This window comes from Spermophilus citellus (genome assembly GCF_964194105.1).
Source record: "Spermophilus citellus genome assembly, chromosome: 5".
Taxonomy (NCBI): domain Eukaryota; kingdom Metazoa; phylum Chordata; class Mammalia; order Rodentia; family Sciuridae; genus Spermophilus; species Spermophilus citellus.
In genome coordinates this window covers 52,858,020-52,930,108 of record NC_138186.1, presented here as the reverse complement: position 1 = coordinate 52,930,108, position 72,089 = coordinate 52,858,020, and the positions used below count along the sequence as shown (strand labels likewise).

Sequence of the window (72,089 nt, the reverse complement as noted above, 5' to 3'; positions counted from 1 at the left end):
GAAGGCTCATGACCTAGTCACCTCCCAAAAGCCCCACCTCCTATCACTTTGGGGTTTAAGATTTCAACATATGAAGGTTCTGTCTCAAGAGGCAACCAGCAAGTTCAGTGATCATAGGAGAAAACGTTGAAAACTTGGAGATGATTGATGGTAGTTCATAATTACAGTTCACTTCAGTTAATATTTATTAAACATTTACCATGTCGGGCACTGTTTGAAGCACTCTGTATATGCTGTCTCATTTGATTTCCACAATGTTCTTATGAGGTAGACATCATTAATATCCTCATTCTGCAAATGGAGAAACAGAGGCTCAGAAAGCCTCAGTCATTGATCAAGTTTATAGAGGCAGTAAGTAGTAGAGTTTGACTTTGACCCCAGGCTGTCTTCATGCCAGGGCATCTTCTCTTAGCTTTGCTACACTACATTAAATATAGCCTATATTAAATCTGTTAGGGTACACTGCAGTAACAACCTCCAATTCTCCACATCTTATAATAATAAAGGTTTTTTTCTTGCCTGTTTGTCAGCCATGGCTCTGCATGATATGTCTTGTTCTGGGGTCCAGGCTGAAGGAGCAGACCCTATCATAGCCCTTCCCCCAAAGAGCAGTTCCCAGTACCAGGTGATAAGTCTGAGTCAATAATGTATGGCAAGCATTATTTCTTCTTGAATTCCATTGGTCAAAGCAAACCACATGGCCAAGTTTGACTGTATAATGAGGGCTGAGAAGTAGATCCCTCCTCCTCTCCTGCACTGCCAGTCACATGGCGACCAGCTGGCTAGTGAATAATTGGGAACTATTTTAGGTTAGGTTCCCCTGAAGTGGACCTTGAGTCAAGGATTTGTGGGCTAGTGATTTATTAAGGAAGTATTCCTAGGAGAATCCACAAAAGGAGTGGGGGAGCGGGACAGAGAAGGAGAAAAGCCAAGTAAGGGTATAATTTCAGGCAAAGTCCTGAGCTCAGTCGACTGGAGTGTAAATTATACCTTAGGGTTTATCGCAATTCAAAGCAAGGAAGCTGGGCTTTCATATTTCCACAGCTTCAATCGTTGGTTAAGTATTACTCCCAGGGGACACAAGAAACCAGACACTGTTGGTTTTCTGAGCCTGGGTGAAGCAGCTCCAGTCACCCTGGAGAAGTTCTCCAGAAAGAGTTGCAGGTACATGGCTCTTTTGAAACCAAATATCAAAGAAAATAGAAGAGAAACAGAACCTGAACAGAGATCTAAGAAGATCTGGGCAGAGGACTAATAATGCCTCTTTCTTATACTGTCGTATTTTGGCATCAAAGATACATTACTTTGGTTAATGGCAGGCTTTATTGCCGGGCAGAGAGGCCAGGGTTTTGCTCCTGTTTGGAACAACAGGCAATGAGGTAGGAGGTCATCACAGGTTTTTCAATAACCCAGTGTAGCATTTACTGAGTTTTTGTGTCTAAAACTGATGTCTTTCCAAAGTGAAGTCAGATATACAAACTACTGCTATACATTTCTGGCAGTAACCACCTAGAATCAGCACAGATTCCACAGGTTAAGGCCACAGACCCCATTAAGACTGTCCTACTTAAGATGCCAGCCAGAAATTCGAGGGTCCCCAGGCCAACTGCACTTCTGACTAAATGACTACAAATGCAGGGGTTCCCGTGATCATTTCAGATTTCATAATTTGCTAGGACAACTCCCAGAACTCAAGAAAATGCTAACTCACAATTGCACTTTTGTCAGAAAAGATATAAATCAGGACCAGCCAAATGAAGAGACGCATAGGGTGAGGTCTGGGAGGGTCCCCAACATGGAACTTCCTTTTCCTCTTCCTGTGGAACATGAACATGTCACCTTTCTAGCACATAGATGTGTTTACCAACTGGGAGGTTCACCAGAGCCTTGGTTTGGAGTTTTTATTGAGGTCTCACTTTATATGCATAATTTATGAAATTATTGGCCCTGAGATTGCAGTCAAGTCTCCAGCCCACTTCCCCTTCTTGAAGGAGGCTGGTCTCAGATCAAATGGCTCAATCTCCAACTCTCCAATCACATGCTTGGTCTTTCTAATGTGATCGTACCCTATCTTATATCACCTTATTAGTATAAACCCAGGTATGGTCTGAAGTCTCCACCGTGATAATGAAGACACTTATATCACTTGTGAAATATTAATGATTTAAAAGCTCCTTCCCAGCAATCCAGGACAGACAAATTCTCCTCCTCCTCGTCCTCCTCCTCCTCTCCTCCTTCTTTTTGCAAAATTTGAGACAGAGTCTCCCTAAGTTGCTGAGAGTAGCCTTGAACTTGCAGTCCTCCTGCCTGAGCCTCTTGAGTTGCTGGAATTTCAGGTGTACACCACTGTGCGCAGCCAGACAAGTTCTTTATTATACAACATGTTCATCAGATTGAAGAATATATTTAACTCTGAGCAGTTTGGGGTTTTTTTCAGTGTTGGGAATCAAACCCAGGAACTCACACATGCTAAGCAAGCATTCCACTACTGAGCCACATCCTGAGCCTGTTTTTTTTTTTTTTTTAGTTGTAGACAGACACAATACTTTTATTTTCTTTATTTGTTTTTATGTGGTGCTGAGGATCGAACCTAGTGCCTTACATATACAAGGCAAATGCTCTACCGACTGAGCTACAAACCCATCCCCCCTGAGCCTGGTTTTGTTTTGTGGTTTTAATTCCACAGGTAGACACATGTGTAAGAGCGAATGTAGCCAAGCACAGTGGTGCACTCCTATAATCCTAGCTACTCAGGAGGCTGAAGCAAGAGAACTGCAAATTTGAGGCCAGCCAGGGCAATTTAGTGAGACCCTGGCTAGGGATGTAGGTAGAGCACCCCTACATTCAATCCCTAATACTGAAAATAAATAAATAAATACAAATAAAAGCAAATGCAGAATGCCAAAGAGGAAAAATGCCAAATGCAACCAAGGAAATAAGACATTACCTACAGAGGAACTAAGAGAGAGTAACAAGCAGACTTCTCTTCAACAGCAATAGAAGATGGAAGATAATGGAATTCAATCTCCAGAAATTTCTCCCCACTTCCCCCACAGACTGGAAATTGAACCCAGGGGTTTGAGCTACACCTCCAGCCCTTTTTTTAAACATTTTTATTTTGAGACAGGATCTCACTAAGCTTCTGAAGCAGGCCTCAAACTTATGATCTTCCTGCCTCAGCCTCCCAAGTAGCTGAGATTACAGGTGTACAGGAGATTACAGTTGCCACCACCCCCGGCTCTTTCAGTTGTTCTTTCTTACCAGAAGATAAAACAAAATGATTATTGGACACCATAGAAATATTTATCTTCACGAGGGAAAGTTAATATCCTGCTTTGTTATCCATTTAAAAGCCAAAATGTGCTGGGTGTGATGGCTCACACCCAGCTTTTCTGGAGGCTGAGCAGGGAGGATCACAAATTAGAGGCCAGCTTGGGCAATTTAGCAAGACCCTGTCTCAAAATTTTAAAAAGGGGCTACAGATGTTGCTCAGTAGTGGAGTGCTCCTGGGTTCCATCCCCAGTGTTGAAAAAAAAATGTATTTTTAAAAAAAATTTTTATAGTTGTAGATGGACAGAATCCCTTTATTTTATTTGCTAATTTTTATGTAGTGCTGAGGATCAAACCCAGTGCCTCACACATGCTAGGCAAGTGCTTTGCCACTGAGCTACAGCCCCAGCCCTGGAAAAAATGTATTTTAATAATTTCTGGTGTCAGTCATTCCAAAATATGTCATTCCACAGCTGCCTTTTTTTTTTAATCTCCTGAGGTCAAACCCAAGGCCTTGTGCATACTAGGCAATTACTCTGCCACTGAGCTATACTTCCAGCCCTTTACATTATATTTTGAGACAGGGTCTTGCTAAATTGCTGAGGCCGGCCTTAAACTTAGAACCCTCCTGCCTCAGCCTTGTGAGCAGCTGGAATTCTGGACCTGTGCCACCACACCACTGCTCATAGCTCTGTGCTTGTCTTTTTTTTTAATATTTATTTTTTTAGTTATAGGTAGACACAATATCTTGATTTTATTTTTGGGTGGTGCTGAGATCGAACCCAGTGCCCCACACATGCTAGGGGAGCGCTCTACCTCTGAGCCACACCCCAGCCCCTGCGCTTGCCTATTAACAGAGGGCGTGGGCTCAACATTAGCTCACTGCTGGATGGTGAGACGCCCAGGGATTACCGGGGCCTGGTTGTTGGTGCCTGCGTTCAGTGTTCCTGCACTGTGTGCTCTGTGCTTCTCTCTGCTCTTTGTGGCTGGTCCTCTCACTGCAATGGCAGCTCTACTGAACCCTTTAACCTGCTGCTGCATTTTACACACGGCTGTCTGCATGTGGGCCAAGGGCTTCCTCCACTTTCTCCATCCTCCTAACATCCTATTCGTTGGCAATTGGTGGCAGATTATACTTTCCAAATACAGGCACCGCAGTACCCTCTAGCCAACATGCAACATAATGTGAACACCCATCCATTCACTGCATGTACTCTCTTCCCTGAAGGGACCCAGGACACCGCATGGCTTCCAAGGCTAGCTCATGACAGGGGTTGCGGTTTCCACCTGGTCCCCTAGAGATGCTTGTGTTTTCTCTCTCTCTCTCTCTCTCTCTCTCTCTCTCTCTCTCTCTCTCTCTCTCTCTCTTAGTTGTAGATGGACACAATACCTTTTTTATTGATTGATTTTTATGTGGTGCTGAGGATCGACCCCAGGGCCCCACATGTGCTAGGCAAGTGCTCTACCACTGAGCTACAACCCCAGCCTGGGATGCCTTTTCTTGACTTCCAGTCGCCATGCCATGAGGACAGCACATGGACAGCCCCCGCCCAGGTCCTATTCCCCAGCCTGCACCAGTCTCTAAATGTGCGAGTGCCTGAGTGAAGAGTGAGCCGGGCTCTGGGTGGTTCCAGCCCTCGCCTGTGAGCTACCTCTGCCAGGGCCAAGCCCTGCCTCAATTATGGGTTTAGGAGCAAAAGAAATGATGGTTGTTATTTTGAGGCTCCAAGTGTGGGGTGGGGCCACTCACAGCCGTAGAAAACTGGAAAACTCTGGTGACCACCTTTTTGTCACTGCTTAATAGCTGGTCGGTGTGACCTGTTGGTTGAAGCCCTTTGGGAACTCTTAATTCAAAGCGTCATTGGCCAATTGTAAAGAAATTTAAAACTTATAAATTATTTTGAGTTTCCTCCTATAGGACACAAAGCTTCTTTGGTTTCAAAGGAAAGAAGAAACCCATTCAGTTTACCTCAGGAAAGGGGCTTTAATGCAAGAATACCGAGGGGCTCGTGGGAAACCAAGAACAGGAACTGCTACACAGTGTGGCCTTGTGGCAATAGGTGAGTATTTATAGCTTTTCTGCCCCCTCTGCGTTTATACCCTATTCTTTTCTCATTGCACGGGTGTGGTTTATTTATTCATCAATTCAGAAGTGGATCATTAGGCCTCTCCTCGCTTCCTGGTCCCCTTTCTGCATCACAGCCTTTGCAATGCAAGTGCCCTCACTGAGTTAGTGCCCAGTCCCCCAATCCTTGAAAAGGCATCAGATCAATTCAGCTCCTCTTTGCTATGCAAGGTCTCCCAAAGCACAAGGAACTGGGCTGATTACACCTGATGACCTTGGTTAGGTGTCTATTTTGAAACAACCAACTTGGGCTCTGGGGGGCAGGTTGAAAAGTAGAGTCTCCCAGAAGGAATGAGGGCGGAGCATGTGGTGACTGGCATCTCTAAGACACCTCCCCTTTAAGGCTAGTTACACCTTCTTGCCAGAAAAAAAAAATGCTGAGATGGGCACCGTGTGACCTCCAGAGGAGAGCAGCCCCTAATCAAGAGCTCCCACCTGGGTTGGTGGGGAGATTAGGAGAAATGGAGGATACTGAGGAACCACATCCGGCAGCAGATGTGGGCCCAGTAGGGATGGAGGTGAACCTAAAGGCAAAGAAATCACCCAGCCCACCCCTGGAGTTGGTTCAGAGGGAGTTCCCCCCAGGTCCCAGGAGCATTTCGCCCTTGACCTCTCCTAAATACAGTTTTTGAAGTACAACGGGCACTGAGTTCAAATCATAGCTCAGCTCATTTAAGCTGAGACCTCAGGCAGGTTACCCTCTCTAAGCCTTGATTTCTTCATGAGTCACATGGGGATACTGCACCAACCTTGAAGGGCAAAGGTGAGAATTATGTGAAGTAAATCTGTTCAAAGGTTTAGCAAAGGGTCTGGCATATCCTATCCACTCCCTAAGCGTTTCTTCCTCTACCTGGAACTGGAGCTCCCCCTCCCAGGTTGTGAAATGTACTGGGGTGAAGATCCTGTTCCTGAAGGTCCAAAGGTTTCTCATCCCAGTGACTCACACCCTCAAAGGAGTCCCCTGCCTGGGGCCTTCACACCTTGCAAAGGTGAAACTAGGTGCATGAGGCCCTCAGGGAGCTACCAACCTCACCTTCATCTTCAATTCCTAAATATCTGTAAAATAGGATTAGAGAGCAAGAAGTTAGAGCCAAGATATGTGCGCACTGACCATCAATGAAGAAAAGTTTAGAGTGCAACAGTGTGGAAGCCATGCTCTTGATGTGTCCCTCTCATTGTAAGAACTCAGTGAAGTTATGAAACCTGTGGGGCAGACCTCAGTCTCCTGAAGACACTCACTGCCCTCAGGCTGTTGGGCAACTCCTCACAGTAGCAGCTACTAATGTCCATGTATATCAAATGCCAGGATGGAACACTGTGGCTAAGAAGAGGAGCACTGGGCCAGGAGCCTCAGACCCAGGAGGCACTCCCAACCTTCCTGTCAATCAGCTCTGTGTCCTTCGGCAAGTTACTTTCCCTCTCCAAGCCTAGAGATGCAGCGATACACACCTGTATTCCCAGGAGCTCAGGAGGCTGAGGTAGGAGGATTTGTAAGTTGGAGGCTAGCCTAGGCAAATTAGTGAGCCCTCGACAACTTAGCAAGACCCTGTCTCAAAATAAAAAATAAAAAGGGATGTAGCTCAGGGCTAGATCACTCCTGGGTTCAATCGCCAGCATCAAGGATACAAAGGAAAATTTGGAACTAGATGATTTTCAAGAGGCAGCGACCTCAAGCTGGGCAGCAGTACCCTGGTGACTTCAGAGAGTACAGAGGTACACAGACCCCAGTGCAAGTCCTGTCTGTTGGTGGTGTGATCTTGGGCAAGACCTTACCTCTATTGTGGACTCTCCTTTTGTCTTCTAGGCAAACCAGTCAACTGCAGTCCAAAATACTAAAGGGAGAATTCCAGAAACAAAGAATTCCTAAGTTTTCAATTGTGCCACATTCTGAGGAACATGATGAAATCTTGCGCCATCCCACTCTGTCCTGCTTGAGAGGTGAATCATCCCTTTGTGCAACTTATACACTCTTCACTGCCCACCCCCATTAGTCACTGAGCCTCAGTTATCAGATTGATGCTCACAACAACACTGCAGTGCTTATATTCAGGTAACCCTTATTTTACTTAATAATGGTTCCAAAGCACAAGAGTAGTGATGCTGGGGGCTGGAGCCAGGGCTCAGTGGCAGAGCACTTGCCTTGCACATATGAGGCACTGGATTCCATCCTCAGCACCATATAAAAAAATAAATAAATAAACAATAAAAATTCTACTTTCCCTTCCAAAATGCTTAAAAAAAAAAAAGAGTAGTGATTCTGGAAATTTGGATGCACCAAAGAAAAACCATAAAGTGCTTCCTTTGAGTGAAAAAATGAAATTTCATCATATGCATGTATGTCTAGGAAACAAACAGGAGAATAGACCAAGAGCCCTACTTGACAAGCTGTCTCCTTCCTTTCCGGCTCCCACACCTCTAAGTGGCTCCTAAGACAGACTCATTAGTAACAGAAGAAAAGAGACAGAGACAGACAATATCATCTTTGCCCATCTGAGTGTGCGGGGAGTGAATTCTTGCTCTGAAGTCTCGTTATTGTCATCATCAACATGTCACATTATCATTATCATCAAAAAGTCTTCGTGCTGGAGTCCGGGTCTGGACCCCTGTGGGGCCAGGAGGCTGCTCTTGGCTCTCAGGGCAGGAACCAGGAAGCAGTGCTTTCCAGGCTGGCTGGGAAACAGGGCAGGGACAGGAAGCTGGGGATCCGACCTCCCCCAAGGGATCACACTGCCAGGAGATCAAAGCAGAGCTTGAGCCCACACAGATGGATTTTGAAATTCCCAGGTCAGTGTGATTCCCTGGCCCTGTCGTTCTGGGTTTCCCCTCAGGTCCCCCCCCCCCCACTCCTGACAGCCAGAGCAGGGCCTGTCACTAGGGCTCTGCACACTTGTAGGATGCAGTGTCTTTTTTTTTTTTTTTTTTTCCGTTTTTCTTGTTGTCTTTTCACGCTGCCCTGGTCTGGAGAACTCTGAAATTCAGGACATCTAGTACCAGGGATTGAACCCAGGGGCGCTTAACCACTGAGCCACATCCCCAGCCCCTTTTTGTATATTAGTACGAAAGAGACAGGGTCTCATTGAGTTGCTCAAGGCCTCGCTAAGTTGCTGAGGCTGGCTTTGAACTCGTAATTCTCTTGCCTCAGCCTCCTGAGCTGCTGGTATTACAGGCACATACCACTGTGCCTGGCCCTTCTGATTATTAATTCTGCAAATAATTATCATAAAAATTCATTAGAGGGGTTGGGAATGTGGCTCAAGCGGTAGCGCGCTCATCTGGCATGCGTGTGGCCCGGGTTCGATCCTCAGCACCACATACAAACAAAGATGTTGTGTCCGCCGAAAAACTAAAAAATAAATATTAAAAAATTAAAAAAAATTCATTAGATATGAATCGTAATTTATACATTTTTCAGTTTTTAAATATTATGGTAAAATACACTTAACATAAAATTTACCATTTAATCATTTGAAAGTGTATAATGCAGTGGCATTTAACACATTCACACTGTGCTGCCACCTTCATCAATGTCTAGCTCCTGAATATTTTCATCACTTCAGCAGGAAACCCTGTCACTCTCTTTTCCTATCTGCTCCACCTCTGGAAACCACTAATCAGCATTTGGTCTCTATGGACTTGCCTATTTTGGATATTTAATTTAAATATCATATGATAAGATACACAATCTTTTGTGTCTGGTTGGTTTCTGTTACACATTTTCAAGATTCGTCCATCTTGTAGCATGTATCAGTACTTCAGTCCTTTTATGGCTGAATAATGTTTGATTGTATTGATAGAAAATATGTTGTTGGGCTGGGGATGTGGCTCAAGCAGTAGCGCGCTCGCCTGGCATGTGTGCGGCCCGGGTTCGATCCTCAGCACCACATACCAACAAAGATGTTGTGTCCGCCGAGAACTAAAAAATAAATATTAAAAATTCTCTCTCTCTCTCTCTCTCTCTCTCTCTCTCTCTCTCTCTCACTCTCTCTCCTCTCTCACTCTCTCTTTAAAAAAAAAAGAAAATATGTTGTTTATTAGTTGACATCCATTCATTAGTTGACATCTTTTTAATACTTTTTTTTTTTTTTTTTGGTAGTAGGGATTGAACCCAGGCCTCATACATGCTAGGAAAGTGCCCTATCGTTGAGCTGCATCCCCAATCCTTTTTATTATTTATCTTTGAAACAGGATCTCATGAAATTGCCGAGGCTGGCTTTGAACTTGTGATGCTCCTGGCTCAGCCTCCTGAGTCACTGGGATGATAGGTGTGTGCCATCATGCCTGACTCCTTTATACTTTTAAAGTGTTTTTTAAAAACACTTCCTTTCCACTCCCCAGAATCCTGCTGCTTCGTGTTGAAGCAGCACACTCAGATGTGCAAAGACGATATTGGCTGTCTCTGTCTCTTTTCTCCTGTTACTATATCACCTGATTCTCATAAAAACTCCATAAGGTAGTTGGGACAGATATTATTTATAACTATTATGATTCTCCCCAATTTATAGATTGGTGAGACTGAGGCCCAGAAGATAGAGTGATTTTCCCAAGTTCTCTCAGCTAGCTAATGGCAGACCTAGAACCAGAACTTGGTTCTCTTGAGTTTGGATGACCAAAACATTTGTTGAGCAGTTAGTCGACTTTGTATTCATTAGCAGTATCTTTCCACCACAAAGATTCTGGGTAGATAGGTGGGGACTAATGAGGATTCAAGCCTTGGACATGCCTAATGACTACTGGCAAAGTTGGCCACTGCATACAGGGCCTGACCTGGCCAGGCCCCTGCTCAGGCCTCTTTGAGGACACCCCCACCCCGCCTCTGCATGCAGCACCTCGCCTCTAAACCCACAGGAGTCTGGAGCCAGGGCAGGGTAGGGACTGGGTCTTGTTGTCACTGTGTTCCAGCAGCACCAAGCCAGGCGATGGGATCCATAAATGTCTGCTCACTAAGACATTTAAGTGTTTAGGGGTGCTCTAATGTTTTGCACTCTTCCCGGCCCCCCCGCTGTGACATGTCACCAGTAGCAATCTCCCACCATCCAAGCAACCCCTTGGGCCTGTTCCTTGGAGTGAGGAACGGACAGTCGGGGTACTAGCTCTTCAACACGAAGCAGCAGGATTCTGGGGAGTGGAAAGAATACCACCCTGCAGCAGTGAGGGTTTTGTTCCTGCTAAAATAACGACAAAGCCATGTAATGAAAAGTTTGGAAAACAGAACAAAGCAACAAAAATGACCTATAATCTTACCAGCCTAACACAACTGTTATTTCCAAGAATTCCCTTGTACTAGATTCTCTTCCTTCCTTCCTTCCTCCTGTCATGAAAGTAACACAAGATCATTGTAATATTTTAAAAAATCACCTATTATCTCATTCCCAGAAGCAACAACTGTGAATGTCTTACATATTTCCTTCCAGCCTCTTTCAATAACTTTTTTACATAATTGAGATGATAAAGAATATACAGTTCTCTCAGCCTATGTGTACTTTCTGTCACTTTTTTTCCTAATAATGAAAGCTCTGAATGTTTATTACAGACCTTTCTGCACCAGGCCCAGTGGTACACGCCTGTAATTCCAGCGACTCAGGAGACTGAGGCCAGAGGATGAAATTTGAGGTCAGCCTGGGAGATTTAATAAGACCCTGTCTCAAAATAAAAAATAAACAGGGCTGGGTTTGTAACTGAGGGGTAGAGCCTGCCTGGGTTCAGTTCCTCTCACCACAAATAAATAAATAAATAAATAAAATTACTTCGAATGTCCTTTCCATAAAATGGAGTGAAATAAGCCAGACTCAGAAACTCAAGGGTCACATGTTTTCTCTCCTTTGGGGGAAGCTAGAATAAAATAAAGGAAATGGGGAGAGAAGGATAGGACAACCTAAGATAAAGGGAAAATCTGTAGTGTAGAAGGAGACCAAGAGGCAGAGTGGAGGGATGGGAAGGGGAGGGAGGCAGTGTAGAATTAATTCTTTAAAAAACATGTTATATGCCAATATAAATATACTCTTTCCATAGATTTTTTTTCCTGGAGGGTAGGTACCAGGGATTGAACCTAGGGGAGCTTTACCACTGTGTTACATCCTCAGCCCTTTTTATTTTTTTATTTTGAGATAAGTTGCTGATAGCCTTGAACTTGCAATTCTCCTGCCTCAGCCTTTCAAGCTGCTGGGATTACAGGTGTGCACCACTATGCCCAGTGACGTAGATAAAAATTTTAGCATGCATTTATTAGTTGTAACCTTTCTAAATATACATTTTTATCCTTGTATCCACCTTCATTTAAAAAAAAAACTTTATCTTATTGATTTATTTTATATGGTGCTGAGAATCGAACCCAGTGCCTCACACATGCAAGGCAAGCATTCTACCACTGAGCCACAACCCCAGCCCTAAACCCACTTTTCTTATAAACAGTTATAATTATTTTATTTTTAATTTTTAATAGGTAATACATTTTCATGTTACAAAATTCAAAAGATTTAAATGAGATTTTGTGGAAAGATTTTTTTTTCTCTTTAAACACATTTAATACAATCCTAGAAATTTAAAAATTTTTTTTCTTTTTTATTGGGGAGTTTTTTTCCCACTACATAACCCCATTTGTCCGTTTTTCCTTCCAGTATCAAGGTTTCCTCTAAGTCCTCTCTGAAGGGTCCTTCCATACATATCTAAACAAATCCATTTTAATGCACTTCTCAGGCCTCCATTTTTTTTTTAACAGAAAGAGCTATACACACTCTTGCTCACCTTCCTTTTTTTTTTTTTAGGTGGGGTACCAGGGACTGAACTTAGGGTCACTCGACCACTGAGCCACACCCCCAGCCCTGTTCTGTATTTTATTTAGAGACAGGGTCTCACTGAGTTGCTTAGTGCCTCCCTGTAGCTGAGGCTGGCTTTGAAATCCCAATCCTCCTGCCTCAGGCTCCTTGAGCCGCTGGGGTTACAGGCACGTGTCTGCTCTCCTGCACCGTCCTTTTTAACTCAACAATATATCTTAGAGGTCTTCTAATTAATATTCAAAGAGAGCTTCCTCCTTATTTTCTTTTTTCAACATAGGATTCTGCTCCTCACCACCCATTACTCCCCACACCCCTGTTACTGGGCATAGAATCCAGGGCCTCCCACATGCTAAGCAAGTGCTCTACTATTGAGCTACATCCCTAGCCTTTTTCAGAATTTCATTTTGAGACAGGTCCTGACTAAATTGCCCAGATTGCCCTTAATTTGTGATCCTCCGTCTCAGTCTCCCAAGTAGCTGGGATCACTGGCATGAACCATGCCCAGCTAGGATGCTGTTCTCTATGGGTATACCATAATTTATTAAACTAGGCCCTTAGAGAGGAACATTTGAGTTGTTGGCAATGAGTTGCAAACAGAACTATAGTAGCTGGTGGAGTTTGTCTGTCCCAACTACTCCAGAAGCTGACATGGGAGGTTCACTTGAGCCCAGGAGTTCAAGGCCAGCCTGAGCAACATAGTAGCAAAAACAAAAACTAATGCTACAGTGATTCCCATCGAACAGACATTGTTTCACACCTGTAAGCCTCCATCTATAGGACAGAGTCCTAAAAACAGAAGCTGGATCAGAAGGCCAAGGCATTTATAATTTTGATAGATATGGCCAAATTGTCCTCTGGAGGATCACAGCTGCATGCTGTTGAAACTGGTGTCTAGCCTTAATTATAATCCCCATCTTTTGTTATCCCTGAATACCAGAATTAGGTCTCAGCCTCAGACATAAACCTATTTCCACTTTTGTCCACTCGAATGTAACCTACAATATACTGAAGACAGATGCTTGCTGGGTTCTGAGAAGATAAGTGAGAAGGCCAGCACACCTGTATGCACACCTTTAATCCCAGCAGTTTAGGAGGCTAGAGGATTGGGAGTTCAAAGCCAGCCTCAACAATTTATCGAGGCCCTAAGCAACTCAGTGAGATCCTGTCTCTAAAGAAAATACAAAAAAGGGCTGGGGATGTGGCTCAGTGGTTAAGTGCCCTGAATTCAATCGCTGGTACCAAAAACTAAAATAAAATAAAGATACATTAGAGGGCCAGGGATGTAGCTCAGTGGTAGTATGCCTGTACTTGTACTGAGCACTGAGTCCTAGTATACCTGGTAATAATACTGAGCACTGAGTCCTAGTACACCTGGTAATAACACTGAGCACTGAGTCCTAGTATGCTGGAGGCCTGGGGTTCCATCCCAGCACTGGAGTGGGGGAAAGGAAGTATCAGACACAAATGCTATCTTTGGAATGAGTCTGAGAGCTGGAGGTGGGGAGAGAGAAGCGTGTCCTATTCTGAATCTCATACCAGCACCCTGCAGAGAAGGGCAAATAGTGGCATTCAGTCCACACTGAGCAGATGAACAGCTCAGTCACTGAATGCCTGGTGTGGAGGAAAGGCGGGAGGCGCTGGAGCAGGGCATCCATCAGGGCAGGTCTCCCCAAGGGATTGTGGGGTTTCTTTGGCTTATTTTGGGGGAGGGTACTGGGGATTGAACCCAAGGGCGCTTAACCACTGAGCCACGTCTGCAGCCCTTTTTTATATTTTATTTAGAGACAGGGTCTTGCTGAATTGCTTAGTGCCTCACTGTTCTGAGGCTGGCTTTGAACTCTTGATCTCTTGCCTCAGCCTCTGGAGCCACTGGGGTTATGGCTTTAAGGGATTGTTTTTGAGAATCAAGTTCACCTTGTGAGCTTGTGGGCCCAAGGGCCTGAAGAGTTGTTGGCCTCCCAGCTCACAGAGGACAGTTTGGTGAGAAGAGGGAACAGGAGCAATTTCTGAGGGATATATATATATATAATGGGGGTCCTCTGCTCAGCTCTGGACAATGAACATCTCCAGAATAGGCAGAGGGTCCCGTAGCTGCGACAGAGGAGAAGGGAGGATGCCAGTGTGGCTGCCGAGCTCCCAGTGCCACCTCTGGCATGGAGCACACCCACTGGGGGAGGTGCGCTCATTCTCCCTGCCCCGCCCCCGGGGCACGCCCTGTGCAATCCAGAGTCCGCACCCCCTCCTGGTGTCAACTGAGGAAAGGATGCCCACCCCGCCCCACCAACCAGATTCCAAACCCCGAAACTGGCCTGATGGCTTGGAAAGTCCACTGCACCCCAGGATCTCAGGGACTAGTCTCTATCTGGGGAAGGAAACCAGCATGGTTTCATCAACTCTGGCTCATTGACTAGAGTTTGAGAAAGGCAGAACAGTAAGAGATCTGACTTCTACAGAAAATCAAGTGTCAACCAAGTAAACTTGGGATGAGGATACGGAGGCCCAGAGAGGGGAGGTGGACTGCCTGAGGTCACACAGGGAGGTGGAGGCAGAGCCAGGTCTAGAAATAGGGTCCCTGACTCTGGATCCAATGCTCTCTGCTCTGAAGCAGGAGATGGAGGTCCAGGATGGTGACCTTGTCGTGACTCTAGGGAGCCAGAGAGGAGAAAATATTGCCAGAGCAGGAGGCAGACTCAGAGTGACAGTGGGGGTGGGGGTCAGGGACCTCCACCTGTCCCAGTTGCTGGGTTATAAACCCTCCAGGAATTCTAGCTATTCCACTCATGTCCCAGCTCCCTGCTCGGAAGCAGGTTTGTCAGTGTCTGAGAGCCGCCCTGAGAGGTGAGGCATGGCCCACTACATGCTGAGGGAGGGGACCAGGCTACAGGGAGCCCGTTCCAGCCCTGCCCTCCCGGAGCCCAGGGTGGCTTCTAGCAGTGACTCAGAGATTATGGACAATGTTCCTGGGTCCAACCAGAGTAGGAAGTGCTGGCAGTCAGTCAAATCCCTTGTTTCCTGGGTAGCGGGCAGGGGGCTACTTCTCCTGGCCTCGGGGACTTTGACGCCACTTGGAAGCTGCTCTGAGATCTACCAGAACTTGATTTTTCCTGCATAAAATCCTTAAAAGAGTCTCCTCTTGGGATTTAGTCTCTGAAATACCTTACTGAGTCCTCCCAAGCCCCTAGTTTTCTGTGGGGTGAGGAGTAGGTGTGTCCCCTTCTCCTGAGGAATAGGAGGAGGACAACAATTCACCCATTCAGGCACCATTGAGTGGAACAATGACATAAACTGTCTGTCTCTTGGGTCCAAGTTGCCTTTGTTGAAGGAGACTTGGTGCCTAGTAACTCTCACAGCACCCTGCAACTCGGTTTTGTGTGTGTGTGGTTTTTTTTTTTTTTTTTTTTTTTTCATTTTTGGTACTGGGGATTGAACCCAGAGGCGCTTAACCACTGAACCACATCCCAGCCCTTTTAAAAATATTTTATTTAGAGACAGGGTATCGCTGAGTTACTGAGGGCCTAATTTGCTGAGGCTGGCTTTGAACTTGAGATCCTCCTGCCTCAGCCTCCAGAGCCACTGGAATTACAGGTGTAATTGCACCCTTCCCAGCTTGCAACTAGGTTTTTAAAAGTCGCCTTCTACAGATGGGACAGTGAGGCCCAGAGAAATCATATCACCTGTCCCAGGACACAGAGGTGAAAGCACCCGTACCCAGGGTTCCACAGCTGTTTGTCTGGACATAGTGACTCTAGCCATCTCATAGGTCTTCACACTAAGGCCTCAACCCCCACCCACACAAGGCCTTGCTGATTGCTGGCTGGCTTTCTAACCATAAACTTACTCAAAAAAAATTTAAAGACAACAGTAGACCTGTGTTATCAATATTTAGGGACTACAGCCAGGTGTATAGCTCATGCCTGTAATCCCAACAACCGGAAGGCTGAGGCAGAGGGATTACAAATTTGATGCCAGCCTCAGCAATTTATCGAGACTCTCAGCAACTTAGCAAGATGCTGTCTCAAAAGAAAAAATGAAAAGGAGCCAGGCATGGTGGTGCATGCTGCAATCCCAGCAGTTTGGGAGCTGAGACAAGAGGATTGAAAGTTCAAAGCTAGCCTCAGCCAAAGCGAGGCGCTTAAGCAACTCAGTGAGAGCCTGTCTCTAAATAAAAAATACAAAATAGGGCTGGGGATGTGGCTCAGTGGTGGAGTGCCCCTGAGTTCAATCCCCAGTACCAAAAAGAAAAAGAAAAAGGCTGGGGATGGGGCTCCTTGGCAGAGAGACCCTGGGTTTGATCCCAGTCTGGGGGGTGTGGGGTTGCTGGGTGAGTGCTCATGTAGTTCACTGACTTGATTCTGGAAACTGAATTTTGAAAATCACCATGGTGGGTAGCAGCTTAGGTCACCTCACCCCGGTCTACATGTGGGTGAGGCTGGGCGTGAGGACATAGCTCCATTTCTATGCCCTTCGTGCCTGGCATTGAACCATGTCCTGGGAGGACAAGGAAAGACACGCCTACCTGGATCTCACCCTCTAGTCATGCACAAGCCTCTTAGACAGCAAGACCTCACACACTTCAACAAGGAGGAAACCCTGGGGCCTCTGGAGGACTGGTATTTCCCCAGGGCTGCTGTCACAAGAGACTGTAGACCAGGGTTAGACAGGTCTTTTCTCACAGTTCCAGAGGCTGGAAGTCTGAGGTCAAGGTGTGGGCAGGAACGGTTTCTCCTGAGGCCTCTCTCCTCAGCTTGCAGACAGCCACTCTCCTGCTGCCTTGGGACTGTCCCTTTGCACACACACATCCTTGCTGTCTCCTGTATGTCCAAATTCCCTCTTCTTGGTTTTTGTTTTGTTTTTGTTACTGAAGATTTAACCCAAGGGTGCTTTACCATTGAACTACATCCCCAGTTCTTTTTATTTTTTTTTAACTTAGAGACAAGGTCTCACCAAGTTGTTGAGGCTGGCCTTGAACTTGCAACTCTGCTGCCTCAGCCTCCTGAGTCACTGGGATTATAGGCATGGAGCATTGTCCTCCGTTACAGTAGCATTTTCTTTTATTTGTCTGTTTGTCTGTTTGTTTATTGGTACCAGGGATTGAATCCAGGGGCACTTAACCCCTGAGCCACATCCCCAGCCCTTTTTATTTTTTTATTTTTGAAACAGAGTTTACTAAATTGATAAATTGCTGAGGCTGGCCTTGAACTTACAATTCTCCTACCTGAGCCTCCCGAGCTGCTGATTATAAGTTTGTGCCACTGCACCCAGCTACATTTCCTCTTTTTTTTTTTTTAATTTTCTTCTCAGTTGTTGATGGACCTTTACTTTTTATTTATTTATATGTGGTGCTGAGAATTGAAACCAGTGCTTCACACATGCTAGGCAAGTGCTTTACCACTGAGCCCCAGCCCCAGCCCAAATTTCCTCTTCTTATAAGGACACCAGTCCCTGGATTAAGTTCTGTGCCCTTCGTGCCTGGCATTGAACCATGCCCTGGGAGGACACAGGAAAGACACACCTCCCTGGATCTCACCCTCTCATTTTCTTAATTACCCCTCTAAAGGCCCTGTCCCCACATAGTCACACAGGCACGGGGAGCTTGGACAAATGAATGAATTCAGCCCTCACAAGGACCTAGTGTGTGTGTGTCACGTCAGCTGTGTGACCTCGCCTCAGTCCAGGCACTGCAGGCCTTGTTCCTGCTTTAGAGATGAGGAGAAGGGTGTTGGGATCAGCTGTTAAAGGCTCACCATCTGCCAGCTGACAAGGGATGTCACAGCATTTGGGTTCACACTCTGTCCCCTTGGTATCACCTTTTGTGGGGGAGCCAGCTGGAGCCAGCTGAGTTGGAGAAGGCCATCCTGCTGAGCTGATGAGAGATGAGGGGCTGGAGAGGTGGGGGGGGGGGGCCTGGCAGAGCCTCTTAGCTTTGTCCAGATAGAAGAAGAGGAACTGACTCTCCAAGCCAGACATTGAGAGCTGGGGGTCCACCGCCAAGCTCAGTCTACTCCTCCCGTTTCACTGAAGGAGAATCGGAGGCCTGGAGGGGGGAGTGACTCCATGCTTGCACAGGTTTATCTCATGGCAAGTTTTGTGTCCATCTCCTTGGGCCAGGCAGTGCCACTCAGGCCTCTATGTCTCCCAGAGAGCTTGACATGCCATTCAGAAAGGAGTCCACAGGGGCCTATAGATATGAGATGCTGGGAGGACATTGGGGAGTGGGGGTCTCAATCCTGACTCTAAAGGTGTAGAATCAATCCTGACCTCTAAAGGTGTAGAAAGATGTGTGCTCCATTTGAGCAAGAAACAAGCAATCGCTGTTTACAAACACTGGCACACGTCTGTAATCCCAGTGATTTAGGAGGCTGAGACAGGAGGATTGAAAATTCAAGGCCAAGTGGGGATCACCGACTTGTACCCCACACAGAGCTCCACATTACCTTTGTTTGTAATATAATTTGTTTAATTCTGAGTTGACACACATTCGTGACAAAAACTGAGTTTTTGTTGGGGGACAAAAGAACTCCTTTTAAGCACAAAGCACAGAAATACATCCAGTACATAAACAGATAGAGGATATATCTGTGATATTAAAGTTTCATGGAGGAGGGGAGCCTATGTTGATAGGAGATGGGGGGCAGGGGGGTGGGGAAACACAGAAATGTCCAAAATGACACCTTAAAAAAATAATGAATTGGGGTGTGGTGGCGCAGGACTGTAATCCCAGCAGCTCTGGAGGCTGAGACAGGAGCATCTCCAGTTCAAAGCCAGCCTCAGCAAAAGTGAGGTACTAGCAGCTCAGTGAGCCCCTGTCTCTAAATAAAATACAAAATAGGGCTGGGGGTGTGGCTCAGTGGTCGAGTGCCCCTGAGTTCAATCCCTGGTACAAAAAAAAAAAAAAAAAAAAAAGCAATAATGAACAAAAGGTTGAGAAACACTGGTCCGAATAATTTAATTTTTAACGACAGCCCTGTCTGTCACAAAGCTCACAAAGTTCCTGAAGGGCTAACAGTCGGCTCCTCTGAGCTCCTGTGAGCGGCCCCGACTCACCCTCAGACCTGCCTGCGCCAGGGAGGCAGGGGAGGCCCAGGTGGGGAAGAAGGCCGAGTCCCATTCCCACCCCAGGACATGAGGCTGATGCGAGGGGACCTGCGAGTGGTGTCACAAATCCACGAAGGCCACCTCTTTGTCAGCCACCTAGTCCCTGCCCGAGACCCCCTGTCCCGGCCATATCCACCCCGCCCAGGACCCCTGCCCTCCTCCTGGCAGACGGGTGGCGCCTCCTGGGGCTCCTCAACCCCACAGGGATTGGAGGACACGCCCTCACCCTGCCCCGGAGGGAGGTCCAGGGACTCGGATCATCTTTGTGCGGAAGGTCTGGTCCGCTGGTTCTGCTGAAAGGCCACCCCAGGCGGGGGGGGTCAGGAAGGGAGGGGCTCCCTTCACTTTCCTTGGGAATCAGAGGAGCCCTTTCAGAGAGGCTCCTCCTCCCCGTGTTCCCAGGGAGCCGGGAGGATGACACAGTGCTCAACGCTTGATTAGGCTGGGCCCGTGGAAACTTGGCTGGCCGGGGTGGGGATGGGGACAGGCCAGGCCTGCAGACCCACGGACCCAGCTGGGGCCCCCTAGGGCTGCGGGAGGGCGGGGCTCTGCGGAGGGCGGGGCTCCGTGGGGCGGGGTTCCGTGGGGCGGGGTTCCACGGAGGGCGGGGCTCCACGGGAGGGCGGGAGCCTCAGCGGAGCACCGACTGCGTGCTCTAATTACTTTGAGGAACCAGTCCAGAGTCCCCCAAAGGCACTTTGTTTTCTGTAAACAGGGCAGAGAGAGGCCCTTTCTTCCCTCTGTTCTGTCTCTTCCCCTTTTGACCCATTAGGAGGCTAGATAGGGTTTGGGGGCTGATTCTCCAAAGACCCAGCTGCCTCCCAAAAGAGTCCGTTTAAGTCGTGCCCCGTGGCTTGATCCCACCCCTATAATCCCAGCTACTGGGGAGGCTGAGACTGGAGGATCACAAGTTCAAGGCCAGCCTCAGCAATTTAGGGAGACTCTGTCTCAAAGCAAGGAAGTGAAAAAGGGCTGGGGATGTGGCTCAGTGGCAGAGCGCTTGCCCAGCATAGGTGAAGCCTGGGTTCGATTCCCTGTACCTTTTTTTTTTTTAAATTTTTTTTTAAGAGAGACAGAGAGAGAGAGAGAGAATTTTTTTTAATATATTTTTTTTTTTAGTTCTCAGCGGACACAACATCTTTGTTGGTATGTGGTGCTGAGGATCGAACCCGGGCCGTATGCATGCCAGGCGAGCGCGCTACCGCTTGAGCCACATCCCCAGCCCGATTCCCTGTACCTTAACAAAAAGAAAAAAAAAAGGGTCAGGATGAGGAGCCGCCTCCAGACAGAAGTGCTCCTCTCCAGCCTCACCTTTGCCTTTCCCTGCCCAGTAAAATGGGCTTAATCACTGCCTTAACCACCCGCGGTCAAGGGGTGGGAGTTAATTGGTATGTGTTGAGAGCTCAGAGACTCCCAGTGGAAGCTGGGGTGTGTGTGACAATTTGTACCACCCCCACCCCCATCCTCATCTCCCTGGAGGCTTCTTTTTACAATGGTCATTTACATGTTGCATTCAGTTACTCCCCAGAGCCTCACTGAGGGCTTGCTCTGCCCCCATATCCCTTAGGACTATCCCTAGCTGTTTCTAGACCAGCTTCCAGCTTCGGGGCCTTCCGAGGCCTGGAGTTGTGAGAACCCCCAGGACCCACACACTAGAAAGTGATGACCAGCTGCCAGCATGACATGGGATGCTGGGAGAGTTGACTAAGGGGCTCCAAACTGGAGATGAGGAGGGGGGTTCTGACAGGTAGGTCAATGACTGGGAGGGCTGGCCAGAGTTCAAAAGCAGGATTTGGAAGCTCTCACACTCACCATGCAACACCCCCCCCTTCCCGCCCCAGAACCTTTGCACATGCCGTTCCCTCTGCCTGGAACCCTTTCTTCTTTTCTTCATTTGATTATCTCTGCTCAATTTTTTTGGGGGGGTACTGGGGATTGAACCCGGGGTACCTAACCACTGAGCAGCATCCCCAACCTTTTTTTGTATTTTGTTTAGAGATAGGGTCTCAATGAATTGCTTAGGGCCTCACTAAGTTGAACTCTCGATCCTCCTGCCTCAGCCTCCCAAGCAGCTGGGATGACAGGATTACACTGCACCAGGCCCCATTCATCTTTTCTGTCCCAGATCAACTATTGTTTTCTCCAGGAAGCAGCCTCTCTTATTTTCATGTTTACAGCAAATCCCCGTGATAAAGTTTTCATAGCAACAGTCTGTTTATCGGGGCTTACTCTTTTGGGTATGATTTTTTTTTATTATTACTACTTTTAGTACTGGGGCTTGACCCCAAGGGTGCTCTACCATTGAGCTACATCCCAGCCCTTTTTATTTTTCATTTTGAGACAGGGTCTCACTCATTAAATTGGCCTTGAACTCGTGATCCTCCTTCCTCAGCCTCACACATCACTGGGATTACAGGCCAGCACCACGGTGCCTGGCTGGGCATAAAATTTTACATAATGTTTCTACTAGAAGCTTCCCAAGAGCAGGTGGAACATCTGGTTTTGCTTTCCAGGGTGCAGATTTGTTTATTTATTTATTAATTTCTTTGAGAGATGGGTCTCTCTCTCTGTTGCCCAAGGTGGCCTTGAATTCTTGGGCTCAAGTGATCCTCCTACCAAATATCTGGACCACAGGGGAGCACCACCGTGCCTGCCTGAAGGTTTATTCAAGTAATTAATTGATTAAATTAGTTCCCATGTCCTTGGGACCCTCTCCACATGACGTTCTCCATTCTGCACTCTGATCCGTTTTTTAAAGTCTCTCTGACTCTTTGTGCCTCAGTTTCTCCATCTATCAAATGAGGGCAAATGAGTGAGAGCATATGAGGTGCTCAGAATAGAGTCAGGCACATACATTGTTCCAATAAATTTGGGTGCTCTGACACCAGACCCAGGGCGGTGGCCTAAGAGATGATCCATAATTGCATGGATTGAACAAGCAACAAAGAAAACTGAAAAACAGGGGTGGGTGAGCCTGCAGGGGAGGCCGGAGGGTCTCTAAGGACGGGGAGAACTGAGACAGCCAGACACCAGTGGCCCTGCGTCTCTCCACCACCTCGGCCTTGCTTTGCCGCCTGACATCAGCAGTCATTCAAGCTACAGTTGCCTGCAGGTTGTTTTTGGGTTTTTTTTTGTTTTGTTTTGTTTTTTTTTCCAGTTCTCCAAGAAGCAGCCTCCGGTTCCCTCCCTGGTCACCAGCACCAGTTGGCTCCGCCCCACAGAGCTCTGGGCTCTGGCTCCCGGCTTGTCCTACAGGTTTCTAGTTTTCAACAATTCCAGCCTCTTCCCTTGTCCCTCCAGTCCCCAGGAAGCCCTTGCAGCTCCTGTGGGTGACTTCCATGATGTTTCAGCGGTCTCCTGGGCCTCTTTAGTCCTTCCGTGCCTATTGAACAATCCTGCATATTAGATGCTCCCTGCTAAAGTGAGTGGTGTGGTTCCTGTCTCCTGGCGGGGCCCTGACTGACAACAGGCCAGGCCTCCCTGACGGGTGATGTCAGGGAATCCTCAAGCCCAAGGCTCAGAGTGACAGAAGCAGGAGCCAGACCCACACTCCTGACTGTCTCTGTGCTAAGGGAAATGACAGCCTCACCGTTTCTGGGGGGATCCTGGGGAACAGAAATGGACGTGCTTTCCACAGGGATGTCTACCCGGCCCTGGAAAAACTGGGCCAACAGTGAAACCACACAAACAAAGGAGCTGCACGCGAAACTGCCTGCTTGAGCTAGTGCCAAGACAAACAGCGAGGTCTCTGGGCCTCCGCAGGGTTCCTGGGCCCTTGTGGAGGTATCGCAAGGAGGAGGGGCTGAGCCCCCACCCCCAGGTCTCCCTTTCAATCCCTCAGGAGTCTCTGGGACAGGCTGCCCTGCTCGGCTACTCTAGGACACGCTGGTCGGGTGTGCAACCACGAAGGGCTCACTGCCCTCAGAGAATGTCAAAGACAGAGGAGCGCTCATTAGCAGGACGGGGGAGGGTCAAAGAATGTTAATGTCTGGGACCCGACCCAGAGATTCTGGTTCTGGCTCAACAGTGGTATTTATTAAAACTCCCCTGGCGATTCCACTGTGCAGCCAGGATTGAAATCCACTGAATTAAAAGAATGTGTTTGGATGGCGGTTCCCAAATTGAAAGTGCACCAGAAACCAGGCGAGGTGGTGCACGCCTGTAATCCCAGCATCTTGGGAGGCTGAGAAAGGAGGATGGCGAGTTTGAGGCCAGCCTCAGCAATTTAGCAAGACCCTGTCTCAAAATAAAAGAAAAAGCCCAAAGGGCTGGGGGTGTAGCTCACTGGTAGAGCACTTGCCTAGCATATGTGAGGCCCTAGGTTCAAACCAGTACTGCAAAACAAACATTGGAATCACCTGGAGGAAAGGTAGACCTTACACTCTGAGGGCTGAGCCTCACTCCAAGGTTCTAATTAGTAAGCCTAGGGTGGGACCTAAGAAGGTATGTTTCTTACAAGTGCCCAGCTGAGTTGAGCTCAGTGGCACACGCCTGTAATCCCAGCAGTTTGGGAGGCTGAGGCAGGAGGATCATGAGTTCAAAGCCAGCGTCACCAATTTAGGGAGGCCCTAAGCAAAGCAGTGAGACCCTGTCTCTAAATATGAAAAAGGGCTGGGGATGTTGTTCAGTGGGAAAGGGCCCCTGGGTTCAGTCCCTGGTACTGAACCAAACAAAAAATGCCCAGCTGATGCCCCCTGCTCCTGGGACCACACTTGCAGTCCCCAGGTATGGAGCCCAGCAGTCTGTCTAGGTTCAAAAGTCATCTCTGCCAGACACAGGTGAGCCTGTACCTAAGAGGGCTCTTTGAGGACAGAGACGCACAACTGTACAAGATGCTCACACGGTGCCTGTCACGTGATAGTGCTCCGTGAGCATCGTTATCACCATGATTGTGAGCATTAGTGGGTGAGCTGCAGAGATCTTGAGTTGCAACATGTGACTTGGAACCCTCATTTTAATCAAAGCCTCCACTTCCTCACCTGTAAAACGGGGCTAATGATACCCTGGCTCGGGCTGTGGAAGGATCAAAGGAGTTCCTCATGTGAAAGTGTTTGGAAAACTGTAAAGCCCAGTCGGGGAGTTTTATTAAGAGAGGGGTCAGGCCGTCACAGCCCCATCCCAGTGCATGGTGCTCCCTGATCTCCAGGGACATCTGAAATAGCAGTTGCTTGTGCTCCTGAGAGGAGGATTCCAATGCCTCCCTCCAGCTGCCCACAGGCCTCCGGGCCACCCCAGGCATTTGGCGCGCCTGGGTTGGGGGAGTGCCTGGCCGGCTCCACAAACATCGCAGGGGAACAGATGGAGGGGAGGGCTGGCGCGGGTCCAGCCCATCCCCCAGCCACCGTGCTTCTGCAGGGAGAATAATGTGGCGGAAAGGGACCAAAGCTGCGGGATCAAAGCTTCCCTCCCCAGCCCCTGCCACACTGTTCCCGGCCAGGTGCCCTTCCTCCTCGACCCTTCCTCTCCCTCCCCAGCTGCCCACCCACGCACCTCCGCCCACCGGCTCCAGGGAGGGGACATGGGCAGCAGCTGCAGGCCCAGCAAAGCAGGGAGGGCCCGAGGAAGCAGCTGTCCTGCTGGGTCAAGAGCTGGCCCCCTCGGTTTCACGCCTCTTCAATCCAACTCCCCACCACGCTGCAGGCCTGCGAGGTGCAGCCCGGGGTGGCCAACGTGGGCGGAGGCTTCTTGTCTTTAAAAGACACAGGGCCTGAGCTGGAAAGGGCGGGAGCCCTGGGTCCTGAGGACAAGGGAAGCAGGTGGCACCTAGTGTGGGGGTGGGGGAACAATCAGGTTTGACCTAACTCAGGGGCAGTTTGACCCAACAGGCCAAAGCCTAGACAGGGCCAGCTCAGACGGCCCAGGCGCTCAGGCCCCAGAGTCTGTCCTAAGGAAGAACCACCCAACCCCCAGCCTGGTTCCAACCTTGCTCTGGTGGTGAGTGACTGGGCAAGTCCCTAACCTGGGGCCTGAGGACCCAGGCCACTTCCCAGGTCCAGGAAGGAAGGAGCGTGGCTGCCAGAGTGCTCCATCCCTGGGCACTGGGTTGGCTCCCCCCCCCCCCCCAGGAGGCCTCAGGATGAGGATCTGGGAGGTGAGATCCAGAGCAGGACTGGGACAGGGAAGGAAGCCTAGGCAGGGGACATTTATCAAGCTCCAGGGCATTCTGCCTGGGGAACTGCCTGGAGAGTGTCCCTACCTATCTCCGTTCCTTTAATCTTGTTCTGAAAATGCCCAGGACTGTCTGCCTCCAGAACTCTCTTATATGAGAGAAACATCCGCCATACTCTCATGTACTTTGCTTTCCTACTATGCGTGACCTAATTTCTTTTTTTTCTATTGGTACAGGTGTGCTTTACCCCTGAGCTACATCCTTAGCCCTTATTATTTATTCAATACCAGGGATTGAACTCAGGGACACTCAACCACTGAGCCACACCCCCAGCCCTATTTTGCATATTATTTAGACAGGGCCTCACTGAGTTGCTTAGTACCTTGCCACTGCTGAGGCTGATTTTGAGCTCGAGATCCTCCTGCTTCAGCCTCCAAAGCTGCTGGGGTTACAGGCGTGTGCCACTGCGCCTGTCCTAGCCCTTATTATATTTTGAAACATGGTCTTACTAAATTGCCGAGGCTGACCTCAAACTCGTGATCCTCCTACCTCGGTCTCCCAAGTCACTGCGATTACAGTGTGCACCACCACGCCCAGCTTGAATGTAATGCTTATCTGATGCCAAAAGCAAGGGACTGTCCCGTCAGGAAGTTGCCCAAGGACCCACCTTGGACACCCAATGTCATCGTCAGGTGCTCAAGTGCTGATATCACACCAGGCAAAGGGCCTCACCCAGGGCCCCTGCTTACCAAAACACCCTGTTGGAGCCTAATTGTGTAGTGAGAGGGTCTCCCGGGGTAGAGATCTGTCCCCCTTGTCCAAGTCCCCAGGTGTCTGTCACCTCCTTGCTGTCCTCTAGCTTCTCAGAGTGCTCTGGCCCTTTCCCAAGCCTGGACTCCACCGGACCCCTCCAGAGCTCACCTGTCCCAGGTGCCCTTCCCCTTGGTCCCTGCTGCTCGAGGCGGAGCCAGCCAGCGCATCTGACAGGCAGATCGGTGTCACTGGGTTAATGTGTCACCCTTCCAAGTAACAGATGTGCATTTTTGACAAGGCCCCTCTGGAAACGAGGCCTCGTGCCCAGAGCTGAGTGATGTAAAGATGACCAGAAAAACAGGAGGTGGCCTGGCCGGGTCTCGCTTCCTCTGCTGGCTCCCATTTCCTCCTCCATCCATCCCCTCCCTTGGCACAGCTGCAGATGCCAGGCCCCCACCCTGCACACCCTGAGAGCTGCCGTAGTGAAAGCGAAAGGAGGAGGAGCTGGAGCAGAAAGAAAAATAATGAAACCACGGAAAGAGAAGAGGCCTCTGGCAGAATGTTGGAAAAATTCCCAGGCGGGAATTCCCAGCCCTCAGGGCCATGCCAGGCCCAGGGCCTTCTTAAAGGACAGGCTGCAGCTCCTCCTTCACATTGTGTGCAGCTCACGGGATCCGGACCCCCTGTCCCAGATGTGTGTGAGGTTGGACTTGCGTTTGGAGGGTCAGAGCAGAGCTAGGGCTGGGCAGGGCCCAGGGGACCTTGCTGGGCGGGTCCCACAGCTGCTGAGGGTTCTGGCCCTTCTGGGCTCTCCCTGAAGCTGGGTGCAGAGAGGAGGTGGCCGGGCAGAGCCCTGTGGCCACGGTGCCGGTGCAGGTGTGGGGAGGCCTCTTGCAGAGGCTGGACTGGCAGCAGCCAGGTGGTGGCAGCTCCTGGGGAAGCCAGAGACCCTGATCCCTTTAGGAAACTGGAAAAGGTTGGAACAGGAATCTGGCCAGTGCTTCTGGGAGCGTGGAGCGGGTGTGGCCATGGCTGGCAGGCGGAGAGGAGTGGCTGTGCCACCCGAAGGAGAGCCCAGCTCTGGCCAAAAGGCCTGAACGTCTCAGGAAAAGAGATCAGGGGCCAGGAGGAGGGGAGGCGGGCATGGGAGAGGGTCCAAACCCCACCAGGTCGGGGAGGAGGTTGGAGGAGGCTGAAGGAAGCATCATCAGGTCTTCCAGGCAAATCTGGGCGCCTCCAGAAAGGCCACCCGCGCCCCATGAAATGCAGCTCAGGATAATAAAACGATCAATCCACAGGGGATCGGGAGCCCGTCCTCTTTGATGGAGGCAGGAATGACTTCTGCTGAGGTCACTAACTGGAGGCAAGGTGTGGCCTGAGGAGTGTCTACTGCCCAGGCGACTGACCCTCCTGTCTTCACCCTCCCTCCCCCGTGAGACCTCATGTCCCTCCAGCCACCTGTCCTCCAGACCCAGCCCACCTGCCACCCCCAGACAACCCTCCCCAGCACCGGCCGCCCACCCGCCCTAGGCGGGCCTTCCCTGCGCCCCCGGCCGGCCCCCCTCGCCTGGCCAGTGGTCACAGGGTGTGGGAGCAGCGGTCAGAGCTGCCCCACTCAGTACCTTCATTGTGAAATGGGGTGGTGATGAGTCCACTTCAGTGGGCGTCTTAAAGAGGGATGAGTAAATAGGGGCTTTTCTTTTTTGCAATATGGCGACTGACCCGGGGTACGCTGACCCTGAGCGACACCCCAGTCCTTTTCATTTTTCCCATGGAGGCCTTGTCCACCACCTTTATTGGGTGCTCAGCCCTGGGGCTCTACAGGGATGGGTGCTGCAGGGGATCGAGTGTCCCTCTGAGGGTTGTCTGGGAGGGCCCACGGCCCGTGGAGAGTCCTGGTCTCCCCTGGGTGTAGGGGAAGGCCTGCTAGTCCACGGGGTGGGCAGAAGCACAGCGACTCCTCCTTCAGCAGCTACTTCAGCTGCGACAGCCGCCTGTTGGGGTTGTCCTGCTTGAACCATCACAGCTGGCCTTCCTTGAAGAAGTCGACAGATTGTGGAGGCTGGCCTTGCACTTGTGATCCTCCTGCCTCAGCCCCCCAAGTGGCTGGGATTCCAGGCAGAAACATACTTTAAAATCGTGCCTGAGGAGTTCATAACCCAATTGATTCTAATCTATGAAATATGATTTGTCATGAGCTTTGTAATGTTGTGAACATCCAATAAAAAAAAAAAAAAAAAAACTTGTTAGTATTCTATTTACTGTGTTAAAACCCTTTATGCCTAAAAAAAAAAAAAAAAATCGTGCCTGAGGCTGGGGTGTAACTTAGTGGTAGAGAACATGCTTAGTATGCTGGAGGCCCTGGGTTTGATGCATGCGCGCACATGTATATACACACACACACACACACACACATACACACACACACAGTGCCTGATAGGTTGTGAGCTCTCAATGAGAGTTAGCTATTATTTACATTGTAATCCCACAGGCCCCACAAAGGGGGAATTTTAGTTTTTTGTCTGCCACACTATCCTGGTGGCTGGAACAGGGAGTGTCTAGCACATAGGAGGTGCTCAATTAATGTGTGGAAATTTTTAATCCTGTGAACTCTTTATTCCAGTCAAACTCTTTCCTGTACCACACTTCACACATTTCTACCTCAGTGCCTTTGTTCATGCTGCTCCCGCCTCTCAAGGACCCTCAGCCGTCTAGCACAATTCCCAACCCGCAGGGCACACCTCCAGCCCAGCCTCCCCTCCCCCAGAACACCTTGCCAGACTCAGAACCTGCATGAAACAAGCACTCAGTAAACACTTAGTGGTTTCTGGGGTTTTAATGCTCTGGCTCCCAGACAGTTTCCTCCCTGAGTTGGCACTTTGTGCTTACCACCTCCAGGGGTGGCCCTCAAGAAGTGGAGCACCCCCGTTGCTATATATGTCCTTCATCCTGTGGCTTGGACATTCAGAAAGGGCTTCCCAGGTGAAGCCACCTGAACAACTAGACATAACTAGACGTGGTCTCCAAGCCACATTTTCCGGGCTTCCTCCCTGGTGAGTTGAAAGACACGGCGTTCTGTTTGCCAAAAGAAATACGAGCCCAGGCTCTACCTCCGCGGGCTGCTTTCTGCCCTGGACGGGCCAACAGCGGCCTCAAACTCCCTGTTGACACGCTAAAAAAAGAAATTCCATGGTGACCAGTTGACTCAAGCCAGCTCCTGGTGGATGGAAGGCGGCAGTTTCAAAATGATCCCCCACACACCAAAGGCTCTCCACCCAGTTCTCAACCAGGATGAAACTGGAAACGGTGAAACCCGAGCCGAGTGTGCAAAGCCAGCTCTCCAACGGCCTGTGGCCACGGGGGGGGGGGGGGGGAGTCCGGTCTCCCGGGTGCTCAGGCTGTCAGCCCCCCCCCCCCCCCCCGTCGCCACCCCACCCTGGGCACAGCCTCTTCACCTCCCAAGGACGCTCACTCTGGCATTAGGAGAGTCTGTCCTGGAAGCAGGGGCAGCAGGGGCAGGAGATGCCATCACAAGTGACAGCTGTGGCCCAGGCTGTGCCCTCCTTGCTTCCCGCCCACAGACGGGCACTGCCCTCACTGCCTGCCTCCGACGCACTCATCCACAGCTCGACCCACACCCAGTGCCAGGGGGGCAGGCCCCGTTACTCCCGCCATTTTACAGATGTGGAAACTGAGGCTCAGAGAGGTTAACTCTCCTGCCTAATCAAGGTGAAATGGCCAGGCCAGTCAGCACTGGTTCTGCTGGACCCCGAGTCTGGGGCTGAGTGGAATTTGGTGTGGGCTGTTCCCTCCCCGTGAGAGCCCCCAGGTGTTGGACTGACACCCTCCTCTCGGTGGCAGCCTGGCTGGTGCCTCCGGGTGGCTGCTATCTGCGTGAACTTTGTGCTCTGCCCCGTGGACCCAGCAGAAAGGATCGCTGATAAGGAGGACACTGCCCAGGTTTATAGTTTCCTCCTAGCCTCTCTGGCGACACCTGAGTCTGCTGCTACCCCCTTCTCCCCACCTATAAAGTCATCCACAGGACACTCACAGCCACACGGCACACCCCCACTGCCAGTCACCCTCATAATCACACCTGCAATTGCCCCAATCACACTCTTGCACTCATACCCACAGTGTGTGTACTAGTGTGCACACACGCGCGCGCGCGCACACGCACGCTCATCTCTGTGCTGGTGAATGGTGAGGACCAGGGGGCATGAAGATGTGGCTTCCTGGGCTGGAGGCAGCTCAGTGGTGGAGTGCTTGGCTGGCTTGTGGGAGGCCCTGGTGCCACATAAGATTCACCTCCTGGAAACCACACCCATCTCTTCTGGCTGCCCTTCCCAGGCCACTGGAGTCGCAGGCCTCTGCCTCATTTCATGCTTAATAAGCAAACCACTCATTTTTCTTCCAACAAGTATTTATTAAACACTGTCTTAGTTGTAAACACCCCCCTCTTGAAGGACCCTGGTGTTCCCCAGCTCCAGGGGGCCGCAGGCAAACCTACCAGTCAGGCCGGCACACTGAGAACCTGCTCTTCCCCCTGCTGCCACCTTGTGACCAGAGCCTGGAACTGCAGGCCCTGTGCCCAGGGAAGTTCAGAGCCAGGTGAGCAGCCAGGAGAGGTCCTATCGACTGCCCTCCTCTACAGATGTACAGCGGAGTAAATGCAGACTCCTCTTCCTTCACTGGGCTCCCAGGTCCCCAGGAGATGTGGCTGCTGTCTTGCAGGCACACGCCGTTTGCACCCATTGAATCAGAGGATGGCAGGCCCCTTGTGATCAAGCCAGTAGTCACGCACCACAGGATTCTTGGCCTATATCCCTGTCTTCCAGTATGTTAGGCCAACAGTAGGTTAGGCCAAGCCTCAGTGAAAAGGGCACAGCAGGTGACTGCAACCTCAGATGCTCACCTTTCTCAGGACTTTGGGGCCTGCATGGGGCCTTCAGTCTAGAGCTGAAGTTGACCTTCCCTGTGTTCTCACCCACCTTCTGACAGATGCGCTTCAGGACCCTGCTTTGGTGAGGCAACCCAGAATATGGTCCCATCTTTCCTTTGTACCCAGAGCTGGCACAGTGATCTCATCCAGTCTTTTTTTTTTTCTTTTTTTTCTTTTTTTTTTGTACCTGGAATGAACCCAGAGGCACTCAGCCACTGAGCCACATGCCGAGCCCCCTTTTATATTTCCTATTTTGAGACTGGATCTCCCTAAGCTGCTTATGGCCTCACTGAGTCAGTGAGGCTGGCCTCAAACCCTCAACCCCCCTGCCTCAGCCTCCCAAGTCCCTGGGATTACAGGTGTGCACCATCCCATGCCCCGCCTCAGTCTCTATTTTTTAATGCTGATTCTTTGTTTATATGTGGTGCTGAGAATTGAACCCAGTGCCTCACATATGCTAGACAAGTGCTCTCTCTACCATGAGCCTCAGCCACAGCCCTCAGTCTCATTTTTACTCATTACTTTTAGTCCCACAGAGGCAGTGGGTGACTTAATCCTACTCCCAGGGGATGGCTGCTGTCCTCCCAGGTCAGGGCTCTCACTCACTCCACTCCCCTGCTCTATGGGCAGCCCTTCTAACAGATGTGTTTGTTTCTAGGTGTTCCTGCGGGGTTCTGTAGGCCTGGGCTGCTCTCCAGCATTGCAGAGAGTCATCTATTGCCATTTTTGTAGCACACCGCATGCTAATGTGGAGACGATGGAAGATGGCAGCACCCTGGAGTTCATTCAGACTGTGTATTAATGACTATGGAAGTGACTGTACTTTTTGAGCTGTATTCCCTAGACCACCTGACTGGGCACGGTGACCTGGAGGCCTGAGTCCTCAGCTCTTCCAGACTTCACAGGACTCCAGCAGACCCTGCACCTTGGTGAGGGTTTCTCCCTTGAATTGTCTTGTGATACTCAGAAAACTGTCACCTAGCACTCACCAGCTCCAGAATTCATTTATTCACATAAAGGCTCCTCTTGAGCACCTCCTCTGAGCCAGGCTGGGTTCCAACCCCAGCTCCTCCACTTATTGCTGTTAAACTGGGCAAGTTACTCAACTTTCTGTGCCTGTTTCCAAAAATTAGGATCATAATAGCACCTACTCTATGACAGCTGCTGTGCAGATGACCTAGGTCACCACAGGTGAACAAGGCCTGGCACCCACCAGATGCTCTCAGTAAGGGTCATTTAGACCCTTTAATAGCCCTGTGAAGTCATGTAATTGGTTCCATTTTACAGATCAAGAGACCGAGGCTCAGAGCACAGAGCAGCTTGCCCGGGCTTGCATACTGGTACTGCCAGGAGCCAAATCCAGGTCTCCAGATGGCCATAGGACCTCTGTCCCTAATGTGCTCCTTTGCGGATGTCATGCAAACCTTTCTGATGCTGATCTGAATGGCCAGATGAGCTGCCAAAGACAATCCTTCTCCCATTCTGTCACCTTTACATTCACTGTCTCTGCGAAAGAACCCACCTTCTCCAGGGGTTTTGTGGGTGCCCACGTTCACCAGCCTCTGCACAGGGGCGAGTCCTGTGGCAGGCTGCCAACAGCATGCAGAGTAGAGGGTGCTGGAAAGTTCGGCTGCATCTTGCCTGGCATGCCCTCCTCTGGGGTAAGGTTCTCCTCTAAGCTTCAGTGTCTGCATCTGTACAGTGGGGGCAGGAATTCTTAACAGAATTCTGTGAGGATTGAGTTTTAAGAGAATAGTCCAAGCTGGGCGTAGTGACACATGCCTATAATCCCAGCTGTTTGAGAGGCTGAGACAGGAGGATCGTGAGTTCAAAGCTAGCCTCTGCAATGGCACGGTGCTTAGGAACTCAGTGAGACCCTGTCTCTAAATAAAACACAAAATAGAGCTGAGGATGTGGCTCAGTGGTTGAGTGCCCCTTAGTTCAATCCCCAGTACCAAAAAAAAAAAAAAAAAAAAAAAAAAAAGAGAATGGTCTAGTCTTGACCAAATATTAACATTCACCTGGTCCCTGAAAAACAAAAGGCCCTTCCTCTACAGCCTTAGGCAGACTTGGGCAGATCATGGTGCCCTGTATACACCTAAATGCTCTTTCCTATACTCCCAGCTACGGGGAAGCTGAGGCAGGAAGATCCCAAGTTCAAGGCCAGCCTGGACAATTTAAAATATAAAAATGTAGGGCTGGGGTTGTGGCTCAGTGGTACAGTGCTTGCCTAGCATGCATGAGGCACTGGGCTCCATCCTCAGCACCACATAAATGTAAAATAAAGATATCATGTCCACCTAAAACTACAAAATAAACATTAAAAAAAAATATATATATATATATTATATATATATATATATATAAATGTAAAACAGGCTGGGGAGGTAGCTCAGTGAGAGTATCTCACAGGCACAGAAAGATTGAGTAACTTGCCCAGTTTAACAGTTCATTTTTTTGTCTTGAGTCACCTAAGAAAAATTTGGGGGCTCACCTGTATTCCCAGCTACTGGAAAGGCTGAGGCAGTGGAGCCTAAGTCCAAAGCCAGCTTAGGCAAATGAGCAAGAACCTGTCTTCAAAATACAGGATTAGAAAGGGGAACAGGCTGGGGATGTAGAGCTCAGGGGTAGTGCACCCCTGGAGTCAATCACCAGGACCAAAATAATAATAGTAATAAGATAAAATTAATTGATGGTGCAGGGAAAGACCTTGAGGGCTGTTTGGTCCTGGTAGAGCAAACTTGTCTATCAGGGTTGCCTCCTTCTACAGATGGAAACAGATCCTGCCTCCCTTCACCTGACCCTCGGGGCCACCAGGAGATCTGACTGCCCTCTTGGCACAGGAGATGGGTGGGAGTGCCAACTGGCAGGTTATGACTTGACCCTCAAACCACTGAGGTTCGCTGGCTGCTGTAAAACGATCCTAATAATAGATTTGGGGAAATAATTTGCCCATAATCTACTTGATCTCACCCAGCTCCTTGCATAATTTTAGCAGGGGAGTGTGCTGAAACAGTGTGTTGTTTCCCCCTTCAAAAACAGGGGAATTATTTGCTGGGAACCCCAAAATGGACAGGCCCAAATCAGAAAAGACCAGAAAAAAATAAGAGCTAAGAATCCCCATCAGCGAGGGGGAAGCCCAGAACCACAGCGCCTAAGGACAGGGCAGAAATCAGAGTGCCCAGCAGGACAAAACAGAGGGCCCCACCCAGGTGGGGGGTCATTCACAACCCAGCCACTCCCAGGGCTTCAGGACAGGGCCTGCCACCAAACAGAAGTCCATGTTCACCTCCCCCCAAGGCAAATATGGGATCATGTGCCTCCTCGGAGGCTCCTCGTGGTCCTGAGGCTTGGGTGCTGGGCCTGGACTCAGAAACTGTGGGTTTCAAACCCGCTTAGCCTTCCCACTCCTGGCATGACCTTGGGAAGGCACTTCCTCTTTCTGGAATTCGGTTTCCACATTTACAAAGCGGGGTCATGGTATCACTGGACCCCACTCCACACATGACCAAATCCCTTCCCAGGCCAAGCACACAGAATAAAGAGAGCACACAGGCCAGGAAAACTACAAAACCAGAGAAGCCATTGGGTCCCTCCTTTCCTTGATTGTATGTGCTCATTTTTCTACCACAGTCATGGGTTACCTTTGAACTAAAGTAATTAATTAAAGGGGGTGGGGTGATGTGAAAGAAATTGCTGAGCCTGACAACTTTCCGGGACTCTGAACCAGGCAGAGTTAGTGCTTTACATACGTCACCCCACCCCACGTCCCTGTCCCAACAGGCCTGGAAGACAAACAGTGTGGCTCCTGTCCACAGCTGGGAGACTGAGGCTCCCTGAGAAGTCAAGCCTTCACTATTAGGAGTGGGGTACTAATAGACGGCAGTGTCACCAAGCCAGCACCTCGACTCTGGGGAAAGCAGAACATTTTCCTCCTCCTAAAACCTTTTCCTTTCTCCTTAAACAGAGCCTCTGAGCAAAGCTTTCACCATCAGAGAAACTCCAGGGACCTGCCCTGGGTCCTTTAAGATCAGTTTAACTCGTTGATAAATAGCAGAATTGTGTCCAACCAGTAAAGTTATAATGCATAATTTTTTTTTCCCCCTTCAGTGCTGGGATTGAATCCAGGGCCTCACACATACTAGGGAAGCACTCAACCAAACTGCTGAGCTATACATCCCCAACCCCTGAACTGAATTTTAAAATGTGTTTCTCCTAAAAACCATGTTTGCATCTCCTATTCTCCTTCTTCAATAATTACAACTGTTCTCTTAAAAAATGCTAATTATAGGGGTTGGGGCTATAGCTCAGTGGTAGAGCACTTGCCTGGCATATGCAAAGCCCTGGGTTGAATCCCCAGTAAATAAATACAAATTATGATAAGAAACATACCCTAAAAAAGGACTTGATGTAAGAGCTTTTCTCAAAAAATAAAAAGCATGGGTAAATTAAAGTCTCACCATGTATAAACTGAGTCCTCTTTTCTGAAAGCAAATGAAAGCTGGGCGTGGCGGCAGCTCACCTGTACTCCCAGCTACTGGGGAAGCTGAGGCAGGAAGATCCCAAGTTCAAAGCCAGCCTAGACAATTTAAAATATAAAAATGTAGGGCTGGGGTTGTGGCTCAGTGGTAGAGTGCTTGCCTAACATGCATGAGGCACTGGGTTCCATCCTCAGCACCACATTAAAAAAAGATAAAGATATTGTGTCCACCTAAAACTAAAAAATAAACATTAAAATAAATGGGCTGGGGAGGTAGCTCAATGAGAGTATCTCTGGGTTCAAGCCCCAGCACAAATAATAATAATAATAAAAGTCTATAAAGGCAAATGCAGATAAATAGCATTCTTTAAATCCTGGGGTTGAGTAGCCACCTGTTCAGTGCCCTGAGCCAACACTTGTTGCCAATAAGTCTGCAGACAACAGGGCCAACCCTAGTAATACAGTGCCCCGCCCCACACTGTGGCCCCACCCTGATACTGAAACTGGATGATGGGGTAATGCTCTAAGCTGCCCAGGGGAATGGGACAGACGGAGCCCTGTGGCTTAGAAAACCCTCTTTAAAAAAGAACCAGTGCAATTCTCACATCCACAGGTGTCTGCCTGTTGCTCAAGAGTCCCAATCCCGCCACAGTGAAGAGAACAAGTGATAAACAAAGAGGAGAGGATCTTTCAGAAGACAGCCTTGGGGCTGGCGCAGGCACAAACCACTGGATGAATCAGACCTGTGTTGACTCTGGAACTGAGTTCTGTTTGCCATCTGTCTGAGGCCTTTATCTGCCAGGGAAATGGGCAAGGGGCCAAGATGAGAGGCCTCTCAGGGTGAGAGGTTGAACCACCAGGCTGTAGCATGCTGAGGAGCACTAGTCTGGGAGTCAGGAGGCCCAGCCCAGAAGATGGCCCCAGCTGGGATTCATGATTCTGAACAACTCAGCCCACCCTCCTGGGCCTCAGCTTTTCATCTGTAGCATAAAGTGTGGGTAGTACCAGGAGTATCACACCAATGGCTACAGGGGTCTCACAGACACCCGAGTTTAAAATACATACAGAATTTAATTTATTTATTTTTCCAGTATTGGCAATTGAATCCAGGGGTGTTCTACCACTGCCCTACAGCAGTCCTTTTTAAATTTTTTTTTTGAGACAGGGTCTCACTGAGTTGATGAAGCTGGCCTGGCTTTGGGATCCTCCTGCCTCACAAAAGTCCCTCGGATCACAGGCATGTACTCTGCTCCTAACAAAAATTTTTTTTTTTTAAGTTTTCTTTTTCAGTGTCTTGGGGTGTAGTTGGGTAGTACAGTGCTTGTCTAGCATGCTTGAGGTCCTGGGTTTGATCTCCAGCTTCATTAAAATTTTTTTTTTTTACATAAAACCTATTCACGGGGCTGGGGATGTGGCTCAAGCGGTAGCGCGCTCGCCTTGCATGCGTGCAGCCCGGGTTCGACCCTCAGCACCACATACCAACAAAGATGTTGTGTCTGCCGAGAACTAAAAAATAAAATTAAAAAAAAAAAAAAACCTATTCACCATATGCACATCACCATGCTAAAGTGAATTTGCACTTCTATGTTGCTTGGGGTTAGACTTTCTTTTCACCAGAGACTGCAAAATAAGGTGTTAAAAACTGTTAACATTTACAACCAAAATACAGAAATTAATTGGGCTCTGGGGTTAATCTAAGATCACATTCCTCAAAACAACTAAAGAAATATTATTGTAACTATTTCATTAAAAATGTTTGTATTCTATAAATTTACAAAATTTCATCCCCCAAATGCTTTGGTTATTTTTGAAGTTTGAAAATCATACCCAATGATCTCTAGGGTCTTCCGGAGCCCTGGCACCCTACTCATCTAGCATTCTACACCCTGAACAAATCCACAGGGGGGTCAGTTGTGAGTGCATGTGGAAACTTCTCAGTTTCCTGCCTTGGCACACATGGCTCTTGTTTACAGCCAACTTTCTACCCAAATCCCACTCAACACCTAGCTGAACTGAAACCTCTCCCACACCAAATACTGAAAGTGCATCTTGGGGACCTAAATGGTATCACAGATCCTGCTTCAAGTGGTTAGGTTTAGGTGAGCTGGTGTAAAATGCTCAGCAAAATGCTGGCACAAAAGCACTCAAGGAATGGTCATTACTATCACTACTGTGTTCATGTGGGAAGATCTTTGGAGTCAGTTGCAAACTCAATTATACTGAAGAGGTCCCTGTGACCTCAGGGAAAGAATTCGGCCTTCTCTCAGAGGTACAGCACTGCCTCCTAGTGGGTGGTTGGGCAGCTGTTTTTTTGTTTTGTTTTATTTTTTGTGCTACTGGAGATTGAACCAGGAGTGCTCAACCACTGAACCACATCCCTAGCACCACCCCCAATACTTCCTCCCACCCTTTTAAGACGGTCTTGCTAAGTTCCAAAGACACTGTCTAGAAATATTGATTACTCTTCATTCCAACTATGCAGTTTTTCCTAATCCAACTACTGCCCTTCTATCAGAGGATATACACTATCTTGGAGTTGGAGATTTACCCCAAACGGGTTGAGAAAGAAGCATTGCACATATACTCAGCATATGGTAATATTTTTATGTACATTTCATATATTAATACTCCTTAACCACATGGAATAGGTCATTGCAAACTATATTACAAAAGCAGTTATTAGTTCTAAGGCCAGTATATTGGTGAAAATATTGAACTTCCTAATTTTTCCAATTTGGCAGCCTCAGGCTTATTTCACCCACTTTTATTTTTATTTTTTTTGAGAGAGAGAATTTTTTTTAATATTTATTTTTTAGTTTTCGGCAGACACAACATCTTTGTATGTGGTGCTGAGGATCGAACCCAGGCCACACGCATGCCAGGTGAGCGCGCTACCGCTTGAGCCACATCCCCAGCCCTCACCTACTTTATTATATTCAAATAACTATCCTATCATTCCCTTCTGGCTCCAGTTCTCATTCTAATGTCTACATGTACTTCCTATAGGTCAATGTGTAATGACTTCAAGCATCTGACCCGTTTTCTAGCATAGTATCTGATATTTACATAAAGGTTATGAATTTTTCATATTAAAAGGTTCCTGGGCTGGGGTTGTAGCTCAGAGAGAGCACTTGCCTAGCATGCGTAAGGCACTGGGTTCGATCCTCAGCACCACAAAAGATATTATGTCCATCTATAACTAAAAAAAAAAAATACTACAAAAAAAGGTTATGTGAACACATATATATGTATGTACACATATACACACACGTTTAAAATTTTTTTGTTCCTGTGGTATGGGGGAATGGAACCCAGAAGTTTCTTCATTACTGACAAACCCTGCACCGCCAAGTTGTCCTCAGCCCTATTTTAATGTTGAATGTGTAGAAAGGGTTTCCCTGGGGCTGGGGGTGTAACTAATTCAGCAGTAGATTGCATATCAGCATTTATGAAACCCTGTGTTTAATCCCCAGCAACAACAAAAACAATTTCATTTCAATAGTGAAAGATTTTTATTTTATAAAATATCAGGGCCCAAATTTAACAGCTGAGCACACTGCGTTTCCTGGAGTTGGAGATTTATCCCAAACGGGTTGAGAAACAAGCATTGCACATACACTCAGCATATGGTAATTCCACTTGAGTGCCCTTCCTCCTGGTTGTCTACCTTTTCTCCCCAAACCTTGCTCAGGGGATCTCTCCCCCAGTAGCAGAAATATGAATGTGTTAAATGAAGAAGCAAAGGAAAGCATTTTCTGGTGAGTCTTATCTGGGTGCTGGAACATCAGGAGTTTTCAGTCCAGTGCCACAGCCTATTAAGAAACTGAATCAGGGCTGGGGTTGAGGCTCAGCAGTAGAGAACTCACCTAGCATGTGAGGCCCTGGGTTTGATCCTCAACACCAAGAAACGAAAGAAACCGAAACTGAATCAGAAGAAACTGCATCTTGCTTCTGCCAGCAAGAGCAGGGCGGGAAGAGGGTGTGGCCAGTAGGCAGGGTCCCAGGTCAAGTGCACAGATGTGGCTTTTTCCTTATACACGCAGGCTGAAGGAAGTGGGGTAAGGAGACTCAAAAGTGGCTAACAGGACCACTATGGGGTCCTAGGGAACTTTCAAAGCCCCAGCATCCAGTACCCACTTCAAACTAAATCAGAACCCTGGGAAGGAGGGAACCCAGGTAACAGTTCTCAAAAGCTCCCCAGGTGATTCCAACAATACACACATACCTTGGAACTCAGTGTCCTGCAGCCTCAAAACAGGAATACAGGGAGCAAGTCAATGCACACACTCCCAGTAGGCAAATAATGGGGGACTTTTATTGCCTGCCTAGCACCAAAAGTTTTGAGACATGTTTTCCCAATATTGCCTAGGCTGGCCTCAAATGATCTTCCTGCCTAAGCCGCCCCAGTAGTGGGGACTACGGGTGCACAAAACCCCATCCAGCTCAAAAGGAGCTATCTTTAAGCCATTACTTGAGTGCATACTACCAATGTCAGTGTGAGCCTACCCAGAAGCTGTTTAGTGTGCTCTGTGCCCATCCCTGTCATCGTTTGTGTACACAAAATTTTAGCAGTTTAGAATGTCCTTCCTCTTTTCACCATTTTTGATGAAAAAAATAAAATTCTGGAGATTATTTAACTGGTTCAAAGCCAAGATTTAAACTGGGCTGCTGGCTTCCAAGCCTGCCAGGCTTTAACATCACACTGCTCTTTGCAACAAGCACTAGATCAAGTTGTTGGGGTCTCAGTACTCTGCCGACTCTGACACCTTAGCCAAAATCTCCTTCACACCTCTTGACAGACTCTACAGGGCCTCCTCTAGTTTATCCACAACTGGTCCTGCAACCTGGAGTCTGCACTTCAGATCAATCCACTGGACTGCAAACTTGGACAACCTATCAAGCCCTTCTAACATCAATCTCTTCCTCAACAATGTGAGGTAATCACATTCTCTTTACTATCTTACCTTTTTCAACCATGTTCTTCCTGTCAACTGCTGTTGATATCCAAAAAGTTGGCTCTGGCTCAATTACCAGTTTTGGGTGATATTCAAAAGCCCTCTCTTCATCTCTAACAGAAATCAAAATCATTTTGAGAAAGGGAATGTGCTCTTTTCCAGGTCAACAGAATGCAGCGGCTGGTAGACTAAATGGTTTTAATCACCAAGTTGCCAACTGGTTAAATGTGCGTGCTATTAGCTGGTTCCCCCATCAACTCACTAAATACTGTACTATACGCTATCTTGGGTTATCCTGTTTTGCCATGCACATGTGAGGCACTGGGTTCGGTCCTCAGCACCACACAAAAATATATTGTGTCCGTCTTAAAAATCTTAAAAATATGTTCCCAAAATTTGCCAGGTGTGGTACACCTGTAATCCCAGCAGCCCAGGAGGCTGAGGCAGGAGGATAGAAAGTTCAAAGCCAGCCTCAGCAACTTAGCGAGACCTATTTTCAAAATTAAAAATAAAAAAGGGCTGGCTACCCTCCTGGGCTCAATTCCTGGTATCAATAAATATCCCCCAAATTTGATATTTACCAGTCCTCATCTAAAATAAGATTTACCAATGATGTGGCCACATTTCTAAGAATTAAAATGAGTGGGAAGACTAGATAAGAACTGCCATAAAAGTCAGTTTCAAATTATGCTTATGAGAAAAATAGTGAACATAGACTAAAATAATGCCAACCCATCCACATAACAACTTCCATCTCCTTGACATGGCAACACTTTAGTGATATGAAGTCATCTATCACTTAGCATCCCTAAGGACAAAGGTAAGTAGGTATGTCTGGAAGTGGCTTACCCAGCCAAGTGCAATAGTGCATGCCTATAATCCTTAGGACTCAAAGAGGCTGAGCAAGAGGATCAAATTCAAGCCCAGAAGACCATCTCAAAAAAAAAAAAAAAAAAAAAAAAAAAAAAAAAAAAAAAAAAAACCTTAACCATAATTGTTTCAAAAATTTCCTCATACAATGGCATATATTGCAGCTGTCTGCAATATATGACCTCACAAGTACATTTCAGATTCATACAAAATGAAAAGGCACACAATGGTTAGCATTTCTACCTTTATGCTTTGATCACATAAGCAAAACTTCCTAAAACAAAACATTTTCAATGGAGGTATTACAATGTAATGTACTATTGGCATTTTCCCCATAAACACTTCTACAATTGAAAAAATGTCTTAACAACTCCTGACATGATCGCCCTTACAATTTAGATTGACCAAGAAAAAAGTAGAAATAGGGCTTGGGGGATGAGTGGACTATGTCCTGAATACACTAATAGGATGCATTAAACCTTTTCCTGCTCTCAAGTTTCTCAATGATACATGTGTTTAATAGAAGTACTCTGAAATATCACTTCCTTTCAAGTCACCACAACCATCTTCACTGAAGCTTCCAGAATCATAAAAGGCAGATACCTTTATTAAGGTTCAGTTAAGCCCTCCTAATAGTCCAATTTACAAACTGGGCAGACAATATCCCCAGCCTCACCCTCTGAAGTTCAAACAGGACTTCCAGTTAATTTGTTGTCCCCATGAAACCTAAGACATTCATGAGCCAGCAGTTTTCATTAGTGTACTTACTATTATAGTACTCTCAACTTCATGGCTTTCTTGGGGGTACTAAAACTGAACACATCATTCTGTGGCTGTTTAAAAAAAATTGATTGGGACTAGATATGCAGCTGTGATAGAGCACTTGCCTAATACATACAAGGAACCACAAACAAAAAAACCCCAACGACCGGATCTTTTACCCCTAAACATTAATTATGCAGTTGTTTCCTCCCTTAACCCTCCATAAGGCACTCATTTCTTCATATAACCTTAGCCTCTCCTTGTTACTCCATTGGAAGCTCTGCCTTTAAGTTTCCTTTAGTATCTTTCCATTAGACTAAATTCACCAATTTCAACCTGCTGTTTGCACTAAGAGGCTTTTCAAAAGTCCTTCAACTGGAGATCCACTTCTAACAACTCCAGGTCTAAAAGTCCTTTGCAGAGCATTGAAAGCCTTACTATCTATCTATTTATGCTGGGGATTAAACTCAAGGCCTTGTGCATGCAAAGCAACACTCTACCAACTGAGCTACATCCCCAGTCCACAACTATCACTTCTTAATTACCTCAATCTAAAACTAAGGTGAAGATAAACTGCTCATTTGATTGGGTCAAATACAAATTTGTTCTCTTTCTAGATAATGAGCTGGTGGTGTGACTTACTATACCACATTCCAACAAATGCCCGTGTCCTGAGTTTAGCCTTATGAAGGTATAACAATTACATGACAACCCCACATTTCCATTTCTATTTGTAAAATACTCTCATTGAAAACTTACCATGGGTGGTTTTATCTAAACTAAATTTTCTCATTACAATAAAATTCTGGTAGCAAAGTTCTCAAAGGAATGTTTGCTTCAAAAAACTTGCCAGAGTTTGAGAAGTTATTTCCTGGGGGAGTTAATTCTTTCAAAGAAACTTGAGCTCAACAGTATTCTTGTTATACTCACCATAATTTCCATTTTCTTTTTCAAGTGATCAAAATAGTAACCACCTCACAGGGCCCTCACCAAAGCCAGCATTGTAATACTAAGCAACTTAATCCCAACAATGTTCATCTTGGTATGGATCTTAACATCTATGGCTCTGTCACCTAAGAACCTGTCCACCCCGCAAATGAAATCTGAATGAGGTCATGTACTTCAACAAGGCTTGTGGGGTGGGGGGAGGGGAGGCAGGGTTTCAACCATAACTATTTTTCTCTGTTATCTTTTCTTGAGGTTTAAGTTTGCTCTAGAAATCAACCATAATAACCTTGACCTCTAGTGAACACCTGTAGCCATCACATCACCTCAGGCCTCTCCAAATGATGACTGGTAAGCACTGTACATATATTTTGAGATTTTCATTTTCTGAAGACAAATCTAACTTATAGATAAGGTACAAAAATGCCCATTCTAAAGACTTTTGTGCTTATACAATTATACAATGTTTTCTTAGAACTGAATGGAAAATTAAGGATAAAAAAATAACACTTCTACACATGCATTTCATATGTTAAGAATCACCTTTGACTACTGTTATGTGTTCCAGATAATTGAGAAAATCCCAGGCTACTAAATGATGAATCTAAATACTGTATTAGGAATTTCTATAATAAAACAAAGGAAATGCTGCACAGACAAGACTAAGCAGTTACTTTAGATTTAACAAACAAGTTGTAATGATCTCTTCTCAGAGCCTGAATGAAGGGTAGAGGTATAGTCTTTTCAGATAATGCAATGAATCCTTAAAGTGGAATGAGAATTACCATGGATGTTCAAAGTCAAATTCAACATTACCGGATTGTTTTATGGATAAAAATATAACTCCAACCCAGTTTTTCTTCAGTGACTTTTAATTACAAAAATCTTTCATGTTCTCAAAAAAATGGAAAACCAGAAGGCAACAGTCTGGCAGTACAAAAATATATAACTGGAAGAGATTACCAACTAAATTGGACAATTAAATCCAATTCAAGATTATGAAAACAAAAGCACATTTAGACAAAGTACTAAACCAGTGGTCTTACATAAACCAGGCATGTTTTATCATCTAGAATTCTTCTAAATTACATATGGCTAAATCACTCTGGAAAAATATGTCAACAGGCCTATAATCTGGCTATGTATGCTTTGAAAGATCTTTACAATTGATATCATATCCGATTAAGCAGCACTGTACCAAAATGAACCACAGCTCTGATATAATAAAAAGGTAGCTAGGATCTCCCATCCAGAAAGATATATGCTTCGTGTGAACTACTACTAACTGCAGACTAATAGGGTGCAGATGCCATTTACAGATCACATGATCTTTAAAGATCTGTAACATATTCAAGTATATAAAGGGTAGCTGGCAGGTATCTAAATGTCACAAAACCAAAATTCATCTGGCTGATTTATAAATTGTTTTGAACTTTTTGAAAGATGGAGGTCAAAAGTAACCCACAATGAAATGAGAACCACAGATCAAGCATCTGCAACTGTTGCTTTCTTAAATCATTAAGTACTAACAGTGACCTCTAGTGAACATCTGTAGCCATCACAAGTCAAAATTGATTTATTTCACTACAGTCAACTGAGAAAATGATTTGCTAATGTGACCCATAATTTTAGCAATTATAGGACAGCAAAATTTCCAAATAACCAAAATTTATAATGTCAAATCAATTTCATATCCTGTATGTTCTCTTTTTGGTACCAGGGAATGAACCCTGGGGTGCTTAACCACTGAACCAATCCCCAGCACCCTTTTTATATTTTATTTATAAACAGGGTCTTCGCTGAGTTGCTTGGCTTTGAATTTGCAATTCTCCTGCTTCAGCCTCCCAAGCTGCTAGGATTAAAGGCATGTGCCACTGTCCCTGGCTCATATTCCATATTTTCTGTAAGTCAAAAGATTGGCAAGGGTTTCTAGTTAAAAATAATTACAAAATTGACAACTCCTTGGGGAGGTTAAATTCCAGGTTCTGAATCACTTCTGTTAGCCACATCTATCCATAGTAGATTTCAAAGTTTTACAGAAACCTTTTCAATTTAAGACCCTATGTGTTGAATACTGCCCCCCAAAAAAAATTAAAAAAAAAAAAGTTTGTTCCGAACAGGAACAGGTCTTAACATGGAGAAATGCCAAAAGACAAAAGGTCCAAACCTGGAACTCCCAGTAGGTCAGTGTCTTACTTGATCAAGTGTAACTGTGTAAAAGCTCATCTCCTTATTGAGCTCGACACCAATTCTCTCCTCTTTGTGTGAAAGGTTCGTAGGACCACTAGAAATAATTTGTCTTTTATTTTTTGGTGTTTGGTGCTGGTGATTGAAACCTGGGTCTCACACGTGCTAGGCAAGCAAGCACTCTACCCACTGTGTTCCAAGAACCTAAATCTTAGTGTCCCCTTTTAGACTGAATCCAATCCAATGTCTTTAGAGACAAAGTCAGTACAATGTGATCCAAACTATCTTCAAAGACCAAATTTAAGGAAACTAAGCCACAAAAGACTGTTGCATTATGATTTAATCTAATTGCACAAAAAATTTGAAGTTACAACTCCTCCAGATTTCTAAGAGGAAGGTTATGCATGCCTCCATATTCAATTCTGCACTGTTACATTTGAACCATATTGTGAATTTTACATCATGATGGATCAGTTTGGAATTTCCATGCAACACTTCAAATTATAAAATGGAAGCAAATTTTAAAACTTTGTGGAAGTTTTCATGCTAAAGATAAAAGCCATTTTTATGGGCAACTTACTTCAGATACAATATGCCAGGTTGCTGCTTATTTTAAAATGTTAGTCACCAAATATCATGGACCCTGAACTGGCTTCAACTCCCAAAATATGCTTAACTACTAACAATAAGGTGACAACCCAAAATTCCCTTCACCTCAAAAGACTATTCCATAGTGCCTCTCCATTGTTTCTTATAAAAAAAGAACTGTGCAATCAATTCTGCTTTCTATGGGATAAGAACAATGGTAACAGTGGGTTCAACTGACTATTATACAATTATGCTAATATTTTATTAATTCAAAAGCACTTTACAAGAAAATATAAGTATGGCTTCCAATAGGAATGTTATACCTGGACTTGGTACCAAGCTCAGATTTGAGTTTGCAAGGAAAAACAGGCTTTCAAGTTAAACAACAATTTGTAACCAAAACTTTAATCCCAAGGATTCTCACAAAACATATTACAAATGACAGCATGGAAAAAAAAAATCTTGCACAGTAACTCAAAAAAGTTCAGCTCTACAATGTACCCTTAAACTGGCAGGACATTGGTATTTTAAAACCTCAAATTTACAAATAATGAACCTTACAAATAGCTATGCATTCACATATAGCAATCACATAAGAACTTATGACCTAAGCAAAGGTAAATTTTCTTGAAACTTATCAGATTCTACACCAGCTAGGCAACCTCTGCCCAGGGGTGAAGACTAGTTGGATTTTACAAAACCTCTAGTTTAATAGTGCCGATTTTATCATCTTTACCTGCTTGCCTGTGTTCACAGCTGCTTTTAAAGACTGCTTATTCATCTACACCTGTGTTTTATACTTCAGCTATGAAAAAAGGGAAATATGATTTTTTTTGCCAGTTTTGTTCCTATAACATTAGAACATCACACTTTAGCTGGGCAGGATTTAGAGGTTTATTTTCAGTCTATTCAAGACTAAAGTTCAAAGCAAATTCAATTTTGCTTAAGGGAACATTGTAAAGTAACAATTATTGGTATTACATGCCTCATATGATCCATTTCAAACCATAGAGAATTACATCATATGTGTGTCACTGTTCCAAGAGACAAATAAATTTGAACAGCTAAAACATCTTAAAAATGCACCAAGCTTATGAAGTCTCAAACAAAACTTGAATTTTCTGTACACACTCCTGTCAAATGAAGTTATTTCCTGTACACCACTTCTCTTGCAAACTGGTCTTCTATTTCCTTTCATTTGACCTAGATCGGCTAAAAACAAGAAAAAACAAAACTTGATATTTGCAATTTGGTTACCCTCAGTGACAAAAGCATCATCATTTAAAAAACTTTAAAAAAATCTTATGGCTTAAAAGAGACTATACACGTTCTTAAGCAGCTTAAGTGTTTAGACAGCTTACCTACGAGACCTAGAGAAGGATCGGGACGGCTTGTGATTTCTCTCCCGAGACAGTGATCTCTCTCTTCTCCTATCTCTAGAAAGGGACCTAACCAAAAAAGAATAGAATGTTAGAGCAATTTATTTATGATAATTATACCCAGCAGAACAATTTTCTAAGTCTGAAAACTCAAAGATACTACAACTTAACAGTGGCTTTATATGCTGTTTGATTCGCTAAAGTCAAGGCTTATCACATTAATTAAGTCATTCTGAAGACAGCAAAGGAATGAGAAACACTGCCATTCCTGAAAATGTGGCTTAAAGACAAAATTATTATTTACCTGCTCCGGCTGCGAGAGAAGCTTCTCCTTCTTGGAGATCTAAAAGCAGAAACAAGAAAATTAGCCTAATTGTCAGTTACTATTAATGGCGTGAGGCATTTCCCAACTTTTCAATCTCACTGTTGGGCCCAGTGAATGTGCCGAAGAACTGGCACCCATCGTCCAAAAATAAAAAAAGAAAAGAAAAAAAAGGCACAGAAGGATTAAGGAACAAAAAGCTCAAGTGAAAAGCAGGTATTCCAACCATGGATTCATTTTAACAATGAATGCTTCACAGCAGATCTGTCCAATGCAAAACTTCATGTCAAACTAACTTCACTACCCAAACACCACGCCAAAATGTAGTCCCACAAGTAGTTCCAAAAACAGTACCATAAACCAGTATTTGGAACCCATGCAAACCTATAAGTCCGTAACGAGACTTAGGTACCAGGTGGATAGTGTAATTTTGTGAAAACGCGATAGGTGTAAATACTGATGCCACTTAGTGCTACATTAGAACTGCATTTGTGATCGTCACATTTAAGAGTGTGTTTAGGCTTATCAAATTACCTTAGCTTGGCCCACACTTCACCCCCAAATTTTTAAAATTTTGAAAACTGTTAGTAAAACCATTTAAAGGTGATAGGATTCAACAAATTTTTGCTAGGAAGAAAAGCTAAAATCTGTTAGAGATATTAAAATTTTTAGTTTGGCATCTCACACATGCAAATAAGTTCCACTTGAAGGTCTAGTTACATTATGAGTTCCCTATCACCCTTAAAAGTTTTTTTTCAAGCAATATATATGTACGTTACCATTCAATTATGCACAGCCAGCCTTTGATCCAGAAAAAAGAATTACTTTAAGCCGCTTACTCCTTATTTTAACCAGCAGTAAACTGTATAAGCAGGAAAAACTTACTAGTTTTGGGTTTCAACAAGCTAGAAATGGTGAGGTGAGGCTGCCGGACTGACGGCCAGGAAGAATTTGCTGAAAAGGTTTTGCCAGATGTTGCGTTGGATTTAGTTGGTTGGCGAAGGGGGTGTTGTGGATTTTTCCTGCTTTTTTGTTAGCCGAAGGCTGCTGCTGTAGTTGTTGTGAAGACATTTGGTAAATAAACAGCTGAGCTGATTGGCCAGGAATGTGTGGGCGGTCGAGGTGGCTGCTGCCGATTTGGTTAAGGTTGGAGAGAAGGCTGAGAGAAAACAGCATGCTCGGGAACCAAAGGGCGGTGCAACCTGACGACTGGCCAGCCTGGGTCATGTGAAACGACACCAGCCAAGCTGAATGGGGCGCGCTGGTCACATGACGCTGAAAGGGCTAGTTGACTGGCTAATGCAGATTCAGAGGGTGGTGAGAAGAGACATGATGGTGACTCTGTAACGGGGTTCATTTTTATTAATAGATGGACCAAAAAGCACAAAAAAAATGAAAAACAAGCCATCAGTACAACCATCTATTAGCTAACAAATACTCTTTATTATGATGGGCAACAGTGTGTTGTTTTTCAAAATAGCAAAAGGGGCAAGATTTTGAACTCCTATCTCCTAGGACTTCACTCACCTGTAAGAGGTAAATTTAGTCCTATAGAAACTATTTTGGAGGTTTGAGGAGATGTGGAGTTAGCATCCAGACAATACTGCCTGGTCCAAGAATGATGCCATTTTCAATTATAAAAAAACTGAATTCTCTCCTATTTGGGATTGAAGAACAGATGACTGGGATTACTTCGTTTTTAGCCCCCTTTATTGGTCAGTGACTTAAGTTAGTTTCAGAATGATTTCTACTTTACCAGTTGTAACATTAAACAGCTGCCTGTTTGATAAATATTACAATTGTGCTAGTAGAAAACACATTTTTGTGAAGAGCTAGAGTTGAATGTAATGTTCGTCATTATGGAGTCAAGAAATGGAAAAAGGCCTAAACTGAAGTATAAGGGAAGACTTGGAAAGATGCAACTAGAAGATGAACTAGAAGATAGATCCAAGATAGAAGTTACTGACTACCAACATGAACAGTGACCTACAGACAAAAAAGCCAACACTCAGCACAACTCACATACCCCAAACTACACCCAGCGAATGTTTCGTAGAAACCTCCGAATCTTCACAGTAAGTTTACAACCCACCAACAAACTTAAGGAGAAATACCTGCTCCTACTAGCTACTCCATTACACCGATACCTCTAAAACACGCTCTCTCTCAAGTACCTGCGGCGAGGTGGAGGACTCCTCCTACGATAATCATCTCGAGGACGACGACCCCAAGACGGAGGTGGGCCACGATTTCGACTTCTTTTTTCACCATTCGAGAGTTCCACTCTTACACGGCAGCCACAAAGTGTTCTATGGAAAAGCAGAGACATTAACTTTATGATGTCTATTACAGGGAAAAGTAAACATTCAGTTAGTTACTTCTTGCAAGGAACCTATCTGCAGGTCTATGACCTTTTAATACCAAGTTTTAGTTTCCTTTTCCTTATTTTTTAACTACTGCAGACTGAATCCAGGAGCCCTTTACTGCTACTGAGCTAAATCCCAAGTCCTTTTCATTCTTTGAGACAAAGTCTAAATTGTTGAGACGGGCCTTAACTTTCGATCCTCCTGCCTGAGACTCCCCAGAGGTTGCTGAAATAGACAGGCATAACTACTAGGACCAGTTTAGTTTCACTTTTCTAAACTATAAAATGGCTGCGCTTGACTCCCAGTCTAATTTTAAATTAAGTGTAACAACCTAATGGGATTTTCTAAAGCACCAATTAACAAGAAACCAACTTTCTTCTTTTTCCACTTGTTAGAACCAGTGTGATTACTGAACTCAATATTAACTTGTAATAGTTATTTAAATGTGAAGATTCCTGAATTTATCTTTTTAGAACGAGTTCTGTAACTGGGCACAGTGGCACACGCTTGAAATCCCAGAGGCTTGGGAGGCTGAGGCAGGAGGATTGCCTGTTCAATGCCAGCCTCAGTAATGGAGAGGCACTAAAAACTCAATGAGACCTTGTCTCTAAATACAAAATAGGGCTGTGGATGTGGCTCAGTGGTTGGTGCCCCTGAGTTCAATCCCCAGTACCAAAAGGAAAAAAAAAAAAAAAAAAAACGGAAAAAGAAAAAGAACTAGTTCTATATCCCTAATGTGATTTCTTCCCTGGAGGTAGGTCCCAGCATTTATTTATCATTCAACTTAGTCACTCTCCTCCAACCTTCTCTGTAATTAGGGCTCTAAGCCAAGACAAAACCATTTTGGACATTTTTCTCCCCTCAATCACAAAAGTGGGCATATAAGAAATTAAGGCTGAGATTGGGGAAAAAAAACAATGGTCTCCCATTTTATTTGTCCACAGCCATTAAGTTTCAACAAGCCACTATATCTGAACAGTAAGTGGGAAGAGATGTGCCCTGGAAAACTGTTATGTAACCTGTAATGACCTTTCATATATGACTATAGAGCTAACTCTTGGATCCTCTTTTTTGATTACAGTTAAGGAGAAAAGGATCTCATCTAAGGCAATATGACTTGCTTCAAGAAAGAAAATTTGAAACAGAATTTTTGAATCAATGGTTTTCCTTGGTTTTATGAACTGATTTTCAAATGCCAGGAAGTGAGAAGATCAACACACCTGTTACTCTGACAAGTATTATTATTAATCAACTAGTAGGAAACTATAAGCAAAGGGAAATAGCTCACACTTCCTAAATAAAAATATCTCAAACACTTAAAATAGTACAATAAGCCTCTGCATAATCATAATTTTAAATAAAGAATATAGAATCTCTCAGTCACCTAAAAGCCACAAAAATCTTTAAAACAAAACAAAAACAGGCAACAAATTTACCATTAGTATACATTAATCTTTAAATTACCTTCCATCAAGCTCTCGGACAGCATCAGCTGCATCTCGGGGATCTTCAAATTCAACAAAAGCAAAGCCGGGAGGGTTTCTAGCAACCCACACACTTCGGAGTGGTCCATAGTAGCCAAAAGCCCGTTCCAATTCAGTCTTGTTGCCATTGTTTCCAAGATTACCTACATAAACCTTACAGTCCAATGGACAAGAATCACGATGCATTTCTGTAACAAACAAAAAAAAAGTATACAAATGATTTACAGTTAAAAACAGATCATAAGAAAAAATTACAAAATGATAAAAACTCTTGAAATCCCCTTTCTTGGGCTAGGAATATAGTTCAGTGGCAGAGGGCTTGCAAGCTGAGACCCTGTGTGTGATCACCAGCACGGCCCCCCCATAAATCAATTTTCCCCTTATTTTTACCAACACCCCCAGGAAATTAGCAAATTAAAAAACAAAACCAAAAAAGCCTCCTTGGAATATTGGGGTTGGGGGACCCTAAGGGATCAATTAACACAATCTGGACCATGAAAGTTGAATTTCACCTACTTCATTTAACCCTTAAAAGAGCCTTTAGGTGGCTGGGGCTGTAGCTCAGTGAGCACTTGCCTTGCAGGTGTGAGGCCCTGGGTTCAATCATCAGCACCACATTAAAAATAAATAAAGATATTGTGTCCATCTACAACTTTAAAAAAAATTTTTTTTAAAGAACCTTTAGGAAAGTTAGTAAAACCTGCTCAAAACCAAACTTTCAGGGAGTCAAAAACCAAGTTAATAAACATGAAAGCCAGTATTTAGTTCGATAATTTTTCTTTCTTTCTTTTTTCTTAATATAGGAAATTGAACCCAATGGTGCTTAACCACTGAGCCAAATCCTCAGCCCTTTTTTATATTTTATTAGGGCCTCACACTAAGTTGCTGAGGCTGGCTTTGAATTTGCCATCCTCCTGCCTCTGGAATTACAAATGCACCACTGCCTAGCTTCATTTTCCTAATATATAAAATGGTTAAGCTTGATTCCCTAGTTTAATTTTAAACTAAATTTAACAAATAATAAGATTTGCCACTCTCTTTCATCCTTTCCCAGGCTTAAACAGAGTTAAGACATAAGGCTGACACCATTTTGGCCATTTTACATTACCAACTCCAGCTAAGGCTATCACTGAATGTTAAAGACACCTTGCTTAGCCTGCACAAGGAACTGCAATTCCATCCCCAGCACCACAAAACATATATACACCTCACACCCCTCAATCCTCACACAACAGTTGGCATGTACAAAATCACAGCTAAAAATACCCCATTTATGTTTGATGAATCAAAATACATAAATTTATTGTTTTTATAACTAATGAAAAAAAAAAAGATTAAAAAAAAATTCCCGTCATTCATCCACAGCTATTAAGTTACAACAAAGCCACCACATTTAGACCAAAGTGTGTTTGTAAGCCAAAACCTAACCAGCTTTAATATTCAAATTTGTCTTTCACTTAAGAAAGCACCCCTTTGGGGCTGGGGTTGTGGTTCACTGGCAGAGCTCTTTCCTAGCACATGTGAGGCACTGGGTTCCATCCTCAGCACCACATATAAATATACAAGTAAATAAAGTTTTTTTTTTTAAAAAAAGCATCTCTGATCTCTATCACCGTTAAAAAAATTTACCTAAACAACAAAACTTATTTGATTCCACATTAACTTCCTTTTGTACAGGAACAATGCTAATACTCGTCATTACATCCAAGTAGTATGTGGTGCAAATTCCTTAAGCAACAAAACCAAGTGTTCCATCCTCACCACCATAAAAAGAAAAAAGTAACCTCAAGGAACACTGCTGACAATAACAAAGATGTCGATCCAAATGCTCTACAGATATACAAAATGTGGTACAAGTCGTTCGGTAATAACTTAAGAAACGAAGGGCTAACAAATGCTACGATATGGAAAAACCTCGAAAACACGTTAAAGCAGAAATGAAAGTGCACGTTCTATATGGTTCCGGGAATATGGAATACCTAAAACAGGTAAATCCAGAGACAGATTAGTGGTTGTCAGCGATTGGGAGGAGCTGGGAGTGATTGTTTAATGGCTACAGGTCTCCTTGGGGGCATCATGGAAGTGGTTGGGAACTAGATGGCTGCAAAAACACTGTTGATTGTATCAAGTAGTACTACTGAATCGTTCCGCTTCAAAATAAATCTTATGTAACTTTCACCTCAAGAAATTTGTTACAGCCACAACCCCAGCAATTTTAGAGGCTGAGGAAAAAGCATTGCTCAAGTTCCTGGACGGCCTTGGCAACTTAGCAAGACACTGTCTCAAAATAAAAGAGCTGGGGATATATAATTCAGTGGTAGAGCGCACCCAGGTTTGCCCCACCCCCGGAAAAAAAAAGGTTACAAAAAAGGGTATTTCTTATGCAAAAATTCACTGCATTTGGGTCCTTCAATACTGAAAGTCACTCCAACAATAAATTGTTGGATTATGTACGTAAGAGCAACCTTCTCAATTCAGCTGACGGGCTTTTCGTGAACACCACGTTTTTCTCTTAAGTTTATCTAATCAAAAGACACATCCTCTCTGCCTTGACCCCACCCTGTGAAAATCGATTTTTAAAACACTCTTCCGCGACCGGTTTCAGGCCTATGAATGGGAAGTAACCTTAAGAACAATGCAACTCAACCTGAAAGACGGCAGTTCGTTTAAGGGGGAGTGGGGGGAACGGTTAAGATCCGGGCTGTAAAGAAGTCGAATTTTAAAAAACCATCAAACAATAGGTGGCTACGAGGCCATTTCGCATGGATAAAAAGATCCAATCTCTAATATTGACTTGAAAAAAACCTTGAGCTGTTCCAGGAAAACAAGGAGCCAAAGGGGGGGAAAAAGGCGCCATAAAATCGAAAGGCCGTGACCTGGAGCGCAATTCGGTTACGGCTCCCCCCTCTTCTCCCAGAGCCCCGGATCATCCCTGACGCCCCCATGGGGTATGAAAACCTCCTCCCAAGGCCAGGAAACATCCTTTGACGGACCGGGAGCCCCCGCCGCCGCCCCGTGCTGAACGTCACAAAATGGCGGCGGCGCCTCTTTGTCTCAATCTGGCGCCGCCATTGAGCTGGCCCCACCTAGGTTGTTATATTCCACTTCCCTTCTTCCCCCGCAAGTCTCTCACCGAGATCGTGGGTTACAAATGCGGAGGCTCAAATCCACACAATCCGATGGATCTTCCCGCTCCTACTCCGGCTCAGCGTCCGCCGATGGGCTCGCTCACCCGGCGTCCACGAAATGGCGGACCTCCGCCGTCTCCTCGCCGTATTTATACACCATCCTGGGGTCACGTGATTAGATGAGCTCGCCCAATGAGAAGCGCCGGAGGCCGTGACGTGGCGGATACAAACGCTGCGAGAGTCGCGGTTGCTGGGAGCGCGCTCAGGCGGTTCCGTCAGGTGGGTGGAGACGTGTGGTGGCGCGCGTGGGTGGCCGCAAGCCTGGCGCTCCCCCTTTGTAGATCACCACCTTATCCACAGACCCCCCCCCGCTCGCTTCCTTCTTGTAGGGCGCGGTTTGATAAACAACACCGTCGGCGTTAACTCTCCATCACTGATTATAGAGTCTTTGGCTCCAAACAAGCTTAGAGCATTGGATGCATCATTAATTACCCTTGTGAGCGCTTGGGCTGGGAGCCTCGCGTTTCCAGACGCTATGGGAAAAAAAAAAAAAAAAAAAAAAAAAACCCTAGATTACGGAACTGTTTGAAAACCTAGGGCCCAGACTGTGACTGTTCGGGTAGCTATTTAAGGAAAAGCCTGGCTCTGAAAAGTTTGACCAACTCTAGCAGGTTTCACACTTCTCGCCCCCACCTCAGGGCTTGGCACAAAAGGCAAATCTGGAAATGATCACCGTTATCAAGTAACCGGAAAGGGACATTTTTAAAGGAAGATTTAGTTTAAATTCTGGGCCCCCAACCAAATGCCAGGAAGAGCATCTTAGCCTTTCTGCAAACAGTTCTTGACCTGTCTGGTAAAGGCTGCTGAATTTACATGGGCCTCTTCCCCTAGGAAGACTGAGGCAATCCCAGGAATAATATCGGGGGCCAGATACCATGGCATCCACCTGTAATCCCATCAAGTCGGTAGGCTGAAGCAGGAAGATCACAAGTTCGAAGCCAGCCTGAGAAATTTAGCCAGACCTTGTTTCAAAATAAAAAATTTTGGGGGATGTGACTACTCAGTGATGGAGCACCCCTGGGTTCGATTTCCTGTACAAAAAAAAAGGAAAGAAAGAAAAAATTCTGGAAATGAAAGATGAAAACTAAACGCGTAAGAAATTAAAAAAAAATTCTGAATACAGAAATTATCTCTCCCCACCCCCACAAGAAGTTGAACCCAGGGGCATTCTACCACTGAGCTAGATCCCCAGCATTCCAGCCCTTTGTAATTTTTGAAACTTCACTGGAGTGTGCCACCACCTCCAGCAGAAATTATTCACGTAGACTTGTCACTCGTCAAGTTAAGAACCATGGTACTAAGTTATCTTCCAATTCTGAAACCTACTGTTCCTAACTCACTGAGCCTATTTATACTTTTTTTTTTTTTAATTTAAGAAAAAAAATGTTACTGAAGGCCAGGCACTAATAGTTATGGATAAGATTTTAAATATTGTGATTGAATTCCAAGTTTCTATAAAGGAAAAATCTAATAAGAGCATGAACTATAACAATAGTTCATTAACTACTTAATCCAGTCAGGGTCCTGGAAGGAAAAACAAGGCACACTATAAGGATTAACCACAGAGGGGATTATTTACAAAGGTGTAGGCAGAGGGAGGGAGAATCCCAGAGGCAACTCTTAGTCCTCACAGGGGAAAGATGGAGAGCAGGGTTACCAAAATAAACCAGGTGCTGTAGCTATGAAAGTGAGGCTGTAATAATCTTAGCTACAAGAATTGTGGCAGCCCCATTTTGGGGGGGGTGTAGGGGTATAGTAAGTGGATTACCCTCTCTTCCCATACTCCTCATCTTTTTCTGTGGTGCTGGAGATAGAACCCAGGGCCTCTAAATGTTCCACCACTGAGCTAAACTCCCAGCCCCATTAGTACCATCTTTCAATAGGACTTAAAATTTTTTGCTCCAAATCAACTAGAATCTTGGCCAGGAGAGCTGGTAGTGTAAGCCTAGAGGTCAATCTCCCAGAGCAGGACAGAAAAGGTGGGAGAACTGATCTAGGGCTACACTATTACATGCTCTACCACACCCAGCAGGAATGTAAATATCTGAATAATTTTTATATTGAGTTCATGTTTTGGGTTAAACTATATTATAAAATTAATCTGTTTATACTTTTAACTGTGGTGACTGAAAAACTTAAAATTACATATGTGGGGATTGAGGGTGTAGCTCAGTGGTAGAGCACTTGCCTTTCATACATCAGATCCCAAGTTTGGGGGTGGGGTTGTAGCTCAATGGTAGAGCACTCACCTACCATGTATGAGGCCCTGGGTTCAATCCTCAGCACCAACTAATTATAAATAAAATAAAGATATTGTGTCCAATTGTAACTAAAAATTTTTATATATATATATATATATATATATATATATATATATATATATATATATAAAGATCCCTAGCACTGCAAAAAAAATTATGTAGCTAACATATTTAAATTTTTTTTTTAGTTGTAGATAAACTTTATTTCATTTATATATTTTTATGTGGTGCTGAGAGTTGACCCAGTGCCTTACAAGTGCTAGGCAAGTGCTCCATCACTGAGTTACAACCCCAGCCCTCACATTATATTTTATTAAATATTAGACAGTATTGACAAATAGAAAATAACCCCACATGATTAAAAAAATCATTTAAAGACTTATTTTCGGGGCTGGGGATGTGGCTCAAGCGGTAGCACACTCGCCTGGCATGCGTGCGGCCTGGGTTTGATCCTCAGCACCACATACAAACAAAGATGTTGTGTCCACCGAAAATAAAAAATAAAAAATATTAAAAGTTTAAAAAATTAAATTAAAAAATAAAAACTGATTTTCTAACAGGCATGGTGTCACATGCCTGTAATCCCAGTGACTGGCTAAGGCAAGAGAATTGCAAGTTCAAGGCCAGCCTCAACAGTTTAGTGAGATCTTGAGCAACTTTATGAGATTTCCTGTCTCAAAATTTAAAAAAATAATAAGGGGCTGGGGTTGTGGCTCAGTGGTAAAGCGCTTGCTTACCCCATGTGAGGCACTGGGTTTAATCCTTAGCACTACATGAAAATAAATAAATGAAATAAAGGCATTGTATCCATCTACAACTAAAAAATGAAAAAAAGGACTGGGGATGTGACACAGTGGTTAAGCACCCCAATGTTCAATTCCCAGTACCAAAAACAAAAACAAAATTCATTTTCCATATCCTAGAGAACTATGTGGAAATAATGTTTCTACAAATCACACAGCTTTAAACTTTTTAAAAACCTACTTCCTTTGATGTTTGGGGGGCTGTACTTTGGGGGGATTGAGCCCAATGGGGCTTTACCACTGAGCCACATCCTCAGGCCTTTTTATTTTATTTATTTATTTTTTCTGGGGAGGGGGTACCAGGCAGGGATTGAACTCAGGGGCACTCAACCACTAAGCCACATCCTCAGCCCTGTTTTGCATTTTATTTAGAGACAGGCTCTCACTGAGTTGCTTAGCACCTCGCTTTTGTTGAGGCTGGTTTTGTACTTGTGATCCTCCTGCCTCAGCCTCCCAAACTGATGGGATTAAAGGCATGTACCACCACACCTTTTTTTTTTTTTTTTTAAAGAGAGAGTGAGAGAGGGGAGAGAGAGAGAGAGAGAGAGAGAATTTTTAATATTTATTTTTTAGTTCTCGGCGGACACAACATCTTTGTTGGTATGTGGTGCTGAGGATCGTGCGGCCTGGGTTCGATCCTCAGCACCACATACCAGCAAAGATGTTGTGTCCGCTGAACACTAAAAAATAAATATTAAAAAAATTCTCTCTCTCTCTCACTCTCTCTCTCCTCTCTCACTCTCTCTTTAAAAAAAATAAATAAAAAATAAGTCACACCTGTATTTAAAAAAAATAAATTCTGATCTAAATAAAATGTATGCATTGCATTTGGTTGATACTGTTCTAGTCTCTTACTCTGTTTCTATGGGCTTTTCTTCCATTTGTCCTCCTCCCTCCCTCCCTCCCTCCCTCCCTTCCTTCCTTTTTGTGGTGCTGGGTATTAAACCCAGGGTGCCTTGAACATGCTGGGCAAGAGCTGTACTCTACCACTGAGCTACTTCCCCAGCCTTAGTCATTTGTTCATTCATTCATTTAAGACAGGGTCTTGCTAAATTGTCCAGGCTGTCCTCAAACTTGGAGTTATGATCTTCCAGCCTTGGCCTCCCCAGTAGCTGGGACTATAGATATGCACCACACCCAGCACCCATGCACTTCTTTATTTGGGTTCCTGATCTGTCTTTTGTAATAAAACTGGAACTGTAAGTATAGTGCTTGCTTGAGTTCTGTTATTTTTCTCGTGAATTATCAAACTTAAGGGTATTATGGGAACCCCTGAATGTGTAATCTTTTGGTCAGAAGTTTGGGATATCTAAGGAACCTTAGAAGATGAGGCTAATGTCAGAAATAGAAACAGTCTTGTTGAGAACTGTGCCCTTAAACTTGTGGAGTCTTTCTAGGAGAGGCGACACACACCAGCAATCCCAGCAGCTCAAGGCTAAGACAGGAGGATCGAAAGTTCAAGGCCAGCCTCAGCAACATAGTGGGGCCCTAGGCAACTTAGTGAGACCCTATCTCAAAATAAAAAAGTAGGGCTGGGGTTGTAGCTCAGTGGCAGAGCACTTGCCTCACATGTGTGAGGCACTGTGTTCAATCCTTAGCACCACATAAAAATAAATAAAATAAAGGCAAACTTTCCATCTACAATTATAAAAAAAATAAAAATTAAAAGGGCTAGGGTTGTGGCTCAGTGGTAAAACGCTCCTGGGTTCAATCCCTGATACAAAAAAAAAAAAAAAAAAGAAAAGAAAAAGAAAACAACTTGTAGAGTCTGACAGGGTGTCAGAACTGAATTCAGTACACCAGTTGGTATTGCAGCAATTGTAGTAGGAAGAGAATAACAATCTACACAACGGGAGAAATGTTTATAAATCATATGTAGTAGTCCCCCCTTATTTGTAGAAGATACATTCTAAGAACCCCAGTGGTGCCTGAAACTGTGGATAGTACTGAACCCTATAATTTAATGCTTTTTCTGTCTTACCTAAGCACTTATCCCTCACTGTGGTCATAACTTGCGGTTTGAGGTGCAACAGTGAAACTATCATGAATTTCTTCTTCATAATTTTATATATATAACATTCATTATTTTATATTTTATGATGCTGGGGATTGAACCCAGGGCCTTGTGCATATAAGATTCACTTTTACTGTAGGTCTTGTAGCAACCTCAGCATACTTTTTTTTTCTTATTAAATTTCTTTCTTATTAAATTGAGAACTTTCACATTTTTGCTTGAAACACTTTGTCACTTTTCTTTGGCATAACCAGATTGCCAGCGTCATGACTGTTACATGTGTTGGGGACATTACTAAGTAAAACAAGGGTTACTTGAGTATAAGCACTGCAATAACCTTGACAGTCAATCTGATAACCATAATGGCTACTAAGTGACTAATAGGTAGGTGTGGTATACGTTGTAGTATTTATGGACTGCAGCTCACCGTGGTCAATGGAAACTGCAGAAAGTGAAAGGAGGACTAGTGTACTGAATGACCAAACCCTCTGGCTGTACAGCACAAGTGCTGTATGCTTATGACTTTTTTAGTATGTGTGTGTGTATATATACATACACACACACACACACACACATATATATATATATATATATATATATATATATATATATGTGCGTGGGGGGGAGTTAAATCACTATATTTTTCAAGATATACTCTGACATACCTACAGTAATATGATTGTCTGGATTTGCTTCAAAATAATATGGTGTTGGGTAAGGGGATTGAAGGTACAGATAAAACACAATTGATTGACCTAATAATTGTTGATGCTGGAAAGCTGGGCATGAGCACACATGCCTCCAATCAGAGGAATTGAGGAAGCTGAGGCAGGAACATCTCAAGTTCCAGGCCAGCCTTAGCAACTTAATAAGACCCTGTCTCAAATGAAAAATAAAAAGGGGTTGGAAATCTGGCTCAGTGGTAAAGCACCCCTGAGTTCATCCTCAGTACCAAAAACAAAAATGACTAGGAGTGTAGCTCAGTGGTAAAATGCCCCAAGTTCAACCCCCAGTACAAAGATTCTTGAAAGAAGATTCTTGGTGAGTATATAAGGTTCATTATACTCTCCAGTCTACTTTTGTATGTATTTGAAATTTTAAAAAATTAAAAAGTTAAAAAACACAAAAAATGACTGGGGCTGTGTAGCTCACTGATAAAGTGCTTGCCTAGCATGTGTGAGGCACTGGGTTTGATCCTCTCACCACATAAAAATTAAATAAAATAAAGGCATTCTGTCCATCCACAAAATTACAAAAAAAAAAAAAAAAAAAGGAAAGAGAGAAGCCAAGAGAGGACAGCAGAAAGAGATGAGGGAAAAAATAATATGCTACTGCTGATGCTGACGTCAGTTTAGCATTTGATAGATTGTTGAACATTTACATTCAGTAATTCAGAAGAGGGAGGCTCAAGTATTTCCCAGCTTCCTCCCAAATTCCTTCCCTGCCAGCCATGAGATACCAGCCTGTCTTGAGAGCCCAGCCAGCCTGGAACATGGAGGACATTCAACAAATGTTCATCAAAAATGAGTAAGTATCAAAGTGCATAAATGCATTCTACTGTCATGTATAATTAACTGAAACAAATTTAAAAAATGAGTGAGCCAGGTGCAGTGGTACACACCTGTACTCCCAGGGACTCAGGAGGCTGAGACAGGAGGATTGCAAGTTCCAGGCCAACCTCAGCAATTAAGCCAGACCCTAAGCAACTTAGTAAAATCCTGTCTCAAAATAAATAAATAAATAAATAGGGTTAGGGATGTGTCTCAGTGGTAAAGTGCCTTTGGTTTTAATCACCAGTACAAAAAGAAAAGTAATGCTTATAATCCCAGCAGTTTGGGAGGTTGAGGCAGGAGGATTGTGAGTTCAAAACCAGCCTCAGCAAAAATGAGGTCCTCAGCAACTCAGTGAAACCCTGTCCCTAAATAAAATACATAATAGAGCTGGGGATGTGGCTCCATAGCCAACTGGCCCTGAGTTCAATCCCAATACCCCCCCACACACACACAAAAAAGAAAGAATAGCTGTGAATCCAATTCCTCACATGCAGAAATCCTCTTTGCTGACTCAGTGTGTCCCAAACCTTTTGATTACATGACACTTTTTGAGTTGCTTAGCACCTCGCTTTTGCTGAGGCTGGCTTTGACCAGGTGATCTTCCTACTTCAGCCTTCCAAGCCTCTGGGATTACAAGCATGAGCCACTGCATCCAGCTCATGGCTATTCTTACCATCATTCCTGCAAGATTGCAGAACAATGTGGGCATGGTCCATTTTTCAAATATGTTAAGTGTTAGGACAATAGGACCAGGCTGGGTGCCAACTTCATGGATCAGCCAAAAAACCTTTATTCAGGAACAGAGTTATGCCTCTGATGGACCCACCTTCTTGGTGGAAATCAAGCCACTGAACAAAGGAGGGGACTGGGATTATATAAATTATACTGAGAGGTGACTTAATTAATGAGTGTGTCTTCTTGGGCACCCAAGAATTTGAGGTCTGTTTTATTTTTTTTATTTTTATTTTTTTATAATTTATTTATTTTTTTTAAGAGAGAGAGAGAGAGAGAGAGAGAGAGAGAGAGAATTTTTAATATTTATTTTTCAGTTCTCGGCGGACACAACATCTTTGTTGGTATGTGGTGCTGAGGATCGAACCCGGGCCGCACGCATGCCAGGCGAGCGCGCTACCGCTTGAGCCACATCCCCAGCCCTTGAGGTCTGTTTTACAGGGCAAAATGGGAGGGAGTCTGGGGTCAGTGGTCAGTCTCTGGGATTTATCTTACTGGACCAGATGGAAGGCTTGGTATCTGGAAAGGATTTGTTTAGGGAAGGACCCATGCTTTGGCCTCTTCCCAGAGACTGCCTTTCTAGGTTTGATGGACACCTCCTCCCCAGGGTTTGTTTTCTCACCGGGAAAGAATGCATTGGGAAAGGATCAATGCTCTCAATGTATGGCTTTCTTTCTTACTCCCTTTCCCCAAGCCTCACTATTTTAGGGTTTGTCATTTTCTATATCTAGTATTAAATATTTATAGTATATATGGGTATGTATATACATATAGATACAGAGAAAAAAGTAGGAAAGGTTATATTTTAACATGATAACATTTACTTCTAGATGGAAGACAATTGAGGATTTGTTTTAAATTGTTTCAGCTATTTGTTTCTCTGGTCTAATTTTCTATCATTCAACATTTCTGTATTTCTATAATTGTGGTTTGGTTTTGTTTGGTTCTGGGGCTCAAACCCAGAGTCTCATGCATGCTAAGCACTTGTTTTACCACTGGGTCACACCCCAGCCCCTCTATCATTACATGTAAGTATTTTTATATATCATCAAATTTATATATGTGGATACATATATTTGGTGGTGCTGGGGTATACTGGGGATTGAACCAGGGACATTTTACTATTAAGCTGCATTCCCAGCCCTTTATTTTTTTGTTTACAGACAGGGTCTCACTAAGTTGCTTAGGACCTCCCTAAACTAAAGGTGACCTGGAACTTGCAGTCCTCCTCCCTGCTAAGTTACTGAGACTACAGGTGTGCGCCACTGCATCCAGCTCTATCATTATATATTATATTTTTTAAATATTTTTTTAAATGTTGATGAACCTTTATTTTGTTCATTTATTTATATGCAAGTGCTGGGAATCGAACCCAGTGCCTCATACATGCTAGGCAAGTGCTCACCCACTGAGCCACAACCCCAGCCTGATATCATTATATTTTAATAAAAAATTAATGAGCTCTTTCTACTTAAGTAGAGAGTCAAAATGCCCAAAATAAGATTTAATTTTAAATTGGTCCCCAGTTAGCCTTAGTCATCTTTGGGTTTGATTTCTCCTAGTCTCACAATCACTGAAGTTTGTGAGTGTTTTAAGCTTATTTGATACCTTCCCCCAGTACATTGTCCCACATGTGACAGTCCCCTACCCTCACTAATTTTCATCCCCCACCCCAAATTTTCCTGATTTATAAAACGCAGTTGTTACATTTGAAACAAATGGAAACTAGGATTCAAAAAAGTTAAGTAACATGCCCAAGGTCATACAGCTCATAAAGGATGAGTATGAGATTCCAAACCCACCTGGGGCTAAGGGTATAACTCAGTGGTAGAGTGTTTGCCTCAGCACGGAAAAAAAAAATGTCCCAATTCTGGTCCCAAGTCAGGTGATCGCTTGAGAAGTAGGAAGGTAGACAGCAGCAGTGTTTAGAATTTGCCTGCCTTTGGGCTCCTGCTGAATCTCTGTTCAACATCCCTTCCAGCCCCCACTCCCTTCCCCTGGCTCCATTCCTCCAAGGAACCTGAAGGAACGAGTCACGTGGACAGACGCCCTTCCTTGCTCCGGGCATTCTGAGGCTGCTCAGTTCCGGAGCCTCCCAAGAATTTTTTTTCCCTTTTGATTTCAACTCCACCTTCCGTCCCCCTGGGTGGTGCCTGATCTTCACTGCCAGCCTGGTGTGTTACCTTATTTGGTTCTCAGATCTACAAAGCCGTCTGGAAAAGGATCCAAGAATAAAAGGATTGCTTCTGCAACTGCAGGATAAGGAAACTTTGGCTTCAGTGACCACCCCTGCGCGCCCCCCCCCCCCCCCCCGCCATGCTCTGGGAATCACAAACAAGGGAACGTTTTGCCTCAAAAGCAACTACAAGAAACAAATACCGAGGGCAGAGTGGAGATGGCACAATTTTCAGTGTGTGCTTGATTCTGGAAGATATGTGTCTTTATTCAGCTTCAGTATGGCTGTCCTTCTATTGTGAGCATCTTGAGTTTATACATCAATCTCTAGTTTATAGCCAAGGAAACTCAGATGGTGATAGCTGTCATAATTTACACATGCTCATATGTATCATATACAACATTTAAGACCTGGTTTAAGTCAGGTATACTGCAGGCACTGTAGTCCCCGCTACTCAAGAGACAGGAAAATCAAGATCACTTGAGGCCAGAGTTCAAGACCAGCCTGGGCAATATAGTGAGACCCTTTCTCAAAAACAAAACTGGTTCAGAGTCTCTTTTAGTCATATGTCTCTGTCTCTCTGTCTCTGTCTCTGTCTCTCTCTCTTTCTCTCTCTGTCTCCATCCCCCCACCCCCGCGCGGCCCCCTCCAGTTACTTAATGCTTGAAACTCTCTGAGGTAGATGTTCTAATTTCCACTTCATGGATGAAAAATCTGCAGCACAGAGCTCGGAATTACCAGAGCCAGGTTTGACCCCTACAGACAGATGCCTAACCACAGGACCACACTGCCTCGGAGCCCTCTCAGCCTGCAGCATCTCAGCCTGTGGCTCCCCATCCTCCTACACGTCTGCCTCTGCCTCCCAGTTTTCCAAGGTACCATCTCGCCTGCTGTCCTCGGTGCTTTCACTGCCTGCCACACAGGGAGGCTCAGGCTTGCCTCCTGGGCCTCTTTCCAGCTCCTTGGAGCCCTCTGCTTTTAGGACCTCAGTACTTGCTTTATCTTTGGTGGTGTGCTTTCTTTCTTTTTTCTTTTTTAATTAATTTATTTATTTTAGTTGTATTTGGACACAATACCTTTATTCATTCATTTATTTATTTTTATGTGGTGCTGAGGATCGAACCCAGGGCCTCGAAAGTGCTAGGTGAGCGCTCTACCACTGAGCCACAACCTCAGCCCCTGGTGGTGTGCTTTCCTCCATGCCTGGACCATGCACCCAAATTCAGAACCCAAATCATCACCTTTTTTTTTTTTTTTTTTTTAGTTGTAGATGGACACAATACCTTTATTTTATTATTTATTTTTAATGTGGTAATGAGGATTAAACCCAGTGCCTCACACATGCTAGGCAAGCACTCTACTACTGAGCCCCAGCTGGGGCCACTCTTGAAGGCCATGAGCCTCAAGGCTTTCATATCTGGCCCCTGCCTACCTCTAGCTACTTTGTCCTTTCCAGAAACAAATTGTGTACCTCTGCATTCTGTCCACTCTGCCTAAAATGCCAGAGCCTGAGTTTTTAAACTGTTGACCCCAATAAGAAATATGTGACACCACAACCCAGAACCTAAGAGTATACTACCTAAGGGTGAGCAGAGTCTAGGCGACATGTCTCCAGGGTCTCAGATGGTGCTTGATTCCGCTGTATTCAAGTTAGAATACTGTTACCAAGTCATGCTTATCAGACTGTAATCCAGTTTGTGTTCACACCCAAGGGAGTTTTGCAAAATATTTAATCATAGTTTTGCCTGAACTATAACTAATCAAAACAGATATGGGAGGGCAGGGAGAAAAAGACTGGATGCCACAGGAGGGGAGGAGGGTGGAATATAGGCACTGGAGTGGGGTGTGGGAGGGATCTGACAGAATAGCTCTCTACCAACAAATACTTTTTTCCACCAATACTGGGGATTGAACAGAGGGTCAATACTAATGAGCTATACCCCCAGTCTTTATTTATTTATTTTTAATATTTTGGTACTGAGGATTGAACTCAGGGATGTTTTACCTCTGAGCCACATCCCCAGCTCTTTTTATTTTTTATTTTAAATCCCTTAGGGCCTCACTAAGTTGCTGAGGCTGGTTTTGAACCTGTGATCTTTCTGCCTCAGCCTCCTGAGCTGCTGGGATTACAGGCCTGCACCACGTGCCCAGCAGTCCTTTTTATTTTATTTTAAGACGGTCAGGTTAAATTGCCAAGACTGGCTTGGTACTTGTGATCCTCCTGCCTCACCCTCCTGAGTCTCTGGGATTACGGGTGTGCTCCACTCTGCCTGTCTATATTTTAGCCACTGTCATCTCTGTCCCAGAGCCTTTCAGCAGAACACTAGCCCTGTGCATGTCTGAGTTTCTGAGTTCTTACTCCACCACCTAGAACTACTTTCAGATTCCTGGGTTTTCTGCCACATGCTACTTTCTTCTCCCGTTCTCACTTGGAAAAGAGCCCAGGAAGTCACCCTGAATTCTAATTTCTGAAAGAGAAGCAGTCAGAAGTCAATGAAAGGCGGATTTGTGGTAAAGGCCGGTTGGGCCACAGTGCTCAACTTCCGCTTGGCACCAGCAGGTGCTAGGAGAGTGTAGCGCAAGAGCCTGAGAGATGCAGGATGGTCATGACCTTCTTGAGACTGAGGCAGTGAGTAGGTGGAGAAGGGATGCCTCTCATTAGACTCTGACCTTGTTATAAGAGACACCCAGGAATAGGCAATCTGGGACAAATCTTCAAAGTACCTTGGCAATGGAGGACATTTGATTTAGAAGTCAGCCCTTATCAGGATTCTTTCTTGGTTGTTGGCTGAGATTGAGACCTTGAGCAACTTCCTTAAACTCTTGAGTCTCATTGTCATATGTTTCATATTGCAAAATGGGCAAACAGGAATATGAATCAAAAAGGTGTATAAGGATTAAAAGAACTCTGTTTTGAAAATTGGCAATTAAAGAGAAATAATTAACCTACCTTCCCAGTGGAAACTATATTCAGTGTAACTAATCTCCATTGGTAGAAGAAAACTATTTTGTTGAAGAATGGCAGATAATCAATATAGAAACAACATTAGAAATATAAAACCAGCATTTTTCAAGCTGCAATGAAATTAATTCAAGCAAGGATGGTCAACTGGCATTAAAATCATTAGGTGACCCATCTATTAGAATGGCTAAAATTTGGGGCTGGGGCTGTAGCTCAGTGGTAGAGCACTTATGTAGCATTTATGAGGCCCTGGGTTCAATCCCCACACCACATAAAACTAAATAAACAAAATAAAGGTAAAAAAAGCAACTAAAAAAAATGGCTAAAATTTGCTGGGCATGGTGGCATACCTGTAATCCAGTTGGCTCGGGAGGCTGAGACAGGAGGATTGCAAGTTCAAAGCCAGCCTCAGGGATTTAGTGAGGCCCTAAGTAACTCAGTGAGACCCTGACTCTAAATTAAATACAAAATAGGGCTGGGGATATGGCTCAGTGGTCAAGCGCCCCTGAGTTCAATCACTGGTAGTTGTACCATACTGAATATTGATAAGGATATGGGGGAATTGGAACCCTCATACATGGCTTGTGGGAATGCAGCCTCTTTGGAAAATAGATGGGCAGTTTCTTAAAAAGTTAAACATACACCTATTTAACTTAGTCATTACGCTCCTTGGTACATAGCCAAGAGAAATAAAAGCATATCACTACACAAAGACTTGTACTTGAATGTTAATCATATTAACTATCTTTATGAGAGCTCAAAACAGGAACCAACCCAGTTGATTCATTCAATAGATAAATAGGTAATTTGGTATATTTAGACAATGAAATATTATTTAGAAATAAAAAAATGAATGAACTACAGATATATGCAACAACAAGGATGACTCTCAAAATAATTATAAGTTAAAGAAATCAGACAAAAAAGTACATAATTATATATATATTTTATATATATATATATATATATATATATATAATCTATAGTGGTAACAGGAAGCAGAACAGTGATTGCTTGGGAATGTGGAGTGGGGACAGGGCAGCAGCAATGGGATTATTAAGGGATTTGATGGAATCACCCCACCCCCACACACATACGTCAAACCTCCACTACTACGGAGGTTGAGATTGGAGGATCAAGAGTTCAAGGCTAGTCACAGCCATGGCAACTTAGTGAGACTCTGTCTCAAAAAAAAAACAACAACAACAAACAAACAAACAAACAAACAAAAAAACAGGGCACAGAGGCACACACCTGTAATCTATAATCCCAGTGATTTGGGAGGCTGAGGCAGGAAGATCAAAAACTTGAGGCTAGCCTCAGCAATTTAGTGAGATCCTGTCTCAAAACAAAGAATAAAAAGGGCTGAGAGCGGGGCGTGGTGGCACACGCCTGTAATCCCAGCAGCTCAGGAGGCTGAGGCAGGAGGATTGCAAGTTCAAAGCCAGCCTCAGCAAAAGTGAGGCACTAAGCAACTCAGTGAGACTCTGTATTTTATTTAAAATACAAAATAGGGATGGGGATGTGGGCAAGTACCCCTGAGTTCAATCCCCATCACCTCCCCCCAAAAAATAAAGCTGGGGATGTAGCTGAGTGTTAAAGTACCCTAAAATCCCCAGGATATAAATAAATAAATGAAAATAAATAAAAGGGCTGGGGATGTAGCTCATGGTAGAAGGCCCATGGGTTCAATTCCTAGTATTTCATACACACACACAAAGAATCAAATTGTACCTGTGAGGGGCTAGGACTGTGGCTCAGCAGTAGAGTACTCGCCTAGCATGTTCGAGGTGCTGGGTTTGATTCTCAGCAGCACATAAAAATAAATAAAATAAAGGTATTGTGTTCAGTTCCAACTAAAATTTTTTTTTTAAATTGTACCTGTGATAGCCTACACCCCATCCCCAGTACTAAGGGATAGAACCCAGGGTCTCCTGCATGGTAGGCAAGTACTGTATCACAAAACTATATCCCCAAGGACCATTTCCCAAGAGCTCACAAAACAGGCTTTTTCTTTTTTTTCCGTTTGTTTGTTGGAACCCAGGGTGCTTACCTACTGAGCTACAGCCCTCAGTGTTTTTTTTTTTTTTTAAACAAGTTCTCCCTAAATTGCTTAAGGCCTTCCTAAATTGCTGAGGTTGGCCTTGAATTTGCTATCCTCTGCCCCACTCTCCAGGGCCATTGGGATTACAGGTGTGTGTCACCATGCATGCATGCATGGCTGGTCAAATCTTTTTGCTGGGGACTCAAAAGTAAGAATTATATTTTACTGATCAGTGCAGCACATTTGTGCATACAAACTTGCTTTTATACTATGCGCAATGAAAATAAAAGTTTTCAGAAAATAATTACCTACACTTGTGTTTTGATTATATTCCATCTGATTCTCATTTTTTAGTTTTTTGGAACTGGGGATTGAACCCAGGGATGCTTTACCACTGAGTGACATCTCCAGTCTTTTATTTTTTATCTTGAGACAGGGTCTCACTAAGTTGCTAAGGATCTTGCTGATTTACTGAGGCTGGCCTCAAACTTACAATCCTCCTGCCTCACCCTCCCAAGTCATTGGGATTACAGGCATGCACCACAATACCTGGCCTCTATTCTATTTTTTTTTAATGCTGGTTAATCCATTAAGTTGATTTCATGATTCACCAATGAGTCCTGATATGCAGTTTAAAAAACCTTTTAACTTCTTTAATACAGACACAAATAAATTCCTATGAGTTAGGAACTATTATTACACCCATTTTTTTCAGAAGAGGAAATTCTTGGATAGAAGAGAGGTTAAATAACTTGGCTAAGCATACATAACCAAGGAAGAAGTAGAACATAATTCCAACCCATGTAGCCCACAGCAAAGGCCATCCTTTAAACCATTTTCTCTAGCTAGCCTTGGTGGCACTTGCCTCTAATTCCCATGACTCTAGAGGCTGAGACAGGAGGATCACAACTTCAAGGTCAGCCTCAGCAATTTAGCAAGGACCTGTCTTAAAATAAAAAAGGGTTGGGGCTGTAGCTCAGTTGTAGAGCACTCCTCGGTTCAATCCCCAGTAACCTGCCCCACCCCAAATTTTTCTGACATATACTTGACCCTCCAAAGGGATGATGCAAGTAGTATATTGACAGAGAGCTTTGTCAATTATTGGTTATTGGAGTATGTTCAGCAGATTTAGGATCAAAAGTAGTATCTTCTTTTTGTGTGTGTGTGTGTACTGGGGATTGAACCCAGGGCCTTGTGCTTGTGAGACAAGCACTCCACCAACTGAGCTACACCCCCAGCCCCCAAAGTAGTATTTTCTGACTTGTATTTTATGATGAACAATAGTACCTTGTAAGAAAGCATTAACTTCTAAGTCAAATAATTTTGGCTCAACTACTGACTCCACACCATCAACAGATCCAAATTTTGTGGGTCCTAAGGTTTACACAAATTTGAAGCCTTCTTATAAAAGGAAGAATAAAAAACTTTGAATTAGATGCAGGGAGGCCTTGAAAGGGACTCATGCAGGAGAAGGCACAAGGGCTGAGCTTCATCAGCTCCCGTTTTATGGGCCTCTGTCAGTCCTTCATTAATCTTTCATTTTTGATGCTCTTTTTTTTTCCCCCTCCCAGTGCTGAGTGTTGAACCCAGAGCTTGAAGCATCATGGGCAAGTGCGACAGCATTGATCTGCATCTCCAGCCCCCAACACTGTTTCCTAATCCCTAAATCCCTAATTTCCTAAACGAGGGTAACAATTCCTTTTTTTGTGGTTGTTAGAAGATCAATGGAAAGAACCTAACTGAAGTGCCAGGCACAGTGTAAGTAATCCCAGCGATTTGGGAGGTTGAGGCAGGAGTATTGCAAGTTCAAGGCCAGCCTCAGCAATTTAGTGAGGCCCTAAGCAACATAGCAAGATCCTATCTCAAAGTAAAAAACGCCTGGGGTTGCTGGGTTATGGCTCAGCGGTAAAGTACTCATCTAGCAGTGAGAGGTGCTGGGTTTGATCCTCAGCACCACATAAAAATAAATAAAGTAGGGCTGGGGATGTGGCTCAAGTGGTAGCGGGCTCACCTGGCATGTGTGCGGCCCGGGTTTGATTTTCAGCACCACATACAAACAAAGATGTTGTGTCCGCCGAAAACTAATAAATAAATATTATAAATAAATAAATAGGGCTGGGGATGTGGCTCAAGCCGTAGCGCGCTCGCCTGGCATGTGTGCGGCCTGGGTTCGATCCTCAGCACCACATACAAACAAAGATGTTGTGTCCGCCGAGAACTAAAAAATAAATATTAAAAAAAAATTCTCTCTCTCTCTCTCTCTCTCTCTCTCTCTCTCTCTCTCTCTCTCCTCTCTCACTCTCTCTTAAAAAAAATAAATAAAGTAAAAGTATTGTGTCCAACTCTAACTAAAAAACAAACAAACAACAACAATAAAAAATAGCTGGGGATGTGGCTCAGTGGTAAAGTGCCCCTGGATTCAATTCCCAGTACAAAAAAAAAAAAAATTAATAAAATTCTTCAATTTACAAGCCCATTTTCTTTGTTTGTTTGTTTTTGTACTAGGGATCAAACCCAGGAGTGCTTCATCACTGAGCCACATCCCCAGCCCTTTTTATTTTTTGAGACAGAGTCTAAGTTGCTCAGGGGCTCACTAAATTGCTGAGGCTGGCTTTGAACTTATGTCCTCCTGCCTTAGCCTCCTGAGCTGCTAGGATTATAGGTATAATAATCACACCTGGCATAAAGCCAGTTAAGTCGGGTTTTGGAATAATAACATGATACAGAGAAAAATTTGTCAGTTTATTTAAGCCTCAGCTGCAAGTCAGCCCTCTCTGGAGTCCAATTATTTTGTTTTTTCCAAAGCCAACTCTCCTGAGAGAAACCTGAGTAAGAGTAAGAAAGCAGAGCATCCAAAACCAAAGATAGATAGAGTATCGTGGAAGAGTCATCTGCAGGGACCTCCAAAGGCCAGATTTCCACCAGGGGATGACAGTAAGAAGAGAAGCTAG

The 72,089-nt window shown here is 44.9% G+C and overlaps 1 protein-coding gene across 1 annotated transcript; it reads right to left on the bottom strand.

The window, feature by feature from the left end:
• Positions 1-46,724: 46,724 nt before the first annotated feature.
• Positions 46,725-54,672, bottom strand: SRSF3 (serine and arginine rich splicing factor 3). Its single transcript, XM_081294429.1, has 6 exons — positions 54,539-54,672; positions 51,386-51,593; positions 49,730-49,864; positions 47,538-47,576; positions 47,216-47,302; positions 46,725-47,066 (listed from the first exon to the last, which is right to left on the bottom strand). The coding sequence occupies exons 2-6, from the start codon at positions 51,589-51,591 to the stop codon at positions 47,039-47,041; spliced, it is 495 nt and encodes a 164-aa protein (XP_081150555.1). The 5' UTR covers positions 51,592-51,593; positions 54,539-54,672; the 3' UTR covers positions 46,725-47,038.
• Between the last annotated feature and the right edge of the window lie 17,417 nt (positions 54,673-72,089).

Excerpts from the sequence above, each read along its gene's own strand:
- SRSF3 (XM_081294429.1), bottom strand. The coding sequence starts at position 51,591 with ATGCATCGTGATTCTTGTCCATTGGACTGTAAGGTTTATGTAGGTAAT. Across the intron at positions 49,865-51,385 it reads GTCCGAGAGCTTGATGGAAG|AACACTTTGTGGCTGCCGTG; the intron begins GTAATTTAAAGA and ends GCTTTTCCATAG. Across the intron at positions 47,577-49,729 it reads AGTCCTCCACCTCGCCGCAG|ATCTCCAAGAAGGAGAAGCT; the intron begins GTACTTGAGAGA and ends TTCTGCTTTTAG.